Here is a 72,089-nt window from a genome sequence, read left to right as displayed (position 1 = left end):
GTTCAATGATTCTGCACTTGCTCTATTACTATAATACTATACTGCCTTCGACTTTTATGAACGTCTGGGTGTTTAAGTTTGGCGATTTGTTGTATTATCTGGCTGTATACCAAATGAAAAAAACACAATTACTTCACTATACAAACTCTTTGGTTCTTTCGGTAAAGTCTCATAGGTAGAAAAAATAATAGATCCCGAAGTTTCGATTGCAATGCAAGCAATCGTCATCAGGCGGAAGAAAGAGGAGGGAAGTTGCTGATGCAGGCTGCTTTCAAAAGTCATAAACCAAGTGGAGGGGCTAGTGATGTTAACGTGAGAAATGTGCATGTAAATGTAATGTGTAAATGTGATTAGCATGTTAATATAAGCTCGTAGCGCGCCGTCACATCGAGGGCTGCATGTAAATGTAAGATCCGACCAGCACCACCTATCCAATGAACTGCAGCATGTACGCCAAGTCCTCAAGATGAATGGATATTCGGACCACACAATCCGCAAAGTTGTATCCCCAACCATGGGTAGAGAACCATCTGAGGACCCAATAAAAACCATCACATTGCCATACATAGCAGGGGTTACCAAAAATATTTCCAAAATCTTGAACAAACACAAGATTCAGGATCGATTCAACACAGTGCACAAAATCCGTGACCGGATCCCATCTGTGAAAGATGTGATTACTGACATGCAATACCCTGGTATCTACAAACTAAGTTGTGTCTGTGGTAGCAGTTATATTGGGGAAACGAAACGACATGTCTCGGACCGTGTTCGCGAACAAAAGGCAGATTTAAAACACGGCAGAACCAATACCGCTGCCGTGGCTGATCACTGCTTGAACGCGGTGGGCTCACACGACATTGTTTTTTTCCGAGACCAAGGTACTCTGCAAACCTTTTGGCTACCATCAACGATTCGTTCATGAAGCCATCCAGATATATAAACACAGACACAATTTCAACCGAGAAGTTGGGTACAAACTGAGCAATCATTGGAAGGACGTTATTGACCAGTTTAGGTCATAACTGGCGGTGGTGTTCCCTTCCTACCTGCCTATGTCAGCAGTTATTTGCGACTCTCTGAGTTACATTTGTAATGCGAGCGTAAACGGGGTTTGCTGCTCCGCCCCCCAATACCCGGGGTATTGGGGGGCGGAGCCCAGTATGGGGGGCGTGTCGGAGGGGCCACCGTTCATCTCGGGTCCAATTGGAAGCGAGGTGAATGGGGGTGGAGCCAGCAGGGCAGTATGGGAAGGCTGGATCTGATGATCCGGAAGGGGAGGAGTCAGGGTCACGTGGGAAAGAGGATATAGGTGGGAGCCCGGAAGGGGTCGGGGTCAGTTGCTGGAGTAAAGAGGCTGAGCCACGTTGGGTGGCCCGGAGGGGATCCGCGCCATCGGCCACGTGGCTGAAGGATCTTCTGCACGCCGTCGGCCAGCGGTGTGCGGAGTGGGGGAGCGGAGGAGCTGCTGGAGCAGCGAGCGTGGGCGCGCGCGAGGAGATGCTGGTCCGCTGTCAGGACCAGCGGGGTGCGAGGAGGAAACTAAATGAAAGACCAACGGAGACCAGCAGTGCCTGACAAAGTCTTTTATTACACATTCACTAACACAGCCACTGTCGTTTGCTTGCTCCGATGTGGCTGTGGTTCTTTCAGAGCTTTTTCCGATCTTACATTTACATGCAGTCCTCGATGTGACGGCGCGCTGCGAGCTTACATTGACATGCTAATCACGTTTACACAGTACATTTGCATGCAAATTTCTCCGGTCTTACATTTACATGCAGTCCTCGATGTGACAGTGCGCTGCGAGCTTACATTGACATCCTAATCACATTTACACATTTCATTTACATGCAAATTTCTCACTTTAACATCACTAGCCCCCCCCCCCCACTTCGTTTATGACTCTGGGGCTACACCCATCTCTAACCCTTAAAAGCAGACTTAATCAGGAGCTTCCCTCTTTATTCCGCCTGATGACGATTGCTTGTAACGTCGTGATCTATTATTTTGACCTATATGACTTTACCGAAAGAACCAAAGAGTATGGATTCCTGCAGTCACGAAAGCTTCAAATCAAGATTTTACTATGCAAGTTAAACATTTAACTTGTGTTTTAATGTTTATGTGGTTTTTTTTTAAATGTACGGCCTCTTTATAACATATGCTACAGGCCCCGCACTAGCTTAATCCGGCATTGCCCCTTCCCCTGTCAGGGCTCAGCAGTGGCTCCGACATTCGCATGGCTGTGGCAGAGAGCCCTCGAGGCGTCTCTGGTGAATTCCCAGAAGTGCCGGAAACGGCTGTTACATTTTTTAGAGAGTCCACCAGTCGAAAAGTCACGGGAGGGTGGGGGGGGGGGCACACACTATATTTTATTTATGACGAACTTACGCCGTGGCACACGGTCCACCTTACTCTGATTCCCACCAAGAAGCGCCCCGAGGCCCCGCCTCTCTCGCATGACGTCACCCCGTCTCTCCCGGGGCGTTTCCCTCGCCTATCACCCCTCCCCCCTGCTCCTTTTTTCTCGATCACGTCAGCTTCTCGTGGGGACCTCTCACGTAAATATCTCTCCATCATCTGATGTAAGTATCTCTCCATAAACTCACGTAAGTATCTCTCCATCACTCCCTCCCCTTCCAAAATAAAAGTTGTCCTCGACTTCTCACTGGATGTAGCCAAATACTGTAAACCACGAGTCCCCAACTCACGGACCACGGACCGGTACCGGTTCGTGGCCCTGTTAGGAACCGGGCCGCAGAGCCGGAGGTGAGCGGTGAGTCCGCGCGTGGCCCGCCCGTTATTTTATTGACCACTTCCGTCCGCGCCTCTTTCCCGCACTGCGCACTTGTCTCAGTCACAGTGTTGGTAAGCCCACAAGCTGCTAACTCCTAGCCAAAATGAGTAGAAAACAAACGTGACTGGAGAGCTTCTTTGAAAAGGGGGAAAGACCCAATGATGACACCCCCCCCCCCCGGTCCGTGAAAAAATTGTCTTCCACGAAACTGGTCCCTGGTGCCAAAAAGGTTGGGGACCGCTGCTCTAAACGCACGTTGATTATAAATATGGAGGGAAAAAATTGAGAAAATTCCACGTGACAACGGGGAGAACATACAATATGTACAGGCTTCAGGGTCTGATCGAACCCACGACTTTCTGTATACCAGGCGAGGTAGTTAACATCTCGCCACAGTGGCGCCCTTAAGCTGGGCTTTGTCTACTTGCGATCTTACCATTCCACCCAACTCCACCACACTCGTGGTGCACTCTACTGGATGTAACTCCGCAAAACTTTAAAATCACACGTTCTGCGGCTTGTTTCCCCAGGGTAGCCTGATACTGCACCACCTTCCCACAATTTTGTTATTTAAACCTTATGGCGGTACCCCGGCGTATCATAGTACCCCGGCTCACGCATAATGTCCGTGATGCAGTCATTTTTAGTCTGTTGATGGCCAGCAATGCGGCAATCGACTCGTCTCGACGAGCTATACACAATGCACTATTCAAATATGCATTTTCGATAACGGATTTTTTTATGCTAATGTTTGGCGTTTCGACATCACGGAGTAGCACTGATTTCGGATTTATTGGTACCCCAGTCGCGGAGTTAAGCACACACCTGTAAAAAATAGTGTCCCATAAATAAAATATTTAATTTCCTCGGCCATTTTGTATTATTATTACCGCCATAAGGATCCTTTGTCAGAAACACGATGACACAACAGCACCATAGTTCACCACATCCAGTAGTACCGTCTACAACATTCGGCAGCACTGTCACCCACTGTCAGGAGATCGCGACCAATATCATCCATAACGGAGGTTTGTTTCTTGGGTTAGATCGCGTAAATATATAAATGCTTCCTTAAACCCGCCTCTATATAAGAAACGAAACAGGTGGACTTCTCCACAAATCTGGCTATCGCCTGATGAAACTAGTTGCAATTACTGGCAAAACGTCGTACTCACATTGTAAATGTGGCTTGGCTCTCCAACACACCGGTGTGCTGTACTAGTGACGAATTGGCACGTTCTGTTTACGTCACAACCCTTACTAGTTGGCTGTGTTGGGTGGTGGCGGGTTTAACGACACATTTATATATTTACGCGATCTAACCCAAAAACAAAACCTCATGTCAAGAGATCCTGGGCAATTCCCTTGGCTCCCACTGGCTCGAATCCACCCGCTTGCACAGACTCCTCTCTGGCACAGGGCGGCGCTAGAGACGCTTCGCTATCCAGAGAAGTATGTCGGTTCACACCGGCGCCACTGACTGATTGGCCCTCATCCGCTCCATCGCCTCCACTGTCTATGCCGGGGTCGGGGGGGACCAGCCAGCTGAGACGGCCGATGCCTTCCTCCCCCAGGGCCGCATGTGAGAGGAGGGGCGGCAGATCAGCCTCGGACGTGGTTGTCGGGACAAAATAAGGGGCCGTCCTTAAATGACGTCACGCTATTTTGGACGATTTTTGACTCCCCCCCGTCGTCACACGACGTCACAAAAAGTCAGACCCCCCCTTCCTCAAATATGACGTCACAAAGCTCTGCCCCCACCCCCAAAAAACATGCTTTAAATCGCTTTAAACTATTGTCATTGTAGTGCGTATTTAATGTGGCGATGCACTCTGATGTTGTAGGAGAAAACATTTATTAAAAAGTCAATTTTATTAAGTAGAACGTGTCGTCTATATTTATTTAAAGATGCGCATTTTGATGTGACGTCACATTTCTCACCCCCCCCCCCCCCTCGTCACACATCGTCACAAATGTCTGACCGCCCCCCCCCCCTCTAGGTGCGTGACGTCATTTATGGACGGCCCCGAACTCGCACACGAGCCCTGAACATAGTCCCACGGTGATGGGTGGGGGGGGGATTCAGCATTGGGAAGGGACCTCTTAGGATTCGTCAGGATGATTATCCTCCTGGTTCCCCAAGGCGAATGGGTTGCCAGGGAGGTGGTTGCTGTTGACATCCGTCCGTGCGTTGTGTCACCCTGGCTGTCTTGTGTTTTTTTTCCACCTTCCCTCGCTGGAGTTACGCTGTGGGTGTGTTTCTGCTTGCAGGATTTGTCATTTTTCTTTCCATTTTAGAGCGTGAGCATGCTTTTGTTGTTTCCCGCTTTCCCCAGCCGTTGTGTTGCTCGAGCGCGAGTTGTCATTTGGGGAGTGTGCTGCGGGGGTGTGCGTCCGCGCGCCGAGGTGGGACGCACACACAGGAGAGCGATGCATTCAGGGGCGACTCGCGCCGACACTTTCTTTATTGGGGCAACATTGTGCAATGTATCTAGGTATTGGGCTTGCACCGGCGCCGTGCAGCGGGGTTGTTTCGTCGAGGAAGACTTCGCTTTAATGGGGAGGGGGTGGGATGTAGGATACTCAGGGCAGATGTAATGAGCACGGCTGCGATAACTTAGAAGAGGAAAGCAGCACGTAGCTGAGAAAAGAGCCGCATAGCTCTCCCATAATGTGCTGGAGGAAAGGCCGTACGGGGGGGAGTCATGGGCGGAGAGAGATAGAGATGGCTGTGTAAGAAGAGCTGGAGAAGAGACATAATTAGAGTTAATACTTGCCTGTCTCCCTCATGGATTTCATTACACTGTTAACACTGTCACACTGTGCCGAAATCTATTCTCAGGTATTTACACTCACTGACACTGTTACCCTGCACTGAGAGCTATTTCCCAGCATCTCTTCATTGTCAGTGTAATGATGAATGCTACACTAAAACAACATATCACGAAATAAATTATCGGCTAAACAGTGTATCAAAAAGTGTAAGAACGTGTCAGTTGGTGATAGTCTGAGAAGTGCAATCAAACCTGTTGAAGAAGCGTTGAAATTGAATGGGTACAATGATGCACAAAATCAACAGGGCACTGAATGCTAAAAACCAAATCAAATAACACGACCATTGAAACTGACCAAGTAAATACAACTATGAAAACACCGTACATTATGGGAGTAGCTGAAAAACTAGCTATATGTTTGGAAAAACAAAACATCCTAGTCAAATTTGGCATGGTACATAAAATACAGTAATCAATATCTGGTACAAAAGATGTATTACCGAAGTTATCAACAGAAGGTGTGATCCGGATTAATTACTCTTGTGGAAAATGCTCTGTTGGGCAGAAAGGACGAATGATTAGCATGAGACTAAAAGAATACCAAAGGAATATGAAATACTCCCAGAACACGCATGCCAACAAGGATACTCAATACATTTTGATAATGTTGAAGTCTGTGCAAAACTAATTACTACTGGCCAAGACTAATTAGAGATCTATTGAAATTGAGAGAAATAAAAATATTTAATCATTTGGATAGCTACAGACTTAGTGCTGCTTGGAAGCGAATCATAAAATAATACATTGTTTAAATACATGCCTATATAGGTCACCGTACTCTTTGGTTCTTCAGTAAAGTCACGTAGTTAGAAATCAAATAAAAATAAAACAAATCACGGCGTTTTGATTGCAACACAAGCAATCTTAATTAGGTGGGACAACCACAGCAAGATTTTTTTTTTGCTGACGTGGGCAAGAGAGCTGCCGTAGCAAGAGGTTATATAGGTAAGAAAGAAGGGAGGAACAAGGGGGGAGAGAGAAAGAGGGGGGTGGTGTAGGGGGAGGGGTGCGCTGCGTGAGCCCCCCGGGGGAGAGAGGACGTGAGGCTGGGGGGGGGGGAAGTGGGCTGGGCTGGAAGTTGGAGGCTGGGAAAGCTAGGGATGCGGGGGGAAATTAACTCAGAAAAATAAACTTGTACCCGGCAGATATGGTGGAAACAACCGTATTTAAATGGGGATTAACTGTGAACGGACAATAACAGGTACTGCTATTTTAGTGCACACAAATAACAGGAGGTACAAGAACAATGGGATTGCATAATGTGCATGCATAATGTACATTTAATACCATATAAATAACCCAACCGGTAATGGAAACCTATTGTAATTTATATGCATTCATTTATCCCCCCCCCCCCCCTTCGCACAGGAAGGGCTCACAAGCGACGTTATCACGTTTACGCCTCTATTTAAGGAACGAAACAGGATTTCTTCACATCTGACTGCTGCCTGATGATGCTGGTTGTAATTACTGGAGAAACGTCGTACTCAGATTGTAAATGTTGTGGATTTGCTCTCCAACACACCAGTGTGCTGTACGAGTAACGAATTGTTATGTTCTGTTTACATGACAAATTTTACTAATTGGCTGTGTAAAAACCTACCATTATATTTTGCCACTGGTAAAAGAGATCTCATAGTGTAAATGTTTACCCCGAACTCTCAATACTCTGATATTGCACTGTTTTTGAGTTGTACGCCTTCTGGTGTCATCTGGCCCTACACCAATGGGGACTAGGCTCTAAAGAAAGCCGTCTCGGGTGTGGGCCAATCAACTTCAAGGACAGTGCATATTATTATCCTTATCAGAGTTGCTTCTTTTTGTTTGCTTTATTGACTACTTGTGTTGTGGTCATTGCAAACATGATGCCTTGAATAAAGGTGTCAGTTTTGTACCAGTTAAAAGGGTAAAAACCTACCATTATATTTTGCCACTGGTAAAAGAGATCTCATAGTGTAAATGTTTACCCCGAACTCTCAATACTCTGATATTGCACTGTTTTTGAGTTGTACGCCTTCTGGTGTCATCTGGCCCTACACCAATGGGGACTAGGCTCTAAAGAAAGCCGTCTCGGGTGTGGGCCAATCAACTTCAAGGACAGTGCATATTATTATCCTTATCAGAGTTGCTTCTTTTTGTTTGCTTTATTGACTACTTGTGTTGTGGTCATTGCAAACATGATGCCTTGAATAAAGGTGTCAGTTTTGTACCAGTTAAAAGGGTAAAAACCTACCATTATATTTTGCCACTGGTAAAAGAGATCTCATAGTGTAAATGTTTACCCCGAACTCTCAATACTCTGATATTGCACTGTTTTTGAGTTGTACGCCTTCTGGTGTCATCTGGCCCTACACCAATGGGGACTAGGCTCTAAAGAAAGCCGTCTCGGGTGTGGGCCAATCAACTTCAAGGACAGTGCATATTATTATCCTTATCAGAGTTGCTTCTTTTTGTTTGCTTTATTGACTACTTGTGTTGTGGTCATTGCAAACATGATGCCTTGAATAAAGGTGTCAGTTTTGTACCAGTTAAAAGGGTAAAAACCTACCATTATATTTTGCCACTGGTAAAAGAGATCTCATAGTGTAAATGTTTACCCCGAACTCTCAATACTCTGATATTGCACTGTTTTTGAGTTGTACGCCTTCTGGTGTCATCTGGCCCTACACCAATGGGGACTAGGCTCTAAAGAAAGCCGTCTCGGGTGTGGGCCAATCAACTTCAAGGACAGTGCATATTATTATCCTTATCAGAGTTGCTTCTTTTTGTTTGCTTTATTGACTACTTGTGTTGTGGTCATTGCAAACATGATGCCTTGAATAAAGGTGTCAGTTTTCTACCAGTTAAAAGGGTAAAAACCTACCATTATATTTTGCCACTGGTAAAAGAGATCTCATAGTGTAAATGTTTACCCCGAACTCTCAATACTCTGATATTGCACTGTTTTTGAGTTGTACGCCTTCTGGTGTCATCTGGCCCTACACCAATGGGGACTAGGCTCTAAAGAAAGCCGTCTCGGGTGTGGGCCAATCAACTTCAAGGACAGTGCATATTATTATCCTTATCAGAGTTGCTTCTTTTTGTTTGCTTTATTGACTACTTGTGTTGTGGTCATTGCAAACATGATGCCTTGAATAAAGGTGTCAGTTTTGTACCAGTTAAAAGGGTAAAAACCTACCATTATTGTTATGTTCTGTTTACATGACAAACCTTACTAATTGGCTGTGTCGGGTGGTGGCGAGTTTAACGACACATGTATATTCACGTGATCTAACCCAACAAAAAAAACGTCTATGCATCCACTAATCTATCGCACTTCCTCTGTCCTTTAACACCCTGGTGTACAGCACTGCATTAAACGAGGTGGTGTCCCCTGTATTTAACAAGGTGGAATTATGTGTATATAAGAGGTGGAGAAAGACTCTTGAGTAGTAGCCATTGTGCATCTTCTTAAAGGCTCCCCAGAGAGTTCCAGACAAGCATGAGGCTTACCACGAAGCACAATGCCTCAGTCTTCACCAGTTTCAGTCAGCAGCAGTAGCCAACCTCCAAATGTTCACACACAGCTCCAAAGTTGTCACAGTCTCTCCAGGTAGAAGGTCTGCTGGGATCTCCTGACAACTTCACAGGCTGGATAGAACACGCATCAGCCTCCCTCTGCACAACATTGCGTCCGTCTCCTCTCCTAAGATGGCATCACCTATCCTGAGATGGCATCACCTATCCTAAGATGGCATCACCTCTCCTAAGATGACGTCTCCTCTCCAAGATGGCAGACACCTCATGGCCTCTTCCTGAAGATTGTTTCTACCACCAGAACACTCTCCCAAAATATATATTTATGGAGGCTGTGTGTCATTACCAAATCTTCCAGGAGAGCCCCATCCCACTCCTGAATTGCTGATGTAACCTGCTCACCCTATCCCTCTCCTCCCGTGATTGTGTAGTGACTGTGATTGTCACTGTGTGGTGCCGGGATTACGAAGCCACGGTGGATAATGTGTTGGCATTATGTGTAGCTCGCTTACTGGGCGTAGTACCAGCTGGAGCCGACCCTTGCCAAGGGTACGGCTCTGCCCGTGGGCTCTTCTATTCAGTCTTCACTGGTATAGCTTAGAGCCGACCCTTGCCAGGGGTACGGCTCTGCCCATCGGGCTCTTCTCTTCAGGAGGCTCTTGATCTTCGGGTGGACGACGACTGCCGGGACCGTTCAGAGGTCCGGCTTTTATACAGGTCCGTGGCTCGCTCCGTCCCGGCCACACCTTCCTTCCAGAACCTTCCACCAGGTCCTGGAAGGGTGACGTCATCCCCTAGCCCCCTCCTGGGGTCTGGGGTCCGCGTCTCTGGATCCGCTATCCCATAGGGGTTGCCGTTGGCCCCATGGTCCAGAGTCTTTCGACATTGGGCTCAGTCACTCTTCTGGCCCCTATAGACACGTGTGGGATATTACCAAAAATTTATCTCATTGTATTTGGCAAGGAAGACCTCTGTTCAAATAGGCGAATCCACTATCAAAAAGCACTTCTCTGGGGTCCTCCAGGGCTCCGTGCTTGGACCACTATGATGTGCTGTCTACACATCTAAAATCGGTCGACGAAGCTTTGGAGTTATGCTGAAGACATTCTATTATACACATGGATAAATCCCGCTAATGCTCAAGGAATTGAAAATATCCCTGAGTGCACAACAGCCTTGCAGTTCGGGTCGCATGATCTTTATTTAAATGCAGCCAAATCTGAAGCCATACTCATTGGCACCCGACAACGGTTCAAGTCACCCTCTCTTCTGCACAACATCATGATTACCGGCACCACCATTCTCTTTACAGACCGCATCAAATACCTTGGTGTCACTCTGTATTTCACCTTCTCTCGGGACATTTACGTCAACTACATCATAAACACTCAAGGCTCTTCATCCCCTACGTCCACTCATTACCATCGATATTGCCAACACCCTTGCTTTCAGTATAGTTGGGTCTCGCCTCGACTACTGTAATGCCATTATCTCCAAGTCATCATCAAAGCAACATCCTGAAATTGCAACAGTTATGGAACAACCCTTGCTCGTGTCGTGGTTGGTGTCCATCATATACAACTCGACTCAGCCATCGCTTTCCGTACTCTTCATTGGCTCCCTTTCGCCAGGAGGACAAATTATGAAATCGCCTGCCTTTGTCATCGCGCCTTAACCACTGGTTCCCCACCATACCTCGCCTCCCTACCCTCTCTTTGCACTGAAGCTCATAGTAGATCCCTAAGCAGCAGCACCACTCAAAATCTGCTTTGGCCACCAAGGACTCGAAATGTTACAGCCTCACATCGGTTCTCTGCTGTCGCCCCCTCCGTGTGGCACTTTATCCCTTTGCACATCCACAACATCAAATGCGTTCCAACTTTCAAAAACCATCTAAAGGCCTCTCTGTTTGGTCAGGTTTTGGAGCAGCCGTGCAATTGGCTCCGCGCCTCTGAGTTGTTAACTTGTCTGCAAAATCTCGCGCGTTATGAGTGTCATTACTATTGTAGTGGCATAGCGCTGGCTGCTGGCGGAAAGGGGTAACTGCAGTGTATGAGAGTACCCATGTCAGCAAGCCACGGCAGTCACGAGAGGGGGACATCGAGGGGAAAGGTCACAGAGGGGGGCCCATCCGCTAGTAGGTTCCAGAGACGGAGCGTGGCCGGGGCGGAGCGAGGCCACGCTGAGAGTATAGGAGGGGCCCCTGTGAGAGACCTCGTGGCTGTTGCTGGAAGTGGGATCCCCGATGTGCTGCTCAAGATCATCGTTACCATCTCGTCGCTATCGTTGCTGTCGTCACGTCGCCATCGTCGCTGTCGTCTTCATTCGATATTGCGCTACTAGATAGTTGTTGGTTGTAACGGTTCAGCGCTGTGAGTGTTAGATAGTTAGTGTTGTGTATAGGCTAGAAACAGTAATAGTGTGTACCCACGTAGAGTTGTGTATAGACGTGCAACTGTAGAGTGTGCACCCACGTAGGGTGTGTACCATCTCGATAGTGCTCGTTAAATAACAGGACCCTGCGGGGTGGGCTGGTAGGAATAATACTAATACCGGTACAGGGATATCGACCGCACACACACGCGCACGCACACACGCATATACGCGCACACACACCGCACGCACACACACACACACGTACACACAAATGCACGCACGCACACGCACACGTAATGAAGTTGTGTTGCTACGCTTCCAGTTCGCTGTGAATAACGATCCGAAGCCCAATAGCGCCCATTCATCACGCCGCTCGAGTGGGCCGGACACGCACACACGCACGCACACACACGCACACAGTCACACATATACACACACGCACGCACACACGCAAACACACACGCACACACACACGCGCATACACACGCACACACACACGCACACACATACACACACGCACGCACGCGCACACACGCGCACACACACACACGCACCTCTCACCTGCAAGGCAGCGGTCGCCGCTTCTCCTCCCACATCTCTCGTCGCGGCAGCTGTAACGATGGTGCAAGTTTGTTTTTATCATCAATTCCTCCTCCACCCCTCCCCGCCACTGTTCACCCACCAGAATAAATGAGTTCGCCCATAGTCAGTCGATCAAAAAGTTTCGCCGTGAGGCGCCGGAAGCGACGGCCATCTTGTTTAATTCACACATCGCAGGGGGAGCGGGCGGCCATCTTGTCGGACGGACGGACGGACAAACGGACGCGGACGGACGGACGATATAATCTATTGGTGGTCTGGTCCACTTCGTTCCTACCAGTAAAAGAAGTGCCTCCAAGTCTAACTGTCTCCGATTTGAGTCACTACACTATCGTTAAAATAAGACTTAAAAAATTGGGTTTTTATTCAAAATCATAAATTGTTTTCCCATTTGATTTTGCTGCTTACAGATCAGCTACTAACGAAACACCAAACTTAAACCGCTTTTCATTCTACTCTTCGATCTGCACTGGATGTACCATACAGGACTCATGATTGTGAACCTCTACTTAAAATTAAATCTCACATCACTTGATGCAACAAGAAAGATACATTGGGCCCTGTTCATCCATAAAATCCGAATTAACAAATCTGTGCTATACTAAGCTAATGCATTAACGCATTGTCAAACTCAAGAAACATAAGACATCAATTTAATTACCTTTTAACTATATCATAAACAAGAATTTGAAGAGGTGACAGTTTTTGCTATTGCAGCACCAACGTTTTGGAACGGCCATATTTCCTCCCTTAATATCATAAATCGTCCTCCAAAACATACCCTTAAGCAGAAGATGAGTGCTGGACACAACTGCCTTTGTAAATGTGACTTTCATAGTTCAATTTAATGTACAATTTTATTGAGCGAATGTGTGTTGCCTTGTTGTGGTCTGGGACTATTCTTGCTGTTGTTTTGCTGTCTTACCCAAGCTGGGGAATTGGCATACTCATGCCATTTGAACTTACATATTTGATCTATTTTACGTATTTATTTGAGTAATTTGCCTTCCTTTCTTATACAGACATGTTTCGCCTAACGAGTATGATAGGTTCCGCGAAAATTGCTTGTTAGCAGAAAATTATTTAAACGACCATCGTTTTACCATTGACTGCCATATTCAAAGCTGAGTTACGTTTCAGTCCCAACATTTTCCACACTTTAACAACCTTTTTAACGTGAGAATTTTTTTTTATGTTTCAAAACATTAAAATGCAACACTTACCACATGAAGAACCACCGTGTTTGCATGTGCATGTCCTCTGCGTCTGCAATTAATTAGCACCGCCACCAACCCCGCACCCATCACTTGCCCATCCACCCCTCCCCCCATCCACCCTCACCCCTCCCCCCACCTATCCATTTCAGTGCCACCACGAGGCAGCACAGCAGAGCTGGTATGCATAGTTCACTTCTTTCGCACCATACGTAGCCAACCGTGCTAATCAGAGGTGCGGGGGGAATAGTTCCGGATTCAGGTTCTTGTAGGCCCTGAGCACTTCTGTTTCGTAGGCCATCAGTGATTAGTTTCTACAGTTGTTACTGCTGCCCATGTTACTCGCTTGTTTCACGCGTACTTAGTCCAGCCGCTGGACAGATGTCGTTATTGATACGTTAATTATTTAGTATGTGTCCCAATTCGATGAGAGTGCAGTAGGCCGCAGAGAAGCAGCTTTAATTTTAAATTATTGAAGAAAATACAAGGTAATCCTAAATTTTATTAAAGCAAAAATGTCTTTAACTATTACTATCGTCATTTTTTGGTTCTTTCGGCAAGGTCACGTAGAAATAAAATAAAATAAATAATAATGGAATACGACGTTTCTATTGCAACACAAGCAACCCTCATCAGTTGTGAATGCAAGCTCGGAGAGAGACACATATACAGAGAGAGAGACACATAGACAGAGACACACACAGAGAGAGAGAGACAAACACAGAGAGAGAGACACGCAGAGAGAGACACATAAAGGAAAGACACACATACAGAGACACACAGAGAAACAACGCCTTTGTAACCAGGAATTATATATATAGGGGGGGGGGGGGGGCAGAGAAATGTGCATGTCAATGAGAGCGGCAGGGGGAGAGAAATTGGAAGTTTGAGAAAACAAACCTAGTAAACTTAGAAATGTAATGCAATGCAACACAATAAGTCGGCTAACACAACAGTTAACACTTTACCTGGTTGATTACGTTCTTCCAAAGATTGCTAAGTTTACTAGGTTTGTTTTCTCAAAGTTACATTTTCTCTCCCCCTGCCTTCCACTTACAAAGGGGCAGCTGTTTTTATTTTTGAAATCGTTGCCTGTTTGTTGTCCGGATGTCTATATGACTGCCATGTTTCCGTTCATGTTTTGGGCAGCGTGTCTCCATCCTCTCATCACGGGTTGGAAGTAAAACAAAAATACCTTTACACCTCTTATAGCTTGGTGCAGTACCACTTTTTGTAGTCCGTGACTCTGCAAACGACTCAAAGTACGTTTTGAGCAGCGTTAACAGCACTCATGTCGCGGTTTGGAACTCTTGCATGGTATTTGATATATTAGGGGAAGGCGCCCCCCCCGCATACATAATTTACTGCTGCCTTATGCTATGTTAGCTACTGGAAGACAAAGGCTGTTGGTGACGCTCTGATCCTATGGAAAACATATGATCTTGGTCGTGTGTGATTGACATATTTCGCATTGTATCTCTTCTGAAAGACCCTAGGCCTAATACTCCCATAATTATTATTTGGTTTATGCTTAACCAAGATTTGTGGTATACCATAATTGTTTCCAAGGATATTCCGAGGGTCCTATTAACCTTTGTTCCCCGTCTGTATCGCCAGGGATCCGCGCTTTTCAGTTATGTTTTGATATCCTGAGATTAAACATATAGCTAAGCTTGTCTCTACTTTTGGAATTTTAAACCCCAGTCAGCTCGTAATGATTAACTGCCCTTGGGTGGATTTCGCTGTCTGGCGGAGGTTCGTGACCCCTGTTGTTTCCGTCTGTTGTGTTTTTTTGGCCTTTTGTTGTCTCGAGGGAGGAGTTGGCAGGTATGCGTCACTGCACATTTTTTTTGGAACTCGCTGAATCCATATATATGTAGAGGAGTAGTGTGAGCAACCATGAGAGGGCATACAGAAAGAGGTGGGAACGAATTGACGGCAGAGGATGACGTGATGTTACGGGTGCTGTAAGGGGGTACCTTTGGGAACAAAGGCGGGTCCGAGTTAGGTGGAGGCGCCGCCCAAGGGGTACTTAAGGGGGACCCCGTGATGAGGGCGTGGTCGTTGTGGGAGCCCGGAGTAAGGATTGGCTGCAGGAGGTCTCTCCCGCTCGTCGCCGGACGGTGTTGGCTGAACCCCTGCCCGGGGCAGATGAGTGGGAGAGCCAAGGGGATAGCCGAGAGCGGGGCTCCAATTATTCAGTGAGGATCAGCTGAGAGAGAGTGGGTTCTTCTCTCCTCGTTGCCGGGCGGTATTGGATGAGCCCCCGCCCCGGCCCGTGTGAGAGAGCCCAAGGGATAGCCGAGAGTAGGACGACATAGTGTTCGAGGGTCCAGGGTAAGGGCCCAGAATAGAGAGTACCTACCCCTGGTGTGAGCTTGAGTGCTGAATGTAATAGCGTTTAATAAACGGCAACAGCCCTTATAGTAAATTATGTCTCCGCGTGGTTCTACGACACAACATATATATAAGAAAATCTATTACGTAAAAAATAGGCAATATCACTCTTTATATTAATTTTTGGAAAAAGCATTTTTCCAACAGTCACCATACAATCCCCAAATGGACTGTATGGTGGAACGCCTGCATAGAACCCTGACATCCATGCTCTGTCAGGCGGTTAGTGTGGCTCAAACCGATTGGTATCTGCATGTTCCGGGAGTCCTGGAAGCATACAGGATGACTACCCACGCTTCCACGGGATTTTTGCCATTTTCCTCATGTATGGGAGAGAAAATGAACCCTCCATGGAGGTTCAATTGGGTCTGTCAGAGAAGAAGGGTAAGACGATATTGCCTACGCCCCTGCAAATTACGCTGAAGCGCATTTCGGCAGCATGCAAAGCGGCCACGGTGAACACTGCCAAAGTGCAGGTGGCTATTGAAATAAATGCAGGGCGGTATGACCATGTGCTGCCATGGGCCATAAGGGACCGGGCGTGGTTGCACTGCCCACAGGTGCTGCTCTGAACGTCCCCTAAATTGCATCGGCCATGGTAGGGTCCCGTGGAAGTAGTGGAAGTCAAATGGCCGCATTGCGTGCATACACGGGTGGGCCGTCGCCGTTGGTTTGTCCACCCTTCCAAAACTGACACCTCATCTCCAAGCATTGTATGGCCGGTGTGTCAGAAGGATTGTGTTGTGCCGCCCACAGTTTCTGAGCCCCTGAAGGTTGGGGGGCCACGAGGTCTCGCCGAATGCGAGGGACCGCCGGCTGCGACCTGGCCCACATCACCTGCGAAGTTGGGGATGGAGCCAACTCCTCCCGGGCTTTTGTGTGAGCCCACATCACCTGTGAAGGATGTGAAGATTGCCTCCAAGGATGGACCAGCGTCAAGGACTCGGTCGAAATGTTCTATGTTGCAATGATAGGAATATCCCTTTGTGTGTATTAGGGGGCATTGGGGTCGCGTTCGCGCATTACGCAGAGGGGGAATTTTTTATTTCTCTCCACCTCTCTTTTTCTCTTCTCTCCTCTCCCTACCTCTACCTTCAAGAGTTGTAGCTTGGGTCTTCCTTTTCGATTGCGGATTGTGCCGCCCTAACAAAAACATTGTCATTGTCTTTTTTGTTACTGTTTATTGTGGAACTCTTCTGTCCAACGTGTTTTGATTTTGTTAGTATTAGCCGGGACAGCTATCTTTTAAACATGGTGGGGGGGGGGGGGGGGGAGGGGGGTGATGTAGTGACAGGGAACCATCTGTTAACCTGGAGGGATAATCACGGGTATGGGTGTGTTATATAATATCCAACTATAAGGGGGCGTAACTGGGCAAAGTTAAAGGTGAGGTCAGTCGGGAAGCTTCGGGAACCTGCAAGAGGGTTCTTGAAGGGGGCGTGGCCAAAGGCGGGGCCTGGCCACGCCGAGGAGTATATAGGGGGGACGTGACCGAAGGTTCAGGGCTGTCGTGGGGTCCGGGTCCTGGCTGCCGTCGCTGTCTTCGCCGTCATCTCTTCTTCATCATCCGGCCGCATGTCCGATCCGCTGTTCGGCTCCCATCGTCGTCATCGCTATATTCGTCAGCCAGCTATATAGTTAGATGCCGACGATGGGGCTGTGTTGATGGGTCAGCTATGCATAGTGATTGTGCCTGTGTGAGAAATAAATAAGGAGCTCTCTACACGTCGTGTCTCGGAAATCGTTCACTACACGTGTTGAACCAATGGTGCTGATAAGATGCACTCAAAGATGGAAGACCATGTGGCTGATGGGATGTGTAAACATAACTTTTATATTTTACATGGAGGGACAGATTTGATGTTAATGAGGCAAATTGTCTGATTATTTATGTATTTGTATCATGTCCACTTGATGCGAGCACATCCGATGGATTTCATCACAATCATCATCACTCTCATTAAGTGTATACATCTTTTATTACAAATTGATTTATATAGCATCACTTAAATCAAGCAAATGTAATAAAGGCAATCACAAAACTCGGCAAATAGATAATTCCCTCAATACACAACACGACGTAATATGTACCGTCATTGTGGATAATATATGGAATAAAAGAAAGTCTGTATCTGCTGATGAGACTCTGAATGTCGAAACCGGTCCAAAGTTTTGCTTGTACTGAACTAATGGTTCAAGCAAAAGTTCGACTTTGCTGCTGATGTGTCACCAAATGTGGAAACTGGTGTGTAATTTGTGGTGGAGAGATTTTAGTTGCTCACAGAGCTCGACCAATAATTGGTTGTATGTTATTTTAATAATCACTTTAATTTAAATGAGTGTTTATATATAAGTATATTCATATAATGTATGTTAATGTATGAATAATGATAATTGTCCCACTTTTATCTCCCCAATTCATAGCTCATTTTAATCAACCTGTAGTGCTGATAACTACTCGCTGTTCGCAAGCTGTGAGAGAGCGGATCATAAACAAGGTTTTCCCGCTCAATTAAACGGTCAGGGTCAAATGGGGTGAGGTAGGATCCAAACGCCAGATTGGGAAGGACCAATCGGAGGCTTCCACAAGGTGGCCTGGGATTGGACAACCCAGCCACGAACAGGTATAAAAGCCAGAGCGCTGAGAGCTCTTGGCCAGTTCTGCTACACGAAGACCCAAGTCGGTCGAAGACAGATAGAACCCTGGACCAAGCCTTCCAGCCCTTGTCAGGGCTGGGACTCAGAGTAACCAGTGGTCAGGGGAGATAGGTCCTGGATAGGACCCTGGCTCCCAGCCTTCCCGCCCTTGAGGGCGAAGGTCCTGAGCGACCAGAGGTCGGGGACAAGCCGGGCCAGCGGCGCGTCAGTGTGCCTCACCTAGGTCCAAGCCGGAGGACGCTAGACTAGCGGGGAGATTAGATAGACCGCAAGTCCGGAGGCTGTACCTCCGTAGAATAGGAGCGAATTGTGAGTGTGAGCTGTGCAGGGTCAGGAGGCTGTACCTCCTCAGGTTAACGGGTAAGGGGACCTTATAACCCTTGTGTGTTAGGGACTGTGTAATTAAGACAATACACAGTGTGTGCCATATAGAAGTTTATTAGTCTGTCCTTTACAACACTACAAACCTTACTCAATTTCCCAAAACACGTGTTTAGTAGGTATATCTTATAATCTGGTACATGTGTTTATGAGGGGACTGTGATAGCTGTGTTTAGTCCTTGAGTACATTGCAAACATAAATCAGCATCACTTCATAGGCCTGCAAAACAGACACAACAGAGTTACACAAGGCTAATGGAGAGCCACAGCCTCGCACAAAAACACACAGACTCACTGACACATGTGTAATAAAGGTCGTGTAAGCGACTTCTGGAATCAGGGTCTTTATTTCTCTTTCGTTCACAGCTCTCTTCGTATAAATTCACTACTGTCTTACTCCTTCACGCTGTTGACAGACAGCGTGTGAGAGAGAGAGAGACTCTTGCTGCCACGTGGCAGGCCTGGACCCCCGCTCCTGCGTGGCGTCACCCTTCGTTCGATCCAGATCTGACCACGTGTTGCCCGTCTCCACCCCTTTTAATACCAGGGTCACGTGGTACCTTTCTACCAGTCCTGGTTAACCTCCATGGAATCTTCCAGATTCCATCCTACAATACCAGGACCACGCCCCTGACTCGTCCCCCCATTGGCTGTGGCTAAAGCCAGCAGATCCAATCATCTCCTCCCAGGTGTCACCTTCCCATTACGTCAGGGCCACGCCCCTAGATCTCTCCCCATTGGCTATGGGCCTGGACCGGTAGAGCCAATCATCATAACGAGGTGTGATCAATCAACCACCCGGATATACCCACACATTACACATGCACTCACAGGGAGAGACGGAAACTCACATAGAGACATCCAGATTCACAGAGAGATGCACAAACACACAAGACACAAGGACTCAAAAAGACAAAAATTCCCATACATAAACACACACACTCCCACAAATACATACGGACTCACACAGGGACTCATACTCCCACAGTGACACAATTATAATCCTCATTAAATTGTCTCCATTGTATGATCCAAATTTCCAGAAATAGAAAATTATGATGTAATTTACTCCATTGCGATTACAACAGCATCAATAATTTCCCCTTTCTGGCAGCAGACAAATACATGAGGACAGCTGCCACTGGGGGTGCTATAGGTGAAACCATATTAGAGGTTTTGGGTTAGATCGCATAAATATAAATGCGTTGTTAAACCTACCACCACCTGTCACAGCCAATTAGTAAGGTTTGTCAAGTTAATAGAACGTGTCAATTCGTTACGAGTATAGCACAATGGTGTGTTGGAGAGTAAATCCACAACATTTACAATTCGTGACTTAAAGCTTTCGTGACTGCAGGAGTTCATATTCTTTGGGTCTTTCGGTAAAGTCACGTGACTTTACCGAAAGACCCAAAGAATATTTACAATTCGAGTATGACGCTTCGCCAGTAATTACAACTAGCATAACCAGGCGACAGCCAGGTTTGTGGTGCGATCCCATTGTTTTGTTTTTAACCACGCAACAACATTCAGCACCCCGTATTGTCAAACTAATGCATAGGGACAGCTGCCACTTGGGGTGCCATACATCGACCACACAGCGACAATCATCGCCCCCTACTGGCAACAGACGAATGCCCCAGGTCACTTTTGCAAATTCGACTATATTCTGATCTCTCACCTGGTTTCTCACCTTGAGCTCTGGCCTGGTCACACATTAAATTTGACACTTGAACCCTCATCATTACTACGATGGTTGTAGTGATGCGTGTGGCTTTGTTTAACACTCACAGAACATCAGTGCGATACTGATGAGGATTGATGCGGTGTACTCCCACATCAACACACTGCAAGGAGGGGAGGACGAATTCTTGGTCGTTGGGACCCAATTCTTGGTCGTTGGGACCACATTCTGGGTCGTTGGGAACCAATTCTTGGTCGTTGGGGACCAATCCCTGATCGTCGGGGACGATTTACTGGTCGTTGTTGGTGATACCTGTACATCATCAGCAGCAATATTAATATCATCATTATCATCATAAGCAAGATTGATATTAAGATCAACATCAACATCATTCTTATCAGCAAAAAATAACATTATCATCATCATGAAAATCATCATCACCAACATGAATAATATCATCATCCGCAACATGAATAATACATTTATTATCAATATCATCTGCAACATGAAGAACATGACCATCGTGCATACATTTTGTGAGTTTGCGTCCGGGTGCTTCTTAAATAACAAAGTATGTTCGTGTTTATTTATCTTATCTTTTCTTTCTTTTTTCTTTTCTTTTCTTTTTTCTCTTCTTCTAACCTATAAAAGGCATTTTTTTGTCCGTCCGTCCGTCTGTCTGCGGGGGATTTGGCTCTCGGACCGTGGGGTTTACCGAGAATTTTTTTTGCCGGGAGGCACGCCCCGAGCCCCGCGGTGGGAATAGGCATTTCCATTTTTTTGTCCATAAACTTTAAAGCGGTTTAATTATCCATTGAGTGCGATTTCTCTTTATTTATTTATTTACTATTGCCGACTGGCACGTGACAAAGCACGCCGTTGCGCATGCGCGAAACGCTGACAGGCAGTTGCCCCTGGCAACGCACGCAAGCCGTCGCTGGAGGGCAGACGCCATTTCTCACTCACGTTAAAAATATGCACACGCGTTAACACGCGACGCTGAGGTAAATTCATCAAAGTTTCACGTCCTCTTCTCTACCCCTCCACCCCAATGTGTGCAATTACTATTATAGAGTCGGTGGATAATACAATTATAGCGATTAGACAGTATTATTGTAGCGCGGCGGGGGGGGGGGTAGCGGCCCAGCCCCCAGCTTCGGCCGGCTGGGCAATCTAGGCGAGGCCGGAGGCTCTGCACAGTACTAGGCCTCGACATCCGACTCTTGTCAGGCGAGGACTTTGTGCTCTAGAGTCGATATACCCAGCGTTGCCCGGGGGAAAATACATTTAAAATATTCAGAAAACATTAAAACATAACATACCAATGAAAATACAACTGTGTAATTAGTTTTAAACCCGACCGCGCCAAGAATCGATTCTCTGAATCGCGCAAAGGAATCGAAGGTTGTAGATTAATTAAGAATCGCCCTGTTCCCGTTTAATATAAGTTCGTTAATATAAACTGCTACTAACGGCGTTGCCCGGGGGAAAAATTGATTAAAAAAACTTCTGAAAACTTGCAAGCATAATATATACACATGAAAATTACTTGCGCAGAATGTGGTGCTAAAAAGTGGAAAGGAGAATCCAAGGGAATGTGCTGCAGTGATGGAAAAGTCAAACTTTGCCTTGTGCAGACGTCCCCCGAGCCACTCAAATCCTTGGTATTTGGTCATACCCCGGAGTCTAAACACTTTCTGACCAACATCAGGAAGTACAATTCCTGTTTTCAAATGACTTCTTTTGGTGCGACTAAGGAGATAGTGGAGCCAAGATTTATGCCGACATTCAAAGTTCAAGGCCAAGTCTATCATCGAATTGGATCCATTCAGCCACTGACTGGCGAAGAGCCACAGTTTTTTCAGATATACTTCATGGGAGATGAAGGTGAGCAAGGCAACCAGCGATGCAGCAATGTTCCTGGTGCCAGACTAGAAATTGTCCTCTCCCTTCAAGGGATGATCAACCAACACAAATGATTGGTTACAAGTTTCAAACATGCAGCACAACAAGTCACCTCCAATGATTATCAGGTTGTAATCAGTGCATCCAAGGTCCCAAGCGGGGAGCATGCACGGAGGTTCAATGCCCCAACTTGTGGTGAGGTTGCTGTTCTCATGGTGGGTGAAGAACATGGTAAGAGAGACATTGTGCTTCGATACCAAGACAACACCATCAAACGAATTCCTGAGACAAACAGAGCATATGATGCCCTACAATACCCCATTATACTGTGGCAAGGGCAAGATGGGTACCACGTCCAGATTCCTCAAATTATAAAAGCAACTGGACAAAGTCATTCTCGAAAAACTGTCTTCTCTAAGGACTTCTATTCCTTCATGATCATGGACAGGGAAGGCGGAAACCACATATTGAGGTGCGCCAACCTCTTTTACCAGTACGTTGTTGACGAGTATGCCAAAATTGAGAGTGAGCGCCTTCTTTACATTCAACTCAATCAAAAACGCCTGCGTGTAGAACAGTATGTTCATCTCAGGGACGCTATCAATGCCGACAGAGATGCAAACGTTCAGAATGTGGGGAGATTAGTTATCTTGCCTTCATCCTTCACAGGTGGCCCAAGATACATGCACGAGAGGACTCAAGATGCCATGACCTATATCAGGCAATATGGCAGGCCCGATCTCTTTATCACCTTCACTTGCAATCCAAAATGGAAGGAGATCCAGGTTGAGCTTTATCAAAACCAAAAGCCAACAGAGAGACATGACATCATTGCAAGGGTGTTTAAACTCAAAGTAGTTGAACTCATGAGGCTCATTACTACAAAGGAAGGCGGCGTCTTTGGGAAGACAAGATGTAACTTGCACACAATTGAGTGGCAAAAACGTGGTCTTCCTCATGCTCACATATTGCTATGGATGAGGGAAAAAAGTTGATGCAAATGACATTGACTCAATCATCTGTGCTGAGCTACCTGACCCGAATCAAGACCCTGCCCTAATTGATGTGGTCTGCAAGCAAATGGTCCATGGCCCATGTGGGGAGTTCAATCCAAAATCGCCATGTATGCAAGACCGCAAGTGTACCAAGAAGTATCCAAGAAACTTAACACGTAGGCTTTCGCGACCAATGTTATTCATAATCAACGTTTTTGGGTTTAGATCGCATTATTTATAAATGTGTCGTAACCCTCCACCACCCGACACGGCCAATTACCTAAATTATCAACAGAAGGTGTATATCGGATTAATTGTGTATGTGGCAGATGCTATATTGGACAGACAGGGCGTAACGTTAGTGTAAGACTAAAAGAACACCAGAGAAATATTAAACTATCACAAACACAACTGTCGGCAGTGGCAGAACATGCATGCCAACAGGGACACTCAATTGATTTTGACAACGTGGAAGTGTTGTGTAAAACTAGTTACTACTGGCAAAGACTAATTAGAGAATCGATTGAAATTGAGAGAAACAGAAATAACTTTAATCGCTCAGACAGCTACAGGCTTAGTACGGCCTGGAAGCGTATTATTAAATAAGATACATTACAATTCCTTATAAGGGAAACAAACACTAACTGATTACTAATGTAGCATAATCACAATAAAACACATTCCAAATGATTACTAATCTACAACTCGCATCGTAACAACAGCCTGATTACTAATCTAGTATATAATTACAATCACTCCCCCCTTGAATCTTTGCACCTGATGAGTTAATGATGACGTCACCCTGCTGCTGCTCTATATAAGAACGGGAGACACAGCAGCGCCTCACCATTCTGGCGAATTGCCTGATGAGGAGGGCCCCGACCGCGGCTGGTTTGTATCTACCGTGTCTCTGCTGGTGTCGTGTCTAGTCTCGGCTCCCTGGCTGCCTGGCCAGTGGCAGCCTCGCAGGCCCTCGGGGCCATGGCGACCAAGCGATCTGGGGTGGTGAGCCAAGAGGCGGAGGATGGTGCGATGAGATGGCCTGGAGGAGGGAGACCCGCAGAGGAGAGGGACGAGGCGCGAGCGTCGACCTCGAGGCGAGCGGAGGAGGACGCCTGGTGGCAGCGGGCGAGGAAGGGAGAGGAGCCGACGAGGAGTAGGATGGTGTCGGCCAGACCAGGAGAGGAGGCGGAGGAAGCACCGAGCTCGGCGGGCCTGCAGGCGCAAGGTGCCCAAAGCGACGCTGTCCAGGCAAGTCCTGGACCTGTGGGGGCAGGGCGGCCCGAGGAGCGCGCAGGGCGGTGGCGCGGAGGTTCGGCAGGGAACTTCACCCCGCTACACGCTAAGAGGCATAACTGCGTGCGGGTGTCCTTTAAGGAGGACGTGCCAGAGGAGGTCACGATCGACAGACCGAGGTTCGTGCGGTCAGTGATGGTCGAAACTCTGAAGGTGGATCCGGCAGATCTGTTTTGCTTGATAGCCTTGCCAGGTGGCAGGGCTTTTGACGTGAGCTTTAAGACAAGTAGCTTACTGCAGCGTTTTATGACTTTGTTCGAGGAGAAGGCGGGGGAACGGCCACTGTCACTGCTGAAGCTCCAACTGCTCTCTGAGCTCGATACAAAAGTGGTCACCATATTTTTGTACAACGATGCTCTGCCAGACCACGACGTCGAGGTGTGGCTGAGGCAGCACTGCCTGGTGCTTTCGGACAGTAAGCGGGTCCAAGACTCTTTAGGGATCTGGACGGGCGCCAGGCAATGGCGAGTGAGGTCTGAGAACGGCAGAAGGGGCTCTGCAACACATCCCGAGCGCCCTGAACATTGGTGGCAATAGGGGCTACGTGGTGTATGCGGGGCAGCCGAAGCTCTGCAGGCGATGTGGGGGGAGTGGCCATCTGGCTGCAGCGTGCGAGGCACGGATATGTTACCGATGCAAGGCACGGGACCACGTTGTGGCAGAATGCTGCGCCCCGGCATTGTGCAACCTATGCGGGAATAAAGACCACCTGTACAGGGACTGCCCGCTGTCGTACGCAAATAAGGTCCGCGCACATAGGAGCAGGGTGGCGGATGGAGAAGGGGAGGTGGCCGAGGACGGGCTGAAGCCAACGCAGCCCGGCGGGAAGATGGAGGACGGGGGTGGAGAGGTGGGCAGGCAGGGTACGCCACTGCAGGACGAGAGGGAGGAGGGGGAGATGACATCGGAGGAAGACGCGGATCCCACGGGCCGGCAGGTGGAGCACCCTGGGGACAAGGACGAGGAGGCCGTGGGAAAACCCCCCGACCCAACGGTGGTTGACTGGGCGGAGGCGGTGGAGGCGGGGGAAGACGGAGAGGAGCAGCAGAGGGAGAGCACCAGGAGGGAGAAATTCAAGAGGGTGGTGAAAAGGAAGCAGAAAGCGCCGCGTGGCCCAGCGAGGTCGACCCGCAAACGGGACCTGGAGGCAACAGACTCCTCGATAGACGCGAGGTCGTCGGAAGATGGTGCTGTGGCGGCTAAGACCAACCAGGGAAGAGGGCTGCCCAAGGAGCCTAGGAGAGGGGAACAATTGCAGGGATTGGCTGACACAAACCTGTATGAACTATTGGACGATGGGTCTGGGTAGGGAGAGACAATTCTGGGTATGGACCTTACCGTAGCATCAGTAAACGTGAGGGGAATGTGGGGCAGGGCTAGGAGGGGGGCCATTCTACATTATCTACGGTCCCTGAAAAAGGACGTTTACTTTTTACAGGAGTGCCACTTGCCATACTCCCTTGGTCGAGAGGATCTGGCTAGGGACTGGGAGGGACACTGCTTCTGGTCCGGAAGCAATGTTAATAGGTGCTCAGGAGTGGTTATCCTCCTAGGTAGAAAGAACATAGAGGTGCAGGAGGCCCGAGAAGTGGTCCCGGGACGACTCCACTATGTCGATGTTGCATATGGTGGGGCGGCGGTCCGGCTGATCAATGTGTACGCCCCCACAGGCTCTCCGGAACGTGTGGAGTTGCTAGAGAACGTGGCAGCCTTGCTGCTAACACGAAGACACATCGTCATGGGGGGTGATTTTAATTGCCCTCTAACCCTGGCGGACACGCGGCCAGTCGCCGGATGTCGAAAGTTGGACCCCTCCTCTAGGAGGCTGGGGGCTTTGGTTGGAGATTTTGATTTGATTGACGCTTACCGGTCGTTACACCCAAAGCGACCAGGGTTCACATGGTCGAGTTGTTTGGGAACCGCACACTCGAGGATTGATTTCCTCTTTGTCTCTGCCAAGGTTAAAGTGGAGAGAGTGGAAAACGAACCTTTCTCTTTTTCTGACCATAAGATGATAGCGGGGGGGCTCAGAATCCCAGATGGGTTGAGGTTGGGAAGGGGAATCTGGCGCATGAACTCGGGACTGCTGGAGGACAAAAAGGTGGTGGAGGAATTTGTCAGGCAGTACGAGGAATGGAGGAGCCTGCGGTGCTGCTTTGGCACGATAGCTGAATGGTGGGGAATGGTGAAGGGGCGAATAAAGTCCTTTTTCCAGTCCCAGAGTAGAAGGAGGAGTGTAGGGGTTGTGTTGCGGGGATTGAATGAGAGATTGGAGGGAGCATATAAACTGATGGAACTGGGATTCCCCGTCATGGGAGAAATAAAGCAACTAAAAGATATGATCTCTGCGGTGTGGGAGAAGCAGGCCGCGCAACTTGCATTCAGGGCTCGGGTGAAGGCGGTCGAGGAGGGTGAGCGTTGCACGCGTTTTTTCTTTAAGAAGTGCAGGAAAGCGGACAACACAATCCGAGAATTGGTTTGTCCCAGGTTAGGTAGACTCAAGAACACAGAGGGGATAACGGAGGCCGCCAGGGGTTACTACAAGGAATTGTACAGGAGCAGGCCGTCAGATGAGGGGGCGCGGAGCACACTGCTAGGGGGGGTAGATAGGGTTATTGAGGCTCCAGAGGAGATAAACAAGCATATCCAGAGGGCAGAATTGGATGAGGTGGTGGGGGGATTACGTCGGCACAGTGCACCAGGTTTAGATGGGATACCGGCTGAATTCTATGTTACGTTTTGGAGTACCCTCAGGGACGACATGTGGCAGATGTATAAGGAAATTACGGAGGAAGGCCCTGTGCCAGATTCAATGACAAGAGGGGTCATAACCCTTATATACAAGGGGAAGGGGGAGCGCAGCGACCTCGGGAGCTGGCGCCCGATCACCCTGCTGAACACCGATTATAAAATCCTGGCCAAAGTTATCGCGGCGCGTCTGGGGAAGGTGGTGGGGGAGGTGGTGGGGTCGGACCAGAAGTGTGCGGTTCCGGGCAGGCGGATATCTGATACCCTCGTTCTGTTGAGGGAGGTGGTGGAAACCACTGTGGAGAGGGGTAATTCATTGGGTCTACTCAGTTTGGATCAGGAGAAGGCATTTGATAGCATCTCGCACGATTATTTGTTCGCGGTTTTGAGGCAAATGGGGGTGGGGAAACAGCTTATAGACTGGATAGGGAAGCTATATCATAAGCTCACAGGTAGCCTGCTAATAAATGGAGTCCTCTCGGAAGGGTTTCCAATTGGGTCCGGTGTGCGGCAGGGGTGCCCGATGTCGCCGGTGTTATTCATAATGTGCGTGGAGCCTTTTTCCCAGGCTGTCAGGGGAAGTCGGCTGATTAGAGGGGTGAGCATGCCAGGGTGTGCGGAACCAGCAAAAATTGCAACGTATATGGACGATGTTGTCATTTTCTGTGGGAATGTTGCTACAGTATGGGAGGCCCTAAGACTTGCGGATAGATTATTTTTGGCCTCAGGATTAAAGGTGAATGTAAGCAAAAGTGAGCTGCTGATATTCGGTGACCCCAGGTTATTTGAGGGCCGCCCGCCAGGTATAACGGTCCAGGGTGAGGGTATCAAAATCTTAGGAGTCACGTTCTATAGGGAGGACTCGGCGACTAAGAATTGGCGGGGAAAAGAGTGCATGGTGAGAGGCAGGCTGGCTGGTTGGGCAGACAGGCGCCTTTCAATGGAAGGTAGAATGTTAGTTTTGAGGGTGGAAATCCTCCCGGTACTTATCTACCTGGCCTACGTGTTCCCGCCAGGGGCGCAAATGGCAAAAAGGTTGGAGCGCCTGTTTTTCAAGTTCATCTGGGGGGGAGGGATGGACCGAGTGAAGAGAGAAACAATGTACAAACGTGCTGAGAACGGTGGGAGGGGGGCCCCGAATGTCGTGTGCATCCTTAACACGATTTTTGTCTGTAATACGCTGCGACTATATTTCTCCAATGGGCTCCAGGTGAAAGCCTCATATTATGTTCGGTATAGGCTGGCGTGGCTCCTGAGACGGCTAAGCATGGCGTCGTTGCCGCGCAGCACCCCCCTGGCTTGGCCTCAGGGGTGGTTGTGCACCACGGTAAATGAATACATCACGAAGTACGAGCCGGACCGGACGCGAGGGTCGTGGGTTCCCAGGGAAGTCCTGGCGGAAATGTCGAAAAAGGAGGTCTGCACAGAGGTGCCAGGTGCTCGGGGTACCCGGGCACGACAAATTTGGGAAAACGTAGCATCGGCAGCCCTGACCAAAAGGCAGCGGGACTTATCCTGGCTGCCCGCATGGCACAGGCTGGAGTGCAGACTATTTATGTGCTCCCGCAGATTGGCCCGCTCACCTGATTGCCCGAGAGGCTGCGGCCTGGGAGAGAGCGCTGCTCATGCCCTCGTACAGTGCCCATTTGCCCAGGAGGTGTGGGAGTTAAGCCGACCCCTGCTGTCCCATTTTTGCCCCGTAAAGGCCACAGCGCCTAATATGATTTGGGGGATGTTCAGGCAGAGAGCGGGTGGGGTCTGGGCTCAGGCATGGGCCGTCATAGGTGCCGTAAAAGAGGCCCTGTGGATGGCGCGCCAGAAACTGATTAAGGGCGCCTATATGTCGCCTCCCGAGGTGTGCCGACTGGCCAGGGGGCTGTTGGAGAGGGTGGTGGAGGTGGAGCGGGCGACAGCGGGCGGAGCAGCCACGGGCGCGAAGTGGCGGTGGCCGCTGCCCAAGTACGGGATGGGCTAATTCGAAACGACCCCCCCTCATTTCGAGAATGAGTGGATGAACGTACCCCCCCCCTTTTTTTTTGCGACGGTGAATTTTTGTTTTTTCTGAGTGAAGGGTGTGAAAGAGGGGAACTTGATCGCGGCGTAGCTCAGTGCGTCGGCAGTGAAGGGGATCCCCTGTTCCCGTTACGTTTGTGGTTTTTCCGGTCCTATTGGCTGTACAAAGCAGAGGGCTGCTCCTGCTTGAAAGGAAATAAAAACCTTAAATCGCAATTACCAGCGAAACGGCGTACTCAAATTGTAAATGTTGTGGCTTCAACACACCGGTGGGCTAAAGCAGTGAACTATTTGTCTTTTGTCAACGTGACACATTTTTACTGATTGGCCGTGTCGGGTGGTGGAGGGTTACGACACATTTATAAATAACGCGATATAAACCCAAAAACGTTGATTATGAATCAAAGAAACTCAGGCAGGGCATGATGGCTATCCTCTATATCGTCGCAGAAATATAGAAGACTAGCGGTAAGTACCCGGCGTTGCTCGGGCGAAAAAGGCAGACACACACATGAACTTACATACAGACATTGACCCACACACATAGAAACACATCGACTTAGACGCACACACACACATATGGTTAAACCCAGGATGGATCGTTAGCAGGCCAGCCTAAATGTTTCTAACCGGCGAAGATGTTCCATTAGGGGGGTGCACGTTTCGCAAGCGTAGAGAAGGGAGGGAATTACCGTGGCCGAGAAGACCTGGAGCTTCATGCGGAGCGAGAGAGCAGGTAGCTTCCACACAGTGTAACGCAGCCGATGAAAAGATAATGGCGCTCGATGATTTTGAGTGAGACCTCTGCTGTTAAACCGGAGCCGGTCATGAGCACACTGGCCAGGTATGGGAATCTCGGCAATCTCTCCACAACTGCCGCATCACCAATTGTGAGTTGTGGGGGTGGATTGTTCGATGGTACAAAATACCCAGGCAGGTGCTTAGTTTTGGTGGGGCTGATGGTAAGGCCCCACCTCTTAGTGGCAAGCTCCAGGTTGAGCAGCTGTGAGCAGCAACCACCAGAGCATCGGCATACATAATATGGTTGAGCAATAGGGAGGCATCCCTTGACCGCACCCGGGCATCGATCAGCCTCCCATTGTATCTGTACCATATGGTAATTCCTCGGGTACAGCCATTGAAGGCTTCACGAACTACGTGCTCAAAAGATATGTTAAATAATGTGGAGCCAGAAGACATCCCTCTCACACCCGAAGGTGTAGAGGAAATGGCTCTGACTGACGACCACGTAGTTTGACGCGGGGCCGCTCACCATCATGAAGGTCCTTAAGGATCGTGAGCAAAGTTTGAGAGACTCCGAAAGCATGAAAAACAACCGAGAGGCCAGGCCTACTGATGGTATCATCGGCCTTGAGCAGGTCAATAAAGCACATACATTCACTCACACGCACACATGGACCTACAGACATGCAAAGAAATTGACTTACACTGACTGACATGGAGCCATGCACACAAAGCGACTAACACAGACGCCCATGGACTGACACACAGACATATCGACTCACACACACAAACACATGGACTTACACACACACACATATGGACTCACACACGCATAGACATGCACTTTAGATACACACACACATGGAGTTACACACACATATATCGACGTACACACAGACATCGACTCACACACACAAACACATGGACTTACACACACATACATAGACTGACACACATTGCCCTACACACACATAGACATATGGACTGCGACACACAGACATTTACTTTAGATACACACACATGGATTAACAAACACACATCGACACACATAGACACACAAAGGCACATTCACTTACACACTCAGATGGAGCCATGCACACACATCGACTCACACACACGCATTGACGTACACACATCGAGTGAAACACAGACGTATAAACTAACACACACATGTGAACTAACACACACAGCGACAGATACGCACACAAATGGACTGACACACACACAAACACTTGTACGTACACACACACGGGGCGTTGTCCATTTGAAAAAGACAGACACACACATGGACCCACACACATAGAAACCCTTCGACTTACATGCACACAAACACATGGACTCACACACACAGACATCGACTTTAGGCACACGCATCTAGTTTCTGCACACGAACATTATAATAGTAATAGAGTATTAGGCAACTTATTAGTTTCATAATAGTAAAGAATGAAGCAGAGTTGTTATGTGCACACAAACATTATCATTGTAATGTTTGTAAACGTATTTGTTTAATAATAGTAAACAATAAACCTGAGTTCTTAGCGAAAGATTTAATAAAATTGTACTTTACATTGGCGTGGTGACGCCTCGTCCCGTGCAGAGCCCGCGGCCTCGCCTAGATTGGCAAGCCGGAGGTGAGACATTGCCAGGCTGCGAGCTGGGCCGCTACCCCCGCCCCCCCCACCATCCCCCTGCCCTCGCCATAATAATACTATGTAACCGCTTTAATAATATAAAATTAATATCTATGGACTTTATATGAGTAACTGCACGCATTGGGGTGGGGGGGGGGGGGAAGAGGACATCACACTGTGAAGATAAATCGGCAGCGTGATGTGTATATCTATTCCATGTTAAACGCGTAAAATAAAATGTCTCCCGTGACTGGAGCGAACGCGCATGACTTGGCAGGGTCCGCCCCCCCCCACGCAATTGGCGTCACTTGGTACGGTCGATGTCGCGCAATAAGTAAATAAGGAATAATAGAAACGTCACAAATGTGTTAATTAAACTACTTTAAAGTTTACGGACGGGAAAACGGAATAGTCTAAACCCACCACGGGGCTTAGGGCGTGCCGCCTGGAAAATTATTACGGTCTTAAACCCCACCGTCCGAGAGCCAAATCCCCCGCAAGCGCGAGCGTGCGGAGACTTTTATATATAAGAAAGAAGAAAGATAATATATATATACATTGGGGGGCTGATCGATGCTCGGGTATAGTCAAGAGATGGCTCCCTATTGGTAAACCATGTTAGGTAATTGCTGCCCACTCTGAGAAGGTGTTGGACATGCCGCTGCACCTGAATAATCCTACTAAGAGATGGAGTCTTACCATCAACTCCACAAAAAAGGCACCTACCTGGGTATTTTATGTCATTGAATGTCCCCCCCTTTCACTCTCAATGAGGGAAGGGGCAGTTATGGATAGAGTGGAGAAGAGTTCGTACCTGGGCAGTGTGCTTATTACCAGCTCTGGTGTGGCAGGAGAGGTCTCACTCTGAATCCGTCAAATTTAAATTATGTTTTTATCAGCTGAATAATGCGGTGTGGAAGCTACCTGGTCTATTGCTCTATAGAAAGCTGCGAGTGTTCTTAGCCACAGTGATGCCTTCTCTTCTCTGAGCTTACAAAACATGGAGCCTTCCAAGGGAATATCTGCACTGGATTTAAACATTCAGGCTTGCCTGCCGATGATCGTTCTTGGATTTAAACAAATTGCATTGCGTGACAGACTCACATATCCTTGTAAGATCTGGACACACTCCAATTAATGAGTTCTTCCAGCAGTCGAGACTGCATTGGCTCGGTCATCTAGCTTGCATGCCCAACCACTACATGCCTAAGCAGCTTCTGTTTGGCCAGATAGATAGGGCTAAACAGGCGCGGTCAGGGCTAGAGAAGAGAGGGACTGACGTATTACAGAAGGATATGGAGCTGATTGGACTTGCCAATGACTGGTACCAGCGATGTCCAGATTGGCCTCTGTGGAGGAGGTTCATGAAAGACGCTACTGGCCAGTTGGAGGCAGTCGCCCTCCAGCAAGAAAAGAGATTGCAGGAGTGACGCTCATAACAATAAGCTGGGTGCCTTGGCAGCTAAAACGTCATATGTCAGTCAAACCATGGCATCTGGGTCTGTTCTGTGATCTACTGCCAAAGAGCCTTCGATACAACACGTGGCCTCAAAGTGGACTTAGCGTCGCACAAGCGCCGTGGTGACACCACTGCCACGTAGTGGCGAATGCTGGTTGATGCTGGTGGTGAAACATTCTGTGTGGCTCATTCTCTTTCTCTATGAGCGCTGTGCACAATTATACTAAGTGGCTAAACGGGGGCTCTCGACGGGTATTTCCTGCCTGTGTGAGTCTCTGTGACTGTGTGTGCCTCTGTGCGTGTCTGCCTGTGCTTCCACTTCTCTGGGTATAGCTGTGTGTATCTCCGTCTCTTTGTGTGTATTCATGTTTGTGTGACTCTATCTGCGTCGGTGTGTGTCTTTATCTTGTATATGTCTCCATGTTTCTCCGTGTCTTTGTGTCACTCCGAGCCTCTTTTGTCTGTTTCTCTGTTTGTCTCCGTGTGTGTGGATGTCTCTGCATGTATCTCCATGTCTGCGTGTCAACCGTATGTCTCAGTCTTTGTTTGCCCAATTGTGCATGCGCGTCTGAAGGAGTTGAGAGGGCTGGGGTGGGGGCTGACGGCTTTCCGTCGTACATCGCCGCCACCAATGCAGAGGGCAGGGCGGGAGATGGAGAGTGGGGGCTTGAGTTGAGTGAGTGAGTCATTCTTCGTATGAATCAGCGGGTGAGTGATAATTATCTGTGTGAGTGATTTTCTGTATGCGTGAGTGAGTAGGTGAGTGAGAGAAAAGAGATGCACAGACTCGTACAGAGACGTGCATGCTCGTTATGAGTTACACACCGTCGTGGGGAACTGCATCCCCGTGATGGAGGTGATCCAGGGATTGTAGTCGGACACGCGGGTGAAGACGCTCGGCTTTGCGTAAAAGTTACAGCCTAAAGAAGACACGAAGCTCGCGATGCCGTGCACCTCCCACCCTCTGTCCGTCTTACAGTTCAGGGGGCCCCCCGAGTCTCCCTGCATATAAGGACAATTGTAATAATAGTAACAATGACTTCGTTTTATACAGCATCATTCATGACGATAGGCATCTTGTAGCGCATGGCAAAATACAGGGTGCCGAGGCACGAGAAGGAACCGCAGACATGCCAATTAAACGAGTGATTGCATGTGGGAGGAAACAAGAACACCGACAAAAACAAAGCGTGTGCGAGGTGGCAACACTATCCGATACATCACAGCTGGATAGAACAAATGGGGATTAGCAGGCTAAACCACGCGCCAAGGAAACTGTACAGCATTATAGGAAGCAACTGCACAGCATTTGTGAGTAGCACTCACGGGGCTCCGAAAATAGGGGCCTCGAGCACAGCGTGAAGCCAGGAAACCAGGCCGGGCTTAGATGCCCTCGTGTCGAGCCACCAGAACCCCAATGAGTTGGGCGAGTCTCATTATCCAACACGCCTAACATTACAAAAACATATCGAATGCATTGTCATGCATTCTAAACGCATTCTACCGTAAACACTGTGAAATGTTGTCAAAGATAGTCTTGCAACCTACGGCGATATACTGTGTTGTGTTTATTTTGTACAGTTTGGCATAGTGTGGTTATGCACAGTAATCACCATTCAAGTGTGTTGCCCTGCAAGTCATGAATCTCAGTGCAAACATGTGGAGCTTGAGATTCTAAAACGATCACAAACAGGGAGCTGCAATTCACTGGGCACACGTAGCAAGCATAGTGTCAGATAGGGATGGCTTCCTCGTATGGAGACTGTGTGGAATTATAATATAATTTAGCCAACCTGGTGCAGATAAATGCGAAATCCGACTTGCAGGTGTTTTGCTGCATTGGAATTGCAATGGCCTCTGATTACTGACACAAAGTCAGCGTTAATAATATATTTGCATGAAAGGTGTGTATAACAATTACACTCACGTTGCAAACAGAGTGAAGGTTGTCCCCTGCACAGACCATGCTGGGCTTCACTGTGGTTCCCCAATACTCGTTGCTGCTGCATTTGGCGTAGCTGATAAACGGAAGCTTCACTTGTTGAAGAGTGTCGGGCGATGGGCCCCCGGCTGATGAAATGCAATCAATGTGACAAATTCAAAAGAAAAAACAGTGTTGTTGTGGTGTATACATTAAAAGAAGTAGGGGCGGTTACATGGCCCAGCCGTAGCATGCTAGCATCTTATTGAAGAGGTTTATGGTGGTCCGACATCATCAGTACCCCTTGGTTATAACTGCAGGTGTATAAACCATACCATTCTAGGTATGGTAAATACACACCTGTGTCACAGTGCACATTAACCATCCCATGACATTATTTGAAAACAGTAGGCCAGTGTGTGCCAGCGCCATGGTCCCTTATACTGGTAGGAACGAAGTGGACCCGCCTACAATAGATTATATCGTCCGTCCGTTTGTCCGTCCGTCCGTCCGTGTAGCAACATCGCCCCCTACTGCAAACACTTGGCATGACCCTACAAAAACCTTTAGACTCAGTGACGCTTTCCTGGCTAAACAAGTGTAACATTCCCTTATAATTCCCTCAGATAGCTTTTAATTAAAACATTTAAATTAATGAGGCTTTCCTGGCTAAACAAGTGTAACATTCCCTTATAATTCCCTGAGATAGCTTTTAATTAAAACTTTTAAATTAAAATTTAACTCACAGCGCCCTAAAGCCTACAGCTAGGCCTAAAGCCTCGTACTACGCCTCAAACTCTCCCTTCGTATTGTACCCCCGCGTGTGTGCAAGGGAGTTAATGTTTAACAATGTTACATTCCCTGATGCTTTTAAATAGAAACATTTAAATTTAAAACTTTTACATACAAAATAAACCATTTAAATTAAAAATTAACTCACGGCGGCCTAAAGCCTACAGCTAGGCCTAAAGCCTAGAACTAGGCCTCAAACGCTCCCTTCGTATCGTACCCCCGCGTGTGTGAAAGGGAGTTCATGTTTAACAATGTTACATTCCCTGATGTTTTTAAATAGAAACATTTACATTTAAAGCTTTTACATAAATAATTAAAACATTTAAATTAAAAATTAACTCACAGCGGCCTAACGCCTACAGTTAGGCCTAAAGCCTAGAACTAGGCCTCACACTCTCCCTTCGTATCGTCCGATTAGGTGTAGCAACATCGCCCCCTACTGCAAACACTTGGCAGGACCCTACAAAAACCTTTAGACTCAGTGGGGCTTTCCTGGCTAATACATTATGTTTATATTCTTTGGTTATTCGTTCCTACCAGCCCACCCCGCAGGGTCCTGTTTAAACGAAAAATAGCTGAAAATTGCTCAATTGGCATTACACATAGCACCGTGGCCCCTACTGTGAAACTACTGCAGACTATCTTAAAACAGCACCTTCATGATATCCTCGTTTCATAATAATAGCGTGAATAACAAATGTATTTAAACAATATTTTAGATCAGCAGACAATATGCCTCCCTCCACACATATAAAATGTATTCGTGTTTTTTTATACATCTCATCAGCCACACGTCCTTCTTGCAATGTATAATTTTACCAGCATTGGTTTAAGCAAGCATTACTGCTGATAAGACACTGAATGTCGACAATGTTCCAGAGTTTTGATTGTGTGGAACTAATGCTGATGAAATTATGCACTCTCAGAGTCTTTGTTTTCACGAATGTGAAAACCACATTTTATGTGGGAATCAAGTCAGATACAGAGGTATTTATAAGGATGAACAACATTTTAAATTGAGGAACTGCAAAGAGTTAAAAAAGTGTGCTTGATGATTTTGGAAATTTAGGCATTTCATGTAAGTTCCCTTTAATAGAAGTATTAATGCCATGTGGTTATGTAGGATAATAATGAAATTAAATTGCAGTTTCCTTTGTAAATTGAGGACAGAAGATTCAGGTAAATATAGGTTTATATCATAAGCACAGAAATGTATTTATGTACGCAATTGCTTTGTGCTGGCATTATTTATACAAAGGGAGCACCACGATAGACCTTTGTTGATCCTGGAAAAGACAGACGTTACCAAATATAATGCTTTGTTTGTTTGGTCCTTACTTGACAGACGTCCCCAGCCGGTCGCAAAACACTCGGGGTTGTTGGATAGGATGTGTTCCGGGTAGGGCAGGGTAGCAGGTTGGGTCGTGTTGGTGATCGGCACAGATTCATTGAGCTCAATGAGTGCAAGGTCAAACCTGCATGGGGTGGTGCGGGCACGGTGAGTGGACAATGGACGAAGGGGAAGCGGAGTTTACGGTAACAGTGCATGAGGAATTATACACGAGTCATCGCTTTCAGAATCATTCAAGTTGCATGGTGAATACGACTCTAGCCACTGCAAGGCACCTAATCAAAGGCACCTTGTGATATATTTGCCCTTATTTCTGAGTTACAAGGTAAGGGTTAGCCATACAATGTCTTAGTCATGCCAGCACTAGAAGGAGCTCTATAGTATATTTGGTTCACAGATATGGTGGGTGGGGAAAGGTGGATATACCCGCAATTAATGTCATCATATAGGACCTGACAATCGATTGTGCTGTGTACATTTTACTGCTAGGTGAGTAGAGGTGAGAGCATAAAAAAACGTCTTAATTTATCCAACTGCCATGCCAGGAGATCGAATAAAACTGGGGGCCTCTGGATTGCAAGACCAATGTGATAACCATTGTACTACTATGGCAGCTCCATTTGTTTTTTAATTTAATAAAATATAAAACACACGGTTATTGCTCTATATAATCTTGTATGTGCGGGAAACTTGTAACTGATTGTTCTTTACCATGTTTTTGAATGTGGTTACCTGTAACACAGAATCAACTATTTAAACAATTTTAAAGTGGAAACAATTTAAATGTTCCCCATCTCCATCGACCCACGCTGACCAGCGTGGTAATGTATGCACATATAACCTACACATCCCGCCATAGGTGTGATGAAGCCCTTATCCAGCAGTGGATTGACCAATGGGCTATACATGTATATACGTACCCATAGTCTGCAAAGTTTGTATTCCATCTCGGATGGACGTGTATATTCTTGATTTGCACATGAAGTTGTCCCTCTTCAATCATTTTCAAATTGTGTTTTCCAAGACGCACGGACTGAGAATAATTAGTGCTGTAGGAGATAAAGGGAAGCAGGAGATTAGAAGGATTAATGAGGTACAAGGATCGGTCGCTCACTTCATAACAGTTCTTCGTTTTGAGAAAAAAAACACATTCACTCCGGCCCTACCATGTGGCCGAAATGTCTGATGCGTGACAGTCAACCCAATTTTTTTTTATTATAAGACCTGGAATTCAGCGAAATTAAGTAAAAATCCAAAATGTATTTGATAGTGTTTTGTACAATCATTGTTGATCGCATTGAGACCATGAATTCATCACACTGGAGAACAGCGTTTAAATCACGCCTCTGTTTGTGTAAGTTTATTGATCTCGATGTAAGATATGTGGTGACCAGGTGTCAAAGTGTCCACACGTATGCCTTTGTATGTATGTATGTTGAACTTCTTTCTGACTGCGTAGTCAACCATTCTAATCGGAGGTGTGGGGGAATGACACCAAACTAATCACTAAAAGCAGTTATAAAGAAATGGGTTTCCAATCTAGATTTTCGCAAAAGCCACTGCGAGGATGACCAGAGTTTGTATGATAGATTATGCTCCTTGACGAGATCAACAATGTTTTGTGGTTCATTTATGGCAAGCACTTTGTGTGTAATGAGTGAGACGTTATAATGTATTCGTTCAGCAACCTGAAGCCAATGCAGCTTAGGAAACACCGGACGGAAGCTGTGCTTTCTGTGTGGAGTTTGTACGTTCACCCCTGTAGAGTGTGAGAGTAAGTGTTTGATATTTGGGATGGACAGTCCATCACACAGTGCAGGAAACTGGGACAGGGAATGAAGGGGGTGTGGGAGCGTGGCGATGAGCTGTCAGAAGCTGTGAGTCTCAGGCTACAATGGACTCACCTCGCCCCATAAAGGGGTGGTGAGGAATAGTGGTAGCATTGGCTTACGCTCCACCAAAGACGAATATCAGTGGAAGGATACAGTCAAGGCTGATTAGTCAGATGCATTCTATTACCTCTCTATCCCAGGTGATGGCTAAAGTGCCCCTAAGGATAAAGTAATCTTGCTCGGTGACTTTAATTCTAAAGTAGGTCATGACGCAGGCACCATGGCCAGAGTGATTGAAAAGCATGTGCCAGACCAGGTCAATAACGATGGTGGGAGGCAATTCGAATTCTGTGCAGCCCATGGGCCTCTACTCACCAACACAATGTACGAGCATTGGCACATCCATACAATATTATTTATGCACGCCGGAACCAAGCAATAACATGTGATGGACTATATAGTGATGGAAAAGCGAATGCAGGCCCATGTCCTCCACACCAGGACCTACTATGAAGTTAATCTGTCCACTAATCATCGACTTTTTATTTTTGTGGTGGTGGGCATCCACTTGGGACACCACTCAAACCCACAATAACCTGGTCTTGGCTTGCTGATAAAAGTTGCAAGAAATAATTTCATCATCGTTTTCAGCTGTGGCTGTTTTTTACCCCTTCCTCATGATGCCGAGGGAAAATGGGTGAGAGTTTAGGTCTGTAACTGCATTTTGTAGGCACTTCAGAACTCATTAGAAGCCCTGGCTGATGGGGGGAGGTTTCCGGATAGCTTAGTTAAAACGACAAGCCCACTCTCACCACCTACAACATCTGACATCGGAGAAAGGACGTTTGAAGGGCCATGCAGCACTGCAGGGTTGTGGGGTGATATTGAGTTGCTGAGGAGATTGATCCTGCCTTAGTAGCAAGCAATTAAGTATCGCTAATTAATTCTAGAAAAACATAACTGTCAGTACCACGTCGATTAAAATCCTTAAGGGAAAAGCGATGATCTGATCTCTAATCCCTAGAAACAGGTTTGCAGGTGCATAATTTTTTTTTTAAGTCTTGAAGGGAGCTTAGATAAAATCATGGGGTAAGGTGTATTTGACCCTGCTGGCACTATGTCACCTCTAATTTTGGAATAAATAACCACACCATATATGAGTGGCTGGCTGATGTGCCGTCTGTTGAGGAAGAGCCAATAGCAATCTGAAGTCTGAGACTAAGTAAAGCATTGTGCAATAATGACATCGCAAGAAAACTGCTGAAGTAGGGTGGCAATTGTGGGCAGGGTACCACATATGACATTCTTACAATCGTCTGATTCACAGTATGAGTTTTATAGGATTGGAAGGATGCGATGTAGGTTTAAGAAAGAGAACCTCACTGATTGCAACCACAGCTGGAGCATCTCCCTTATTAGTGTGAGCCTAGTATTGGCCTCACCAAGCATGACGAGGAGAGGCTTGAATAGCTCCAAAGTAGTTTCAATCTGGGAAGGTCCTGCACATATGCCATTTTCTCTATTCAACTGCTACAGCAGAGGTGTAGGGAAATTTAACAAGACCTATATGTCATCATGGGACCTCCTTTGCCAGTACCAAAATATGAGAATAGGGTTTCCCCTTTTTTCTGGCAACAAAACAGGCGATGTTAAAACACCAAACTTAAACCTTTTACAAGGAATTATTTCCGCATTAACCACAATACTTGTGGTCAGAATGCAAACAAAAAACATACTCTGATAATATATGCATTGTATTTTAAACTGATTGGTCCACACCAGACCTATATTCCAGGTTTAATGACCTGGTCTTGGCCTGTGATACCACCAAAAGGCCAGAGCTCTGAGTAAATCTGAATGCTTTCTGGATCTTTAACCCTTTGCTCATATTAATTAAGGACCGTCATGATGGTGGGCATGACGAGGAATAGCTGCGTGGCTCGGAGTCAGAACCATTTTATGTTCACCTTGGGGTGCGACAGAGATATCCTTTGGCCCCTGCACAATTTAACCATGTATTTTAAGACGATTTCTATCTCTATACCAGAGGAAGCTCCATCTAGTACAATGAGAGGCTGATTGTTAAACCAGTTAAAATTGTCATCGATGGTCTCCCTCTGAATCAGTCAAACGGCATTATATTTTCATCAGCTGTGTAAAGCTGTGTGGTAGCTATATTGTTGTTTGATATATATATATATAGTACCTTCAACCAAGGCGCTTTACAACAATTATAAAATAGTACCTAAGATGATAGTGGTTAAAATAAAGAGTGGAGTTATTGAAAGTGGTGTAGTTATGGTGACAGGTGGACAGAGGGGAGAGGTTAAGAAGTGTTTGGGGTAGTGATAAAGATAGGGTTGGAATCGGCCTGGCCGGAGTTGGGGGACGAGGGCAGGGCTTAGCAGTAGGATGAGCAAGGACAAAGAGATGGGTATTAATGGAAGAATGGAAGCAGGTGGTGAATGTGATTGTTTTATGTGCAGTTGGTTCCAGTGAAGGGTATGAAGAAGGGAAAGGTATGAGTGTGTAACTGGGAGGAGGGTGAGAGAGACAGAGGGGGATAGTCGAGATTGGAAGCATAGAGGGAGGGATAGGACATCGTAAGATATGAGGCAAGCAAGATAACGTGGGGCAAGACAATGGAGGGGTTTATAAACTAGAGTGAGAAATTTAAATAGATGGTGACAGTAGACAGGGAGCCAGTTGAGTTGGCAAAGTAGAGCAGAAATGTGGGAATTGTCGGGGAGGCTAAAATTATACAGGATGCGGCATTTTGTAACTGTTGGAGAGGAGTGAAGGTGTAGGCATGAAGGCCGAGGAAAAGAGAATTGCAATAAAACGAGGGAGTGAATCATAATCTTTATTTGTCCTTGATCACTCCAGCTATGAAGCTCTTTTCACAGATGTTCAGTAGGAGTTTAGCAGCAGAGAGCGACATGGGTAGACGGATTTTACGAATATTGAACAGGTGAAAGTAGCAAGTGGGGGTAGTGGCAGAGATGTGGCCAATCACTCCATGCAGGGCTCTGAGTCCTCTAGGCCACAGTTATGCCCTCCCTTACTCTTTGGGTCTTTCGGAAAAGTCACGTAGATAGAAGAAAAAAGAAGAAGAAAATCACGACGTTTCGATCGCAACGAAAGCAATCGTCTTTACCAAGACCCAAAGAGTATGAATTCCTGCAGTCACGAAAGCTTTAAGTCAAGATTATGCCCTCCCTTCTCTATGCTAATGAAATTTGAATCCCTTCAAAGGAAAATCTGCACTGGCCTATAAATTTAGGCTTTAATCAGACTAGATTGTTTGAGAAGCTCACATATCCTTGAGATATCTGGGCACAGTTACATCAGTGAGCTCCTCCAGAGGATAAGGCTGCGTTGGTGGGGTCATGTAGCCCGCATGCCCAGCCACCACATGCCCAAGCTGCTTCTGTTTGGCCGGGCAGAGGGGGATAAATGGGCACAGTTGGGCTGGAAAGGACATGAACTGATATGGTACTGGAGGATCTGAAGCTGAGTTGACTTTCGATTTAAAGCTTTCGTGACTGCAGGGATTCATCTTCTTGGTTCTTTCGGTAAAGTCACGTAGAAGGGAAGTAATAAAATAATAAAAATAAAACATAATAAAACAATTCTCACGACGTTTTGGCCACAACGCAAGCAGCCGTCCTCAGGCGAAGAATGAGATATTATCAAGCTAGGAGCTTATATAGGTGTAGCGAGGAGGAGCGCCTTAACAAAAGAATGTGCATATGAAGAGGAATTTAGCATACCAATGGGCAATGCGTAGGAGGTGGGCGGAGGGGTTTCAAAGTCCCATTATGCCCATGCATTATGCAGGATCAACAGCACCACGGGGGGGCGCAAGGAACAGCGTTAATAAACGAAAGGAATGTTAATGATATGTAGCTGCATTTACCAAACAACCATGTAGAAAACCAAAGTAAAAAACTACATAAAAAACTAAAATATAAACTGATACTTACTATACTCTACAATAAGCTGAGTTACTAACAACAAATAATAAATTACAATTCTTCGTCGTAAGAAGTATATAATATACTTCCATCTAAACTTTATTCTCTTAGCATATACAGTACTATATACTGCCATAGATGCTAAATTCCTCTTCATATGCACATTATTTTGTTAAGGCGCTCCTCCTCGCTACACCTATATAAGCTCCTAGCTTGATAATATCTCATTCTTCGCCTGAGGACGGCTGCTTGCGTTGTGGCCGAAACGTCGTGAGAATTGTTTTATTATGTTTTATTTTTTATTATTTTATTACTTCCCTTCTACGTGACTTTACTGAGTTGACTTGTCAACAACTGGTGCCAGAAATGTCAAGATCGGCCTCTTTTAAGGAGGCACACAGAAGATGCTAACAATAAGTTTGAGGCAGTCACCCAGCAACAACAATGCAGGCAGAGAATACTACTGGTTGATACAGTCGGGAGCACAGGCAGTGCATCTGTCAGTCATCTCAGTCAGTTATTTATGACACCTCCTGTAGGGTTGACCCGTGACCTTCTAGTGAGAGTGCCCCTACTCTGGCACAAGCACGTGGTATCATCACCACCACATAGTGATGGATGGCGACTGGTGTTCTCTTTCGGAATTTGTCTGCATGGTTCCCTCCAGGTTAGCCAAACATCCCGATGTATCAGGACCATTTTAGAAGTGTGTATTCAGATGCAGTGTATCACGGGTGCACTTGAATCTTATTCACTGTTGTGATAAACTGTATGGCTGTGCCTTCTCTCTGTGTGAGCTGGTGGATGAAGGGAGTTTCCTGAACATGAGAGAATTTTTGCTCGACTGGTTGGCCAATCTTTTGATGCACGACTGAATCAGCAGCTCGTTTCAACCAAATCTTAGCAGAATTATTTAAATGTAGCGCCATTATTAAAGCACTACGTGAAAGTTAGCATGTAGGTTGAATTGCAGTTAAGCCAAGGTAACCCCCCCTGGGTATCTCGTGACCGGAGGGGTGGACCCCGGCTAGGGGCGGAGTGAGCCCCGACTCGGGCATAAAAGCCGGTTCTCTCAAAGAAACCGGCAGTTGTCGCCCACCCGAAAAACTGAAGCCCATGGGGGTATCAGACACGCTGGCCGGATATCGAGTGGAAAGGGCCATACCCGGGACAACTGTTATTGCATTTATTGTTAACTAGCGGTAAGTACCCGGCGTTGCTCAGGCGAAAAAGGCAGATACACACATGAACTTACATACAGACATTGACCCACACACATAGAAACACATCGACTTAGACGCACACACACACATATGGTTAAATCCAGGATGGATCGTTAGCAGGCCAGCCTAAATGTTTCTAACCGGCGAAGATGTTCCATTAGGGGGGTGCACGTTTCGCAAGCGTAGAGAAGGGAGGGAATTACCGTGGCCGAGAAGACCTGGAGCTTCATGCGGAGCGAGAGAACAGGTAGCTTCCACACAGTGTAACGCAGCCGATGAAAAGATAATGGCGCTCGACTGATTTTGAGTGAGACCTCTGCTGTTAAACCGGAGCCGGTCATGAGCACACTGGCCAGGTATGGGAATCTCGGCAATCTCTCCACAACTGCCGCATCACCAATTGTGAGTTGTGGGGGTGGATTGTTCGATGGTACAAAATACCCAGGCAGGTGCTTAGTTTTGGTGGGGCTGATGGTAAGGCCCCACCTCTTAGTGGCAAGCTCCAGGTTGAGCAGCTGTGAGCAGCAACCACCAGAGCATCGGCATACATAATATGGTTGAGCAATAGGGAGGCATCCCTTGACCGCACCCGGGCATCGATCAGCCTCCCATTGTATCTATACCATATGGTAATTCCTCGGGTACAGCCATTGAAGGCTTCACGAACTACGTGCTCAAAAGATATGTTAAATAATGTGGAGCCAGAAGACATCCCTGTCACACCCGAAGGTGTAGAGGAAATGGCTCTGACTGACGACCACGTAGTTTGACGCGGGGCCGCTCACCATCATGAAGGTCCTTAAGGATCGTGAGCAAAGTTTGAGGGACTCCGAAAGCATGAAAAACAACCGAGAGGCCAGGCCTACTGATGGTATCATCGGCCTTGAGCAGGTCAATAAAGCACATACATTCACTCACACGCACACATGGACCTACAGACATGCAAAGAAATGGACTTACAATGACTGACAATGAGCCATGCACACAAAGCGACTAACACAGACGCCCATGGATTGACACACACAGACATATCGACTCACACACACAAACACATGGACTTACACACACATGTAACGGGTTCCGGAGACACTTGTAGAGGTAACTTCTTTATTACACCACAACACTCCAACAGTACTCCAACAGTCCTGATACTCTGTTACAGCCTAGGTACACAGCCTAGATACTCTACTCTGGCTACGCTCTGGACTCGCCCTCACAAGGTCGTAAAGTCGGGAGTTCCAGAGTCCCAGCGCTGGCTCTCACAGCATCCCAGGGTCTTCAGATGGCTGGTCGTGGGTCTTGGGTCTTGAGTTACAACTGGGCCCCGATCGTCCAGGAAGCTCTCCTTTTATGCCTGGTTCAACGAGGGGTGGGGCCGTGTGCGCCACAAGACATCCCACAGAGCACACACAGCCCCCCGCCGGTTGGCGGCGCCCAGAGGCTTAAGCGTCTGGACCCCCTGGGAACCCAGCGCCTGGCGCCCAGGGGATTAAGCGCCTGGCCCGCCCAGGGACCCAGAGCCCCCAGCAGCCCCTCCCTTCTTATGTCACTACATTACCCCCCTCTATGTAGCCTCCAGCCGTCCCGGCTGTCAATAATTAGAAAGTTTAAATTAACGAAAGGGAGAGAGAGAAGAAAAAAATATGCGAGCCTCAACAGGAAAAGAAAAGAGAACAAGAAAGCAACCATAAATACCATAACCAACCTGTACAACTCTACACTATATACAAGCATCAATCAACAAAAAGGTGAAGCAATGACACCTGAACAAACGACCCGCGGCACACCTAGCCCTCCTCGGGATCCGCATAGAAAACGGGGAATTAACAACAACAAATATACAGATTCCGACGCGTTGGATGCACAACCACCGCATGGATTGCAGGGATCCATACCACCCTGCCACCCTCCCATCCGTCAGGTGGTGAGAAGGCGAAGACCAACATGTCTAGCACCCCTCTACACACACTTATCCGGACGTCTGTCTACATCCCGGGTCGAGAAGTCGTACTTCAGGGCCGACCCATGTACTGGGCAAAGAAGTCGCACTTCAGGGCTGCTCCAGTATCTACATTTTTCAAATATATATATAAAATTTACATGACACAAACAAAATAAATCTGCCTGCTCGTGTCCATAAATGGTGGCCGCATGCGCGAACCGCATCTCCAAGGCATCCCGTGCTTGCGTCCCAGCAGCCCTCAATGAGGACCACCACCGACATTACATGTCAACCGTTAGCACCCCCCGCCTTTCCAACGTGGCGCCTCCATCCTAAAACTGCACACGTCGGCCATATCGGGGGGGAATTTCCGTGTTACCACCCCACCGCCTTTCTGACGCGGCATCACAACCAGTAGCACGCGTCGGCCATATCGGGGGGCTTCAACCCAGTCTCTCTCCAAGACTCGCATCGCAGCATATAGCTATACCGACCGAGCTGAGACCCAATCTCTCTCCAAGACTCGCATCGCAGCATATAGCTGTACCGACCGATCTGAGAACCAACCTCTCTCCAAGACTCGCATCGCAGCATATAGCTGTACCGACCGATCTGAGAACCAACCTCTCTCCAAGACTCGCATCGCAGCATATAGCTGTACCGACCGAGCTGAGACCCAATCTCTCTCCAAGACTCGCATCGTAGCATATAGCTGTACCGACCGATCTGAGAACCAACCTCTCTCCAAGACTCGCATCGCAGCATATAGCTGTACCGACCGATCTGAGACCCAATCTCTCTCCAAGACTCGCATCGCAGCATATAGCTGTACCGACCGATCTGAGACGACCCATCGTTCACTCCCTGCACAACATGCACCCTAACAACTGAGGGATACAGTCCCAACGTAACGGGACAACTACACCTGAACACCACGAATCTCCAGCCCACTGTTTCAACGCGCCTCGGAGTGTTTCAATCTCCGGGCCGTCAGGGCGAGCCTACTGCTCCAGACGCACCACGGAGGGTCTCAACCTCCGGGCCGTCAGGTCAAGCCGTCAGCTACTCCATGACGGGACCACACTCTCCGAGCCATGTGAGCGCACAGCCCACTAGGCTAGACATGCCACGGAGTGTCTCTATCTCCGGGCTGTCAGGTCAAGCCGTCAGCCATAGCATGACGGGACCACAACTCTCGTGTTAGACACGCAACACCCACTGGGCTATCCTGGTCAGGATCTGCACCCCAAGATATTTGAGAGCCAGCCTGACAATTCCAAATCCTTGGCAGTATGTCATCATCTCAAGATAAATGCCCCATACAGTATATACATCGTTAACAATGACAGCACAAGCTATACATTAACAATCACGAACAAAGCTCAATACAAACCATACATTGTTAACAATCACAAGCAAAGTTTCGCACACACATTCACAACACTCACGAGCGAAGCTCCACACAGTTTACCCAACAACAATCACGACTCCCCGACGACAACGAAGAGAATATCAACACAAAAATCACTAATCCAGAGCGCGTAAATGTACGAAGTGTCAGGGGCCTGGTCTCCCGACCTCCAACCTTTGGCCAGAGCAGCAAAGGCGGCGACCTGCGTGTCGGTCGATGTGCCGGCCCCGGCGCTGGTTACAGTAAGAATGGCGCCCTCACTGTCCGGTCGCAGCGCTGATGACGTGGTATGCTAGGTTGCAAACAGCTGTCACCCGGCGGTGAGGGACGCAGCGCTGATGACGCGGCGTCTCCGGGTTGGCCCACGCTGGGCCAGGAAGTGACGTCGCTCCCAGCGGTCACTGCTCCTCCGGTGGAAGTGATGTCATTCCCGGAAGTATCCCTCACATCCGTGGGGGGGACGCCGGTGGCGGGAATGGCGGCGGCGTCCACCATGTTTGTGGTGGCGGCGGCGGCGGGCTCGGGTGAGCGCCGCGCCTCCTCTCTCCCTCCCGCCATCGCCCGCGAGCACTGCATCTCGCCCAGGAGGGAGGCGGTGGCGCAGAGCAGCTCTGCGAGGCGAAGCAGCGCCTCCTCCATCCCTGCTCCCGACGCTGGAGAGGGGACGGTCAGCGGAGCAGACAGCTGCTCAGCCGGCGGTGCGGCGTTGTTGTCGGCCGGCGGTGCAGCGTCGCTGTCGGCCGGCGTTGGCCGCCCCATCGCTGCTTGTTCCTCGACATCGCCGTCAGGACTGAAGGTACGTGGCTTACTTCTTGTCTCCATTGCCACTTCTGACGCCAAATGTAACGGGTTCCGGAAACACTTGTAGAGGTAACTTCTTTATTACACCACAACACTCCAACAGTACTCCAACAGTCCTGATACTCTGTTACAGCCTAGGTACACAGCCTAGATACTCTACTCTGGCTACGCTCTGGACTCGCCCTCACAAGGTCGTAAAGTCGGGAGTTCCAGAGTCCCAGCGCTGGCTCTCACAGCATCCCAGGGTCTTCAGATGGCTGGTCGTGGGTCTTGGGTCTTGAGTTACAACTGGGCCCCGATCGTCCAGGGAGCTCTCCTTTTATGCCTGGTTCAACGAGGGGTGGGGCCGTGTGCGCCACCAGACATCCCACAGAGCACACACAGCCCCCCGCCGGTTGGCGGCGCCCAGAGGCTTAAGCGTCTGGACCCCCTGGGAACCCAGCGTCTGGCGCCCAGGGGATTAAGCGCCTGGCCCGCCCACGGACCCAGAGCCCCCAGCAGCCCCTCCCTTCTTATGTCACTACACACATACATATGGACTCACACACGCATAGATATGCACTTTAGATACAAAGACAAAGATCACCCGTATTGCCTTAACAGACAGTAGGGGCAAGTGCTGTTAGCGAGCACCTATAAAGGCCGGAACGGTACACGAGGGGGTAGGTGGCCAGCACCACGCCCGACCGCCTTTGTCTCCCCAGTGGCGATGTTTACACCGCACCAGGTACTCATTTAAGGCTGAGTCGACCTAGGGGAGGCCCAGGACCGGTTCAGATAATCGTCACTGGTGTTAGCCGTGAGCGGGAATCGAACCCAGGTCGCCAGGTTCATAGCGCAGCGCTAACCGCTACACACACATGGAGATACACACACATATATCGATGTACACACATACAGCGACTCACACACAGACATACGTGGACTCACACACACATTGACGTAAACACACATGTACTTACACACACATATCGACTAAGACACACACACATGGACTTACACACACATACATAGACTGACACACACATTGGCCTATACACACATAGACATATGGACTGTGACACACAGACATCTACTTTTAGATACACACACATGGATTAACACACACACATCGACTGACACACATAGACACACAAACGCACATTGCCTTGCACACTCAGATGGAGCCATGCACACACATCGACTCACACACGCATTTACTTAAGACACACACACATCAAGTAAAACACACACGTATGGACTTACACACATGTGGACTAACACACACACAGCGACTGATACGCACACAAATGGACTAACACACACACAAACACTTGTACGTACACACACATGGGGCGTTGTCCGTTTGAGAAAAGACAGACACACACATGGACTTACACACAGACATGGAGCCACACACAGAAACCCATCGACTCACATGCAGACAAACATTATCATTGCAATATTTGTAAACTTATTTGCTTAATAATAGTAAACAATAAACCTTCAATTATTAGCGAAATATGCAATAAAATTGTACTTTAAATTAGCGTGGTGACGTCTCATCCCGTGCAGAGCCCGCGGCCTCGCCTAGATTGGCAAGCCGGAGGAGGTGAGACATTGCCAGGCTGCGGGCTGGGCCGCTACCACCACCCCCCCCCACCATCCCCCCGCCCGAGGCAGAATAATACAGTACTATGTAAGCACTTTTATAATATTAAATTAACATCTAAGGACTTAATAGCAGTGACTGCACGCATTGGGGTTGGGGGGGAGAGGACATCACACTGTGAAGAGAAATCGGCAGCGTGATGTGCATATTTATTCCATTTTAAACGCCTAAAATAAAATGTCCCCCGTGAGCTGGAGCGAACGCGCATCATTTGGCAGGGTCCGCCCGCCCGAGGCAATTGTCGTGAGTTGGTACGGTGGATGTCGCGCAATAAGTAAATAATTAAAATAAGAATGCCACTAATTTGTTAATTAAACGAATTTAAAATTTACGGACGTGAAAACGCAATAGCCTATTCCCACCACGGGGCTTAGGGAGTGCCGGCTGGCAAATTATTTCGGTCTTAAACCCCTCCGTCCGAGAGCCAAATCCCCCGCAAGCGCGCACGCACGGAGACTTTTATTTATAAACTAGCGGTTAGTACCCGGCGTTGCCCGGGTGAAAAAGGCAGACACATGTAGTTACACACGCAAATCCACTGATACACAAAAATAGAGTTACACGCACAAATGGACTCGTACATACATACATAGACTGAACAACAATCGCCATTCGCCACTAAGTGGCGGTGACGTCACAACAACGCTTGTGCCAGGCTATGTGCACCTTGAGGCCATGTGAAGTGTGGAACGCCCGCTGGCAAGAGGTCACGGGGCAAACCCAGATGGCACAGGTCGACTGAGACGACTGGCTGATGCAGCACCTGTGGCCCCTACTGTGGCAACTTTCTGTGCTTTAGCCACCCGGCGCTCTGCTCGTTGTTGTGAGCGTCGCTCCTCCGCCCTCCATTGTTGTTGGAGGGTGACTGCCTCCAACTGGCCAGTAGCATCTTTCAGGAGCCTCCTCCACAGTGGCCGATGTTGACACGGCTGGTACCAGTCATCCGCAAGTGGACTCAGCTCCAAGCCTTCCTGTAGCACATAACTCCATGTCTTCTCCAGCCCGTGGCGCACCCATTTAGCCCCCTCGATCCGGTGGAACAAAAGCTGTTTAGGCATGCGGTGGCTGGCCATGCGTGCTACATGATTCAGGCAACGCAGCCTTGCCTGCCGGAGGTCACCGATGGGACTTTGTCCACATCTTTCAAGGATTTGTGAGCTCCTCACACAATGCAGCCTGGTTAAAGCCAGGATGGATCATAGGCAGGCCAGCCTAAATGTTTCTAACCGGCCAAGATGTTCCATTAGGGGGGTCCAAGTTTCGCAAGCGTAGAGAAGGGAGGGAATGACCGTGGCCAAGAACACCTGAAGCTTCGTACGGAGTGATAGACCAGGTAGCTTCCACACAGCGTTACGCAGCCAATGAAAAGATACTGCAGCTCGACTGATTCGGAGTAAGACCTCTGCTGTTAAACCGGAGCCGGTCATTAGCACACTGCCCAGGGAAACTCTCCACTGTGTCCACAACTGGCCCATCACCAATTGGGAGTTGTGGGGGTGGAGTGTCTGATGGTACAAAATAGCCAGGCAGGTGCTTAGCTTTGGTTGGGCTGATGGTAAGGCCCCACCTGTTGGTGGCAAGCTCCAGGTTCAGCAGCAGCACCTGGAACTCCTCCTCCGAGTGAGCAGCCATTAGCAGATCATCGGCATACATAACGTGGTTGAGCAATAGGGAGCCATCCCTTGACCGCACCCGGGCATCGATCAGCCTCCCATTGTATCTGTAGCAGATGGGAATTCTTCCGGTACAGGCATTGAAGGCTCGACGAACTACGTGGTCCAATGTGGGAGCCAGAGGACATCCCTGTTGCACCCCAAGGTGTAAAGGGAATGGCTCTGACTCACGGCCACGTAGTTAAGACGCGAGCCCGCTCACCATCATGAAGGTCCTTAAGGATGGTGATGAGTGGGTTCGGGACTCGGAAAGCACGAAGAGCAACCCAGAGGCCAGGCCTACTGATGGTATCATAGGCCTTGAGCAGGTCAATAAAGCACATGCATGGACTAAGATGCACCCATGGACCTACAGACACGCAAAGAAATGGAGTTACACTGACTAACATGGAGGCATGCACACACAGAGACTAACACACACGCACATGGACTGAGACACACACACATATGGACTGACACACACAAACACATCGACTTACAGACACACACACATATGGACTCACACACACATAGACATGTACTTGAGATACGCACACATGGAGTAACACACACATATCGACGTACACACATACAGCGACACACACACATACATAGAGTGCCACACACATTGCCGTACACACACATACACATGTGGACTGTCACACAGACATCCACTTGAGATATACACACATGGAGTTGCACTCACATATATGGATGTACACACATACAGCGACTCACACACACCGACTCGCACACAGCAATACGTGGACTAAAACACACATTGACGTAAACACACATATGTACTCACACACACACATATGGAATAAGACACACACACATGAACTTACACATACATAGACTGACACACACATAGCCCTACACACACATACACATATGGACTGTGACACACAGATATCTACTTTAGATACACAGCCATGGATTAACACACATATGGACTCACACACAGACGCATTAACTTACACACACACATCGAGTGACACACACATGTATAGACTTACACACACATGTGGACTAACACACACACATATGGACTGACATACACATCGACGTACACGCACACAGATCGACTGACACACACACATGGACAAACACACACACATAAACACTTTGACGTTGTCCGTTCGAAAAAGACACCCAAATGGAGTGAAAGACACGCATGGCTCTACACGCACACACATATGGACTCAAAGACACACACATGGACTCACACACACACATTGACGGGCACAGCAATCCCCGATGATGGCACGGCTATCAGTATCGCAGTACTACGTATGAGTAAATAGCGTGACGTGAGCGATGGAAACAATAGAAATGCATTGAAGAAATAAGCATAAATCACAGACCGGCAGTAGACTGTGGCAGCGTTATAAAAGCGCAGCAAAAAAAGGAGAAATTGAGCAACCCAAAAATCCAAAAAGAGTTTTGTGTACACAAACATAATTATTGTAACATGTCAACTTGTTTCATAATGGTAAACAATGAACCTGAGTTGTTATCGTCACAAAAACATAATTATTGTAACATCTGTGAACTTGTTTCATAATGCTGAACAATGAAGCTGAGTTTTAATCAGCACACAAACATTATTATTGTAATGTTTGTCAACTAATGTGTTTAACAGTAGTAAACAATGGGCTTGAGTTGTTAGCGTAAGAAGCTTGGAAATTTGTACTTACCAAAGGCATGTTGAGGCGTTGTGTCATGCGTAGCCCCCCTCCTGGCCTACATTGGCGAAGCGGCGGAGTTGGCACGTTGGCAGGCTATGGGCTGGGCCGCTATCCTCCCCCCCCCCCCAGCATCCCACTGCCGTGCAAGAATAATGGTATGTAAGCAGTAAAAGATTATTATCTAGGGAGTCTGTAGTATAAACTGGACACATCGTGTTGGGGGGGGGGGGGGCGAAGAGGACATGACACTGTGAAGAAATATCCGCAGCGTCATGTGTGTATGTGTTGGCTTTAAACGCGTAAAAGAAAATGTCCCCGTGAGCTCGAGTGAACGCGCAGCACTTGGTAGGGTCTGTCCCACCCACGGAATTGTCGTCAGTTGGTACGGTCGATGTCGCGCAATAAGTAAATAATGAATAATAGAAACGGCACAAATGTGTAAATTAAACTACTTTAAAGTTTAGGGATGGGAAAACGGAATAGCCTATTCCCACCACGGGGCTTAGGGCGTGCCGGCTGGCAAAATATTTCGGTCTTAAACCCCACCTTCCGAGAGCCAAATCCCCCGCAAGCGCGAGCACGCGGAGACTTTTATATATAAGAAAGATAAACGTGTTGCCTCCAAGAGGAAGTCTCCTACAAGTTTGTACCCACTACATAAACATGCGAGAAGACGGGTCTGGAGGAGATACATGGCAGAGGCTTGGTGGATAAAAGCTCTGGAGGCAGTTCAGTGCAGAGCCACTAAGCATAAACTTCTCCCAGCTCGTCCAACACCAACCACCATCAGCAGGAGTGAGCTGAACAGTGAACCCAGCTGTAAGTGCAGGTCTCTCGCGCATTTTTTAAAATCTCATTAAATTAATAACTTTTAAAACGTAATGAATATTATTTCCACATGGATGATGGCAGTGGGATTTTACCCTGTGCAAGTTTCTTATCCAGGTCGAGGCAGTGGTAGAGACTCGAGTTGACTCTTAGAGTAGCATTTTGGGGAACCAAAGGTTGTGGGCAGGAGAAATGATCCAGCCTAGGCCTCTCATCCCTCCTCAGAGCGATAGCCAGCATGAGGCCACAGTGCTGTTCTCCAATCTGAATTGTTGTGAAGATAATGCACTATGCAGCTATGCTGAGTCTGTGTTGGTTGTATGTGGAATGTAATCTGAGACAACTTCACTGCATTTATCATCTGGATGACCAGGAGTGTGGAAAGTCAAACTAAACTATTTTCTATTCTACCACGTAATGCCCACTTAGCCATATAGCTTTTTTTCAGAAGGGACATGGCCACAAATGATAGCTCAAAGAAGTGGCTTATTGTGTGGAACTTCATAGCAGCCAAATACTTTCTGGGTATGTTTCTAAATGTGGAGGGTAAAACCGGAGGACCCTTAGAAAAATCCACGCGATAACATGAAACTCCAAATATACAGGGTTCAGGGTTCGGATCGAACCCACGACCTCTTGTATACCAGGCGAGGAAGGTAACATCTCACCACCGTTAAGCTGTCTTATATATGAATAAATTGGTGTTGCGTAGGTAAACTCTTTAATGTCATGGTATGGCTGAGTTTACCATAGTTTTAAGCAGAGCTATGCAAGCAAAGAGTAAAACTGCTCAAATCCCTAAAAAAGCTTCCACGTTGCTTTGTTGTACCCTTACGTATCCTCGCATGTGCCACGCTGCCAATTTCCCTGCACCGTACTTTGCCGTGGTGAGAAAAATCAGTGAATGGTGCTGGAAACGGACCAGCCACGATGCAGTCCATCTTTCTTGGATCAGTAATTTATATTTGTCACTGGGCTGAGATTTTTCAAGGTGTTAGACGTGACTGACGTCTTAGCGTCACAGGATCACAATTGAAAAACATAGGCCGTAATGTGTGGTCTCTGCAGTGAATGGGTCACTCACTCTATGCAATGGGCAGCAGTCAGCACCCAATCACTGTTGAGGAGGACGCCTCCGCACGTGTGGTAGAGAGCATCAGGACGTTCGGGATGAAATGCGGTCGCGATTGAGATCTGCAATGACATCACAATATACGTGAGAAGCTGTTTCATATCACAAAAGCACAGCAAGCATTTCTTTGTCTGTCAGAATGATGTTCAGTACGATACAGTATAGATTGATTTTCACCCTTGCTGTGTTCAGCCACCAGACTGCTGGGTAGAGCAGCAAGGGCCCAGGGAAACCACGTGGTGCATCTCTCGCCTTCCAGAGAGATCCGTTTTTACGAATGATCCCGTTTATCCAGTTTCTTGGATATTTTCCGTAGAGATTCAGAGACTCATAGGGATGCATTGAGTCTCATAAAGATACACCGAGACTCATAGATATGCATAGAGCCCACAAAGATCAATAGAGATACATACAGATTAAGTGTTGAATTGATTTGATTGTTTACATGGGTGGTCCTGTTTAGCCAGTTCCTGACAATTTTACACGGGAGATATGTGGTGCGTGAGTGTAGTACCGTTGAGGACGCGTGCACACCGGAGGAGAGGCACACGTATTTATTTCACAACAGTCACTGGGGACATACAGTACTGGAGGGGGTATCGGCCCCCTCACCCGGATAGCTGGGAACACACGGCTAGCTACCCCTAGCCTGCCTCCTAATCCTCCAATTACTGGGCTAGGGGAGGCTGTCTGGCCCGACACTGGTCAGTCGGGCTACGGTACCCGGAGTCCCAGAGCCCTGGCTCTGGTTCACGGGACCACGCAGCTGGCTCGGTCCTGCGCGGCCCTGACAAGGGCGGCGTCCCAGGGGAGTCCAGGGCTCTAGCTAGGCAGTCTTCGGTCTTCAAGAGTTTACTTAAACATTCTGCCCCGAGCCCTCTGACACATCCGCCTTTATACTTCACCCCCGCTGAGGGGTGGGGCCCCGGGCTGCCTGGTGCGGACGTCGTTGAGAGCACCCCCCCCGTGCACACACGTAGCCCCGCCCACTGTGTTTGTTTCCCATAAGCTGCCATGCATAACGGCTCTCTCTCTAACACCCCTACATCACCCCCCCCCTGCATAGCTTGCAGCCGTCCCGGCTGCCAACATACAAAAAAAACGACAATAAAAGCGCATTTACCCCCTGACCGCGCGTGTGCCTCACTATTTTTCAACAATAACGCAACGAGAAGAACAACAGGAAGGGAAAATAACCCGACGCACCCCACCCCCGAATAAATACGAAATCCGTACAACCAACGTATATACATTTTCCAGGAAACCCCCCAGCACACCCACAACACACAGCGAACACAACATTCGTACAATGCAATGTGCAAGGAACACACCACCGACGCCGCACACAGTGAGCATAACATGTGAATGTACACAGAAAAAAAAATATTTCCAAAACATTTTTTTCTTCTTTTTTTTTTTCCATTTTCACTCCGTGCAACACAAGAGTCTGCGCATTTTTGCGCGCGTCCTCGCCGCAGGCCCGTCACACGGGATAACCCCGGCCGGCAGGCCGTCGGGTGGCAAGTGTTCATCTCCGAGTGAGTCTGTTGACGTCGCAAAACCCTCGGCATCCCCCGTGGGGGTCGTCGGGCGTGAGCCCGTCACTCCCGGTGCACCTGGGGGCGGGACAGCCGGCAACACGTCAGGCGAGAGCAGCGGAGACGAACTCTTTGAGTCGGTCGCCCCCCCACATGTTTGGCCACGCGCGTGTGTAGTGGGACCTCGCACCGCAACGAAGGGTTTGAGCCTGGAGGGGTGTACAAACCACCGGTGCTTCCCCCATTTAATGCGTACGCACTGAGGTCTCAGGACCTCAACCACCTCGACGGGGCCCCGCCACGGCCACAGCAGTTTTGAGGAGGTCGCGAGCGGTACCTGGGGACAGTGCAGCCATGCCCTGTCCCCCGGCTTCCACTGTAGCACATGCGCGCGACCCAGTCTGAGGCACTCATTAGCCCTCTGCCGCATGTCAGAATTCTGCATGGCAGCATCCCGCGCCTCTGTCAATTTTTCCAGGTTAAATTTAACATGTTCGGCCAATTGAGTTTTTTCCTGTGGCGCTGGGATCTGCAGCTGGGCCCGAACAGGTGGGTCAGGTTCGCGGCCATACATGAGGAAGAAGGGGGAAAATCCCGTGGCAGCATGGGGGGCCAATCTGTATGCTGCCAGGACCCCCTGAATTTTCAAGTCCCAATCTGTCTGTGAGTCCGAAACCTGCTGTGACAACATCGACGTGATGGTACGATGCAACCGCTCGACCATCCCGTCGGTTTGTGGGTGATATGGAGAGGTACGAATCTTTTTCGTGCCCAGGATCTCACAGACCTGTTGGAGCAATTTGCCAGAAAATGTTTTACCCTGGTCGGTCAGCAGCCGCTCGGGAGCACCTTTGTCAATGACATATCCCTGGACAAAGGCCTCCACGATGGCTGCTGCCGACTGGTTGGCCAGGGGCCAGGCCATAGGCCAGCGCGTGAAGTACTCCACCCCGGTTAACAAATATCTATTTCCCCTGGGGGTGAAGGGGAACGGTCCCAGAATATCCAGCGCGACAAGTTCGTTCACTCGGGAGACCCTGATAGACTGCAGGGGCGGGTTCGACTTCCTCGCTGGTGGTTTCCGCTGCGCACACCTAGGGCACGACCCTAACAGATCCCCGACATTCCTTGTCATGCCCGGCCAAAAAAAATCAAGTTGGAGCAAGGCCAGGGTCTTTTGGGTTCCCAGGTGGAGGAGGCGCTCGTGAGCGGCCCACACCACCCTACCCCGTAACCCCGAAGGGACCACCAGCCGGTGTCGATGGGATTTCCCGTCCCAATGCATTAACAACCCACCGAGCATTTCCCATGCGTCGGCATCACCCCGCCCCCGGTCCCCGACGCGGCGGCGCAACGCAAGGAGGGAGGTATCTTCCATCTGCAAACGCCCCCATTCCGTGGCAGGCAACCTCAACAGGGAATCAGATCCTTGTTGTGCGATGGAATTCGTCATTGACGCTGCGTCGCCAGCAGCCGCCAAGACCGGAACAGGCATTTCACCAGGATGCCTGCACCGACCCGACCCCAGGAGGCATGCGAATTCGAGGGTGGTTGGCATGCGCGACAGAGCGTCCGCGTTGGTGTGGCGAATGCCCTTACGGTACGTGGTCTCAAAATCAAAATCCTGGAGAACCTCCAGCCATCGAGACAATTGTCCCGATGGTTGTTGGACTCGCAGGGCGTACTGTAGCGCCGCATGGTCTGTACGGACGGTGAAACGCTGCCCGTACAGATATGGCCGGTACTGCTGGATGAAATAGACAATTGCCAGCAGTTCCCGACGGGTGACACAATATCGTTGCTCCGCTGGAGACAACACTCGACTACCGTACGCGACCACCCATTCCACGCCCTCAACCATCTGGGAAAGCACGCCCCCAATACCTGTGTTGCTCGCGTCGGTATCGAGCACAAAAGGTTTTGAAAAATCGGGATAAGCCAGGGGAGGGGCATTAACCAGAGCGTCCCGAAGGGAGTGGAACGCAGCCTCCTCCTCCTGTCCCCAATGGAAGCGGACCCCCTTTGACATCAAAGCGTGCAGGGGCTTAGCAATGGTGGCAAAGTCCGCGACAAAGCGTCGGTAATATGACGCGAAACCAACGAAGCTCCTGACCTCTCCCACCGAGGTGGGAGTCGGCCAGGAGCTGACGCACTGCGTTTTGGCGGGATCGGTAGCAATACCCGAGCGTCCAACGATGTGCCCCAAATAACGTACCGATTCGCGCAATAAATGACACTTTTGGGGTTTAAATTTCAAATTAGCAGCCCGCATTTTGAGGAAAACGACCCGCAACCTCTGGAGATGCTCGTCAAATGTTCTGCTAAAGACGATAACGTCATCCAAATAGATTAAACACGAATCCCACTGCAATCCAGCCAAAACCAATTCCATCAATCGCTGGAAAGTCGCCGCGCCGAGTGTAATCCCATCGGCAACCGGTTAAATTGGAAGAGACCATGTGGTGTACGGAATGCAGTTTTAGGCTTAGATTCATCGTCCAGAGGAAGCTGCCAGAATCCCGAAAGCAAATCCAATGTGGAGAAGAATCGCGCCCCCACCAAGGCGTCCAGCGATTCGTCAATACGGGGAAGCGGGTATGCGTCAGCAACGGAAATTTTGTTGAGGCGGCGAAAATCGACGCAAAACCGCAACGATCCATCCTGTTTCTTAACCAGAACGATCGGCGCCCCCCACGGGCTGGTAGAGGGAGAAATGATGTCGGCGGCTAACATGTCATCAACAGCCGATTTGACATGGTCCTTTTCGGCGGGACTCAGCCGGAAGGGGTTTTGGCGTATGGGCGCGCTGTCACCCGTATCAATATGGTGACGCAGCAAATGGGTACAGCCTAAATCGAATTTGTTCTGACTGAACACATCGGCAAATTCGCGCAGGAGTGTCCTAAGTTTTTGACGCTCTACATCCGACAGGTCCGTCGATCCCGCACAAAGCGCCTCAAGCCACCCTTCATCGGTGTCCGAATGTGGAAGCGGCAGAGTGGCAGTGCCAACGTGATTGGCGACAGGTTCCTCGCAGGGCACCGGCGTTGCGTGAGCAAGCACGGTCCCTTGAGGAATTACCACGGCCTGCGACCCCACATTGAGGACCGCGATGAAAGGGTCCCCATCCCCCCTTACGATGGTCTGGGCGGGAATTAAATGCGGCCCGCTAACCCCGGCCCTAGATGGCCCCAGCAGGACACCCTGGTCCCCAACACCCTTAGCGAAGGGCCTGCGAAGTTTTAGGGGCACCAACATTTGTGCCCCCGGCGGCACGCGAACCGTTTGAACGACAAACGCCGGTACCGTCGCGAACGCCGACCGAGCCGCAGTAGGGGAAGGCAAAAACTCCATCCATCGTCCCGACAGGAGCTCAATGCAACCTTGATCAATCAAAATCCGAATTGGCATTTTGCCCAAGAAGTCCGTCCCCAGCAGGCACGGAACCGCCAGCGAGGAGGAAACAAAAATCGGGCCGGACAATTTAATATCACCGATCGAAATTTGTGCGCGAATCTGACCCATGATACCCAATGAGCCCCCGTTAGCAGCATAGAATGGGACATTAACCGGTAGCAAAGGACGACTCTGGACAGGGAGAATGTTGTATATGAGTTCCGAAATGATAGTCGCCGACGCTCCTGTATCGACGAGGATACGCACTTCGACCCCGTCAATGTGCCATACTACGGCCGACGACCCCGACGACGCAGCCACAACGCGATGGGCCAACACGGACCACTGCCTGGGTTCGATTTGGGTTCCCATAGTGGTGCGTGTTGGCCCGACGGTGCGCAATGTTGGCCCCCCGTTCGTTGCGGTGTGCTTGTGTGTAACGGGTGTGTGCTTTGGCCAAACATGTGGGGTGCCGCGACTCGCCGGGTCATGTTTATGGAGCTTGGAAGGAGGAGGAGGGCCGGCGTCCCGGCGAGGCGTCGTCCCCCGCTGTCGAGGAGAGCGGCACCCCGAGGCGACGTGGCCCCAGATGCCGCAGTTATAGCAGCGCGGGAGCGCAGGCGGTGATGACGGACGGTCGGAGCGGCCCGACCCATCCCGGCCCGCCCGTACTCCCACCCTCTGCTGCTGTCGGAAGTCGGCGGCGTAGACTTCCTCCGTCGGGGGGGTGACGGCAGCCACCGTACGCCCGGCCGCTGCCCTGCTGGCCTTCCGTCGCTGTGACAGGAGGTTAGCGTGGAGGAGCCGCGCCGCCTGGAGGGAACCCATCTCCGTGTCTTCCTGTGCGACGATGGCGATGTCCAGGTCGCCCGCCAGCAGAAGAATTTTCTCAATGACCATCGCGTCCACGCCTTGGTCATCCATACGAGGGAAGGCCGTCTTTGCCAACGCCAGAAGGCTCGTACGGTAGGCGAGGGGCGACTCCTTTGCTCCCCGCTGGCGATCGTAAAATCGCTGTCTGCATTCCGCCGAAGGTCCGTAGACCCCAGCCAGCAACTGCAGCGCCATCTGAAGAGTGGAGCGCTTGTCCCTCGGTGCCGACGTAAGAGCAGCGAGGGCGTCGCCGTCGAGGAGCGCCGGCAGCGCGCACAGGGCTTCGGCGTCCGACCACCCCGCCATTTCTTGGTGCGCGAGGAAGCGCCGCTGGAACCCCCCCCAGTTGCCCTCCTCAGCTACAAACTCTTTCATCGGGGGCAGCCTTTGGTGTAGCGCAGCGATCGCCGTGGAGGCCCGTGCTTTGCTGTCCCCGCAACTCGGCTGAGCGTCGGCACGAACGACAGATGGAATCGCCTGTCGCGCTGATGGTGACGCTCCGTCCGTTGGTGGTGACGCGAAAGCCCCTGCGAGGCCGATGTCAGACCCCAAGTTGAGGCTGGCCACGCCCTCGGCAGCTGCTGCGGCGATGGCGGGAGATTCGAAGTTGAAGTCAGTAGAAATGGCGGGAAGGCGCAACGGTCGTCGGCCGTCCTCGCCCCGCGGCGGTCCAGCAGCCCCCAGCCGAGTGATGCTCTCGAGTGTGGCAGCAGCAGCATACAGCAGCTCCGCCAGCCTCGCGTGCGCCAGCCGAAGTCCGTCGGATGGCGACTCCCCTTCCACCCGATGCCCCGGTAAGGATGCATTCGGCCCCGGCTGCTCGTTGCCCCCATCAGCCGTCTCTGGCACCGCACTTACCGCGGTGTCCTCCGCCTCCTGCACCCCGGCCCGAGCTGTTCGGCGCGTGTCCATGTTCGTATTAGTTCACTTCTGTCACCAGATGTAGTACCGTTGAGGACGCGTGCACACCGGAGTAGAGGCACACGTATTTATTTCACAACAGTCACTGGGGACATACAGTACTGGAGGGGGTATCGGCCCCCTCACCCGGATAGCTGGGAACACACGGCTAGCTACCCCTAGCCTGCCTCCTAATCCTCCAATTACTGGGCTAGGGGAGGCTGTCTGGCCCGACACTGGTCAGTCGGGCTACGGTACCCGGAGTCCCAGAGTCCTGGCTCTGGTTCACGGGACCACGCAGCTGGCTCGGTCCTGCGCGGCCCTGACAAGGGCGGCGTCCCAGGGGAGTCCAGGGCTCTAGCTAGGCAGTCTTCGGTCTTCAAGAGTTTACTTAAACATTCTGCCCCGAGCCCTCTGACACATCCGCCTTTATACTTCACCCCCGCTGAGGGGTGGGGCCCCGGGCTGCCTGGTGCGGACGTCGTTGAGAGCACCCCCCCCGTGCACACACGTAGCCCCGCCCACTGTGTTTGTTTCCCATAAGCTGCCATGCATAACGGCTCTCTCTCGAACACCCCTACATGAGTACAGCAGCAATAACAAAACAAAGGCAAAACACATCAATAATCCTTACGAATTATTTCTCAATACACGAGGAATGTAACGGTCATAAACCAAAAATTATACCAACATAAACGAGTGAAAATATGATAGCAAGAGGCCACAAAAAAGTAAAGTATAGGTGCAATATAGCTCTGCGCTTTGGTTTAATCGGGAAGTAAAGAGGGGGAGTGAAGGGAGGGGTACCGAGCTGTACATGAGCGGCAAGGCAATTCCAGAATCGTGGAGCAGCAACACGGACAGACTCTTTTAGCAAAAAAGTTTTAAGAAATTGAATTTTTAGTAGGTATAAGGAGGCACTACTGAAGTTACAGGAAGGAGTTAAATGAACTCAGTGGTCCTTTAGGTAATTTGTGGATTTGTTAACGAGGACCAGTAGGGTTTAGACAGACCAGTGATGGTCTCTCCAGATATCCAGGGTGGACAAATTTGAATTAACGTCGAGGTTGTAATGTTGATTTCCATAGGGGGCGTCAAGGGGCACAAATGGAGAGTGGAGCTGCTTTTGTCTCTCCAGTCTGTGGTAGCATCAGCTCCTAGGGCGTGGACTACACCGGTTAGCTCATCATCACTCTCGCCATTTGAGAATGGTACCTGAAAAAAATATCTATTACAGAACCCTGAAAAAAACTTGAGTATGGATAGCCGACTTCGGGATGAAAACGCAGAATAACATCAGGGACGTTGACGTTGTAAGAGTGAATGTGACAATATTGGACAAATTCAAGTCAATGGGTGTGCTCATAGGTAGTTTTATGTTTTTTTAACTGCTTGTCTTTCAACACAAGCAGTGTGAAAAGCATTCAATTACCATATCAGACCACACGCGCAATTTTTTTTTTATCTGATTTCATGTTGCAATGACACTAGCAAGTAGCACAGCAGGATTGCAGATAAGCTACTGCAATACTATAAAGGATCAAAACAATTTGGTTCGAGTTGTTACGCAGTCGCCAAAACAATTACCTCATTAAAATATCTCACGTCATGTATGATAATCTAACATTGCCATGAAGTACACGTAATTGTACTTGTTTTATCACGTTATACTTTCATATATAAAATGAGATATTTTAAAATAAAATAACATAATTCATGCAATTACATTAACCTCTCAGCATCAATTCCTGCCACTCCATGCTCCCTTATGGACGCACATTAATGACGTCACACTGTCTCTTGAAGGTCCAAGAAAAGGAGGACTTTTTCACAGTTCTGGCTTCATGACATTGTTGTGACAAGCAGTAATAAAATTTCACTTTCGTTCACGTGATAACTTTATTTGTTGCTTGTGTTGGGTGGAGGAGGGTTTTTAACACACGTAATTATGAATCATAACATTGGCCGTCAAAGCCAAAGTGTTAAATTTTTACAGATGATCTTATTAAAACAAAAATACATTCAAATAATTTGCTCATGCCACCCTCTAACTCACCCACCTATTCACTGACCCACTCCCTCACAAAACTTTCTGCTATTTCGCTTGCACTCCTCTTTGGAACTCCCTCCCATCATTGTCTCTGTTCCCAAGCGCTTATAAAAACAACCTTGCTCAATAAAAAAAACTCGTTCACGTTGCTGTTTGTTGCTGGCCTCTTGACATGTTGGGACTTTGTGCCTGTGCTCAGCAGCTGTGCTAACAAAAAGAGGAAGTACTGCATCTGCATGATGTGTACACGTGTACAACACAAGCGACTGTGATACCCAGCTTAAACCATGCATTGCGTTTAGTGCACAAATACTTTTAAGACTCTTTGATTAAATTTCAATGAAGTGTTCACTTTTTAGCTCAGTCTGTCTGTCTTTAATGGGGAGCTGCGATACATCTCTAAACTATAAGCAAAACTCGAGTATGAAGTTTAAATTGCGACGATGAACTTACCCTAGAGAAATTAGGTCCCTTTGCTCACAGGGTTATTTACGAAAAACTTGGCGACGAGAAACCAGCACTAAAAGTATTCACCTTGTAATGGTTAGCACAAAGAACCTGCCATCCACGGGCCATCAATTCGATTCCATCTCCTGGCGTGGCAATTTAAGCAATGGTGCCACTCACAATCAGTGTATTTGTAGTGGTGGTATTGACGTGCGCCGACTGTGACAGTGATGGATCACGGGGCGGCGCGGGGTGCGGGGTTGGGCACGCGTTGTGGGCGTGGTGTGGACGCGCGCGCCGGGAGTGACAGATGACGGGGCGGCGCGGCGTGAGTGGTGAGGCACGATGAGATGTGGGAAAAGAGGATCGTAGCCAGCGCCCGGCGATTGGTCGAATAAGTGGGTGCTCGCAGCGACGTCCGCAGGTGGGGTATAAAGGGGGACGCGCGAGAGCACTCGGGGAGAGTTACCCAGTTGAAGACCCGAAGACGGAGCTGAAGACTTAGTCACCGAGTAGCTAAGTGGATGTTGGTCATCCGAGTAGCTCAGTGGCGTTAGTCGCCGAGTAGCTAAGTGGATGTTGGTCATCCGAGTAGCTCAGTGGCGTTAGTCGCCGAGTAGCTAGGTGGATGTTGGTCATCCGAGTAGCTCAGTGGCGTTAGTCGCCGAGTAGCTAAGTGGATGTTGGTCATCCGAGTAGCTCAGTGGCGTTAGTCGCCGAGTAGCTAAGTGGATGTTGGTCATCCGAGTAGCTCAGTGGGCGTTAGTCGCCAAGTAGCTAAGTGGGTGGTTGTCACCCGAGTACTAAGTGGATGTTGGTCATCCGAGTAGCCCAGTGGCGTTAGTCGCCGAGTAGCTAAGTGGATGTTGGTCATCCGAGTAGCTCAGTGGGCGTTAGTCGCCAAGTAGCTAAGTGGGTGTTTGTCACCCGAGTACTAAGTGGATGTGGGTCATCCGAGTAGCTCAGTGGGCGTTAGTCGCCAAGCAGCTAAGTGGGTGTTTGTCACCCGAGATATAAAGTAGGTGTTAGTCACCTGTAACCAAGTTTGATAAAATAAAGAGTGTGTTACCCGTGAAGTCGTCTCCCGCCGAGTTACTACGTTACAACTGGCGTCAGAAGTAAACCTGTCTTCAAGGAGTATGGACACAAGGAAGACTACCCGTACCCACGAGCGAGGTCGGGATGACGACGGCGTACCGGGGACACCGACCTCGGGAGTAGAGGACGAGGAGTTGCCGCCGATGCAGCACTTCGCGGTGATGGCCGACGCTCCGCTTGCCTCCGACACCAGCCTCCAGGACGCGCACTCCCGGTTGGCGGAGTTGCTACTCGCCGCCGCCGCTGTCTTGGCCGACATCTCCGTTCCGGCGAGCGGAAAAAACGGCTGCGGGGGTCGTGGAGGAAGCGACGTTGGAGGATTCCCGCCAAAAGGCGCTTCGCGCCAAAAGTCTGGAAGTTGCCGCCGTTTTTGGGGGGCCGCCACCGGTTGGCGGGAAAGACGGACGCCACGTGGCCGGACACCTCCGCGCAGCGCAGCCCACGTCATCAGCGCGCGCCGGAGCCCTCCATTTTGCGCCTGACAACCGAGCCGACATTTTACACAACTCCAGCGGAGCGCGGGAAAATCTCTCCGACGTCGACGACGATCGGGTCCTCCAGCAAAGATTGCCCGCGCTGTCGGCGTTCAAGGCGGATGGGGGCGACTGGGGAGCCTTCCAACGAAGGTTCCTCGCTCATCAGGAGATGTCGGGGTGGTCCGACACCACTGCCCTGCGTGCGTTGCCAGCGATGCTTGACGACGACGCGCTTGCAGCCTTCACATCTGCTGCAAGGTCGTCCCGCTCTACGCTCCAGGCCGCACTACACCTGATGGCGAAGGTGTTCGGGCCGCCCTCCACGTGTCGCCACCAGTTCTACGATCGGCGGAAGGTAGCTGGGGAAACGACGCTAGCCTACCGCACGGCACTACTCGCCTTGGCGGACGCAGCTTTTCCCCGCATGGATAAGGAGGGGAAGGACGCCATGGTGACGGAGCAGCTGCTGGTGTTGGCCCACGAGTTGGGGGTCCCCATCAACGTGGCAGACGAGATGGAGATCTGCTCCCTGGCGATCGCCACGAGCATTCACGCGTACGAGGTCCTCAAACGCAAGCCGGGGGTTGTCTGCAAATGGCCGGGGAACGCGGCACTGGCCGCCACGATCGCCGAACCTCAGCCAGCTGCGGTGCAGGAGCAGGCCTTCGCTGCATCGCGTCCGGGGGAGTGGAGAACGGGAGGTCGTTCGCCCACACGTTCGCCCCGCAAGCTGGAGCAACCGAAACCTACGACGTCCGTCGTCTGCTACAACTGCGGCCTTCGGGGTCACGTCGCAGCCGGGTGCCGGGCCCCGCGTCAGCGCGCCGCAGGACCACGTCGGGACGACGACCAGGGCCACAAGTCATCCCAACAAAACCCGGTGCCTCGGGCTTGACGGCTGCTGACCGTCGAGAGCCTGAACCCCGGGGCACGCACGAGTCCTCGATGCCTGGCCGATGTCTTCCTGAACCGCCGGCACCACCGGACGTTCAACCGCGTCTGGTGCCGTACGACGGACCGGCAAGGCGGACTCGGGCTAGGTCTCAACAATTTTCATGAAGACGTTTTTTTGCTCTACACCGAGCTCGCCCGGTGTTCCCCTCTGCCGGGGTAATGTCCCGTTGTAGGGACGCTCGGAAGAAAAGGGGACACTGCACGAGTCGAAAGAAAAAAAAAAATTTCCATTTTTTTTTTTTTTACACATACACATTGCTATTGTCACTCGCCGGTTTGTATATATTGTTCTATTGTCGCGGTGGCATTGGTTGAGGGTTGCGGATGGTAGTGTTCGCGTCGTGTTGTGTTGTTAGGTTAGTTGTTGTTCTTGTTGTTGTGTTGTGTTACGGGGCACACAGGGGGGTTTGTATATTTTTTTATAGCAGCCGGGGCGGCTGCGAGCTATGTGGTAGGGGGTGATGTAGTGGTGGTATTGACGTGCGCCGACTGTGACAGTGATGGATCACGGGGCGGCGCGGGGTGCGGGGTTGGGCACGCGTTGTGGGCGTGGTGTGGACGCGCGCGCCGGGAGTGACAGATGACGGGGCGGCGCGGCGTGAGTGGTGAGGCACGATGAGATGTGGGAAAAGAGGATCGTAGCCAGCGCCCGGCGATTGGTCGAATAAGTGGGTGCTCGCAGCGACGTCCGCAGGTGGGGTATAAAGGGGGACGCGCGAGAGCACTCGGGGAGAGTTACCCAGTTGAAGACCCGAAGACGGAGCTGAAGACTTAGTCACCGAGTAGCTAAGTGGATGTTGGTCATCCGAGTAGCTCAGTGGCGTTAGTCGCCGAGTAGCTAAGTGGATGTTGGTCATCCGAGTAGCTCAGTGGCGTTAGTCGCCGAGTAGCTAAGTGGATGTTGGTCATCCGAGTAGCTCAGTGGCGTTAGTCGCCGAGTAGCTAAGTGGATGTTGGTCATCCGAGTAGCTCAGTGGCGTTAGTCGCCGAGTAGCTAAGTGGATGTTGGTCATCCGAGTAGCTCAGTGGGCGTTAGTCGCCAAGTAGCTAAGTGGGTGGTTGTCACCCGAGTACTAAGTGGATGTTGGTCATCCGAGTAGCCCAGTGGCGTTAGTCGCCGAGTAGCTAAGTGGATGTTGGTCATCCGAGTAGCTCAGTGGGCGTTAGTCGCCAAGTAGCTAAGTGGGTGTTTGTCACCCGAGTACTAAGTGGATGTGGGTCATCCGAGTAGCTCAGTGGGCGTTAGTCGCCAAGCAGCTAAGTGGGTGTTTGTCACCCGAGATATAAAGTAGGTGTTAGTCACCTGTAACCAAGTTTGATAAAATAAAGAGTGTGTTACCCGTGAAGTCGTCTCCCGCCGAGTTACTACATTACATATTTATTACCAAAATTACACTGGCATCAGTTATGGGTTCCTAATATTGGGAAACGGTAAATTATCCTGAAAATGCTTGCTGATTTACACTTGTTATTGGAATTTAACGTGTAAAACATACTACAGCATTTAACTAGGGTGGCCTGTCGGATTTGAACCCTTGGACCTCCGTAACAAGCGGCGAATGCAGTACCCCTGGGCCATGTCACCACCCTGCACACCGGAGGTTTTGTTGACGTACTCTCACCTGCCAGGGCCAGCTGTTGGGTGCCGCCTCATCACCGTTGACGATGCGGCCCTGCTGGAGGTTAATTTTGATTCCTTGAAGCTTCAGGTTGCGCCGTAACGCAGCTCCATCCTCCTGGGCTGAGATAAAACCTTGGACACGTAGACAACAACGCGATATTAATATCATAATTCAGAATGTGTAACCCGCTTTTTCTATTAAGAAAGCGAGATTTAGAGGTGCGGGAACAACAGACAAGTGGGTAGAGCAGCCAGTGCCGACGTTATAATGATATAATTACCCAAGCTCTGTGGTCCTATATTGGTATGTTGTACCAACTCCGTAAATTCGTGTTTTTACATTTGGGAGGAAACTTGAAACCAATGCGTGCGGGAAGGGTAACACTCAGTCTCCAACAATTTCCCAAGCTCTGTGGTCCTATATTGAGATGTTTCGCCAACTCTAAGTATAAAAGTGTTTATACATGGGGGTGAATCAGAATTCCATTGCGCACGTTTTTTTATGTCTATATGTGCGTATGGCTAGTGGGGAGTGGGAATGTAGTGATTCAAACTTGGATCGCCGGGTTTGTAGAGCACTACAAACCCCGCGATCCGAGTTCGATTCTCGCTCACGGCCAACACCAGTGACGATTATCTGAACCGATCATGGACCTACCCTAGGTCGACAACGGCCTCAAATGAGTACCTGGTGCGGTGTGTAAACATCGCCACTCGGGAGACAAATGCGACCGTGCATGGTGCTGACCACCCACCCCCTCGTGTGCCGTTCTGGCCTCCATAGGTGTGCATATATTCTTTGTGTGCATATGTCTGGGGGAGAGCGATAGAGTATCGGTTAGAACTCTGTGTTATGAAGCGGAATTCGATTCCTTCTCACGGGTAACACCAGTAAGGCTATATTATAACGATTGTCTTTGTCTGTGTGAGTCTGTGAGTCTGCGAGATACTCACCCTCACTGAGCAGCAGCACCAGCAGGAGGCTGAGGATGTTCACCGTGCACATCTTTGCCTCTGAGGTCTCTGGGTTTTCGTATCTGTCCACTACCACCAAATATGCTGCTATTTAAACCCCTGGCCTCCTCCTCTCACCTCCTCTAATATCACTCAATACCCCCTGTCACAATGCTCTCAGCGTCCACCCACATCTCCGACACCCTTTCATTGCATGTGTTTATGAATTTGCATACAGCATAAGCACATTGCCTCGTTCAGTGTTATTATGCAGGTAATACTGAATTCAGATCCATACAGCCATACATGATGTGCGTGTCCTCGTGTGTTACAATAGTGGGTGGATTTCCTTCCTGATTCCGACTGCTTTGGGTTGTTTTACATGACGCTTTCACGGATCGTTGGTGGTGCCATCACAACCCTCATTGTTTGTCCTGAGCTCGACAAATACCCACATAGCTGCATCATGGTTACCCATTCACGTCAAAGCAAGTTAATTTATTTAACGCAAGATGCAACATGTTACACGTTTATTTTTAGGTCAATGAGTTGTATAGATTCGCACTCTTGCAGGGTGTATCTATCTTGAGGTCCCCAATGTGGACTGTCGGGTGTAGTGGTGGCATTGCAGGGCAAGGCCATTCCATGCTTGGCGTCTTGTACACATTGACCACTGTGGTGTCGCTGATGCTGAACTATATTACAGAGATGTATTGAGGTCATCCTTGACATAAGTAGCGAGTCCATACTTGGGCTATATATTTAGCAGTGGCGGTAATGTATTAATTGATCTTGAAACGGTCGCCCTCATCCTCCATGCGTGTATCTTGGAGCATGATCGCTTCAATATTAATCGGTCTTCAGCTCCTTTGTTAGGTAAATACGTTTTTCGTGGAATATCCCTTTAATTTTGGCTGAACGTTGGTGTGGCTCATATTAATGGATATTTCTGACGTTGCTGCTTCTATTCTGACCGGGAGGATGCTTAGCGTTCTTCTGTCGCCAATTTGAGAACATTTGTTTTGTTTTCATACTTAACAGAGAAGACCACTAGACGAAAACGTGCTCTTGCTCTTCCACGTCACCTCCCCATTAAACACATTAGTGGACATTCGAATCGTGTCTACAGCCACACTTCAGTGGCCCGTGTCCACTCACCACTGCACCAGGAGGGGAAGTTAGTTTGAAATGTTAAGTCATAGTGCATGATCTTGATTTGAAGCTTTCGTGACTGCAATAATCCATACTCTTTGGTTCTTTTGGTAAAGTCACGTAGATAGAAAATTTATAGATCACGACGTTTTGATCGCAACACAAGCAATTGTCATCAGGTGAGACAAACACAGCAGGAGAAATGCTGAGGCAGGAGAAAGAGCTGCTGCAACAAGAGGTTATATAGGATTTACACTGAGACCTCCTTTACCAGTGGCAAAATATAGTAATAGGTTTTTACCCTTTCAACTGGTACAAAAACTGACACCTTTATACAAGGGATCATGTTTGCAGTAACCACAACACAAGCAGTCAAAATGCAAACAAAAAGAAACAACTCTGATAATGATATGCACTGTCCTTGAAGTTGATTGGTCCACACCCGAGACAGCTTTTCTTAGAGCCTAGTCTCCATGGAGGTTATATACGCTTGAGGTGGGCTCAACCCAAGGGTAAGTGGGCGGAGCTAGAGATGGAATTTTCAAGTAAATGTAAGATATTAGCATATCAATGTGAGACGGCTCAAGCAACTGGGGGCTGTGCCAATGAGAAGATTAGCATGTCAATGTCAGGGAACCGGGAAACAAAAAACGGCAAGAGCAACTACGAGGAGAGACCAGCATGTCAACGAGAGAGCCACACATGGAGCGAGAGAGACACACAGAGAGAGAGAGAGACACACACAAAGATACACACACAGAGAGAGAAACACACAGAGGGACAACCCACAAACAGAGAGACATCCACATAGAGAGAGACACACACACAGAGAGACACACACACACAGACAAACACATAGAGACACACACAGAGAGACACAGAGAGAGACACATACAACGAAACATTACAGCCAGTTATAGTCTGTTAAAAAACGAGAGCTCCCGCCACATCGAGGGAAAGGGGCAATGGTAGCTGTGTTAGTGAGATACTTAGCCCGTTAATGTGAAGACATATAACCTGGTGATGTATTCAGACAGTCGGAAATAACTGCTGACAGGTAGGATGAAAACATCACAGTCAGTTAAGAATTTACCTGGTTAATAACGTCCTTCCAATGATTGCTCAGTTTGTACCCATCTTCTCGGTTGAAGTTGTGTTTTTGTTTATATATC

General features: G+C 49.0%; 1 protein-coding gene across 1 annotated transcript; it reads right to left on the bottom strand.

Annotated features, from left to right (window-relative positions):
- Nucleotides 1-18,817: 18,817 nt before the first annotated feature.
- On the bottom strand, nt 18,818-69,874 carry LOC144737502 (elastase-1-like). The gene is made up of 9 exons (XM_078620220.1): nt 69,766-69,874; nt 68,813-68,943; nt 55,411-55,520; nt 38,239-38,367; nt 37,306-37,442; nt 35,182-35,324; nt 34,080-34,256; nt 20,568-20,772; nt 18,818-18,996 (listed from the first exon to the last, which is right to left on the bottom strand). Exons 1-9 carry the CDS (start codon nt 69,815-69,817, stop codon nt 18,989-18,991), a joined length of 1,092 nt encoding a protein of 363 aa, XP_078476346.1. The 5' UTR covers nt 69,818-69,874; the 3' UTR covers nt 18,818-18,988.
- Between the last annotated feature and the right edge of the window lie 2,215 nt (nt 69,875-72,089).

Source organism: Lampetra planeri, chromosome 70, assembly GCF_965212315.1.
Source record: "Lampetra planeri chromosome 70, kcLamPlan1.2.h2, whole genome shotgun sequence".
Lineage (NCBI taxonomy): Eukaryota > Metazoa > Chordata > Hyperoartia > Petromyzontiformes > Petromyzontidae > Lampetra > Lampetra planeri.
This window is presented reverse-complemented; position numbering and strand designations above follow the sequence as displayed.

Coding starts and splice junctions, on each gene's coding strand:
- LOC144737502 (XM_078620220.1), bottom strand. CDS start 69,817: ATGTGCACGGTGAACATCCTCAGCCTCCTGCTGGTGCTGCTGCTCAGT. Junction 34,257..35,181: donor ACCTTCACTCTGTTTGCAAC/GTGAGTGTAATT, acceptor CCTTATATGCAG/GGAGACTCGGGGGGCCCCCT. Junction 20,773..34,079: donor GGATGCAGTTCCCCACGACG/GTGTGTAACTCA, acceptor GATGATGTACAG/GTATCACCAACAACGACCAG.